Raw genomic sequence first — 72089 nt, 5'->3', positions numbered from 1 at the left:
CATTCGTATATAAGACAATAACTATAAACCCATCCCTTTATGGGAGGCACTTTTCTCTTTTAATGTTGCTGGTACTCTTTTTCTTTTCTTTAACATTCTTCTGTCACTAGCTATGGTCAAAACTACCGGAACTCTTTTAGCATATAAAACATCACATGAAACATTTGCATTATTATTCTAGCAGCATATAAAACTTTTCAATATAAAACTTTTTCAAGTAGAACATTCTTGAGCTCTGGCCGCTGTGCAACTTGCGACCAGGAAAAGGTGCAACAGTCCATTTAATCTGCCTTGAGGTAGACGTTGCGGTTTTTGTATAAAACCAGTAGGGGGCGCTTTAGGAAGCGCAACTATTTACAGGGGTGGCCGCTCTCAGTCCTCGGCCAGTGGGGATAGGGGAATGGCTGTTCACAGTCCTCAGCCTGGTTAGGGATTGAGGGGGTTAACTTGCACACGGGTAACAGTCCTTTAACTATTCCACACTAGTCCCAACGGGGACCACACTTCAATCAGCAGCAGTTCTCATAACAGTTCTTGTAACAGTTCTGGTACCCTGACGGGTAACTATATACAGTTCCACTTTACCGTTTACTGGTAACGGTGTCCTCCTGATGCTCCTTGCTCTTCCGGGTAAACTTCTGGTCCGTCCGGACCCTCAGTGTACTCCGTGTCTGGGCGGTACTGCAGTTCCTCCTCCGTGAGCCGGTGAACGTGGAGGGCGTACAGTCCCTTTGCGCCCTTGTGCCGGGTGTAGGTGACCACGTCACCGGGGTACAGATCACGGCCGTAATGTCCCTCTGACAGGTGGCTTTCAACGTCCCTTCTAGTGACGAAGACGTCGGTGTCAGCCTCCGGGTCTCTGATGAAGCCCCAGCCATGCTCTAGCTGGAACTTGACTACGGTCTCGGTGGCTCTGGGACCGCGGATGGCGTGGGTGTCTTGTCGGGCCCTCCTCTTCTGTTCCGCGCTCCTGGCCTGGAGTCGCTCCTCCCTGATGCGCCTCTGCCGCCGCTCTCTTTCATAGGTGGCCAGCTGCTGACGGCAGCAATCCAGGCGCTGGGCTGCTTCCGCCCGGGTCTCCTGGGTGAACCCCATGAGACTCTCGCCGGTGGGGTCCCATGCAAACTGGGCATCCTCCAGCGGGGGTGGAGCGATGTTGGCGGGCTCCGGGGCCGGGATCAGAGGCTCGCTCAGGGGTTGTTCTCCCCGGAGACGGGGATTGTCAAACTCTGGTGGCCACTCAAATGGCAGCCCGTCCGGGCTGGTATGTTGGGCGTACAGGTCCGCACCCAGGGGCAGCACCGCGGGCTTCGGACGTGTGGCAGCGCCCGGGGGCACTCGGCCTTGCGACCAGGCCGGTGGTCGCTTGTTGGTCGCGCCCGGGGGTGGCACCGCCAAGGTAGGGGGCGCTGGTGAGGCAGCGGCACCCGGGTGTGCTGGGTCTTGCGTCCTGGCCTGTGACGTCTCCCGCGTTACGGCGCCCGGGTTCAGAGGGCACAGCGCGGGGCGGGGCATGATGACGGTTCTCGCTGCCTGAGGCCTAGCTGGCGGCGGTGGAGGCGTGGTGTCAGGTACGGTCCCCGGGGCTTTGGGTCCCGCAACGGAGGGTGAGGGCAGGCTGGTGTTCCCAGGGCTTGGGGTGGTGGCGTCCCCATTACCTGCCTCGGTCTCCATGGCCTCCTCCGCGGCGTCGTCTGCAGCTGCCGGTCCCGGCGGGGTCCTCCGCTGGCTGCCTTCGTGCTGCCGGGTCATCTCCTCCTTCCACCCGGCAAACACATCCCGCTGCGCCCGGACCATTCTTCTGTTTAGGTCTTCCAGCGCTGCGCGCGCACTGCCCGGGTCTCTAGGCAGCTGGGCCAGCAACTCTGTCAGGCTGCAGGGTGGCTCAGCTTGCAGCAGGCTGCGGGCCAGGGTGCTGGTGGAGTTCTCTGCTCCTTCCATCTCCGGGTGCAGCAGGTCCAGACTGATCAAGGCCGCACCCAGCCCCTCAGTTTTCTTTCCTATCCGCCCCCATGGGGGTTGGTCTTGGGGGCATCTGCTGACAATCACCCTCAGGGGCAGCCCCCCCACGTTGATGGACATCTCCACTGCTGCATTCATGGCTGGTGGGGGCGGTCTCCTTCTTTGGCGCCATTCTGGGACCTGGCCCACGATGGGAGGTGGCTTCCTGCTGTCTTTTGGTGCGCACATAATGGCGTCCGCTCTGCCAGGGCGGGAAAACGGATGAAGACGGCGGGAAACGGTCCAAGATGGCGTCCGATGGCGGGAATCGGCTCCGGATGGCGGGAAACGACTCCGGACGGCGGGAAACTTCTGGAAATGGCGGGAGACTTCTTTTTAAGGTACATGTGCAGTTTTCTCCAGGCACGCAATACCCGCTTGTGGCGGGTTGGTAATGATCGTGCCGACTACGCCAAAGTTGACGTGCTCCCTGGGCCTGTGTTGTGCAGGGGAACCCGGAACCGGGCCTGTTGTAGAATGCTGGGGGTTGTAGTCTCCGTGTGGCAGTGACCCGGTCCGTGCCCAGGGTGGTCAAACCAGTGGCAGTCTTAAGTACTAACAATGTCCGACTACGCCACCCGTGGATTGCGGTCAGTGGGGACCGCCGCTGCGCTGCCGACCGCTGAGGCTGATGTTGTTTGCGTAGCCGAGTATGGGATAACTCCCCACGGGAGAAGTATTGCCTCAGGGCAGCTAATGTGGATGATGATGGGAGTGATGGTGTGAGCATCCCAGTGCTAATGGTGCTGGTGCGGCGAGGAACCACAGAGACGTGCGGTTGCAGTTTTCAATGCTTTACTCACAGTTGTTGTTCATGTCAATACTGCAGGCGATGACTGCCCGAGCCGTGCTGCGTCCACCAGGCAAGGGACTCGGTCAACTCCCAGGTAATTCCAGAGTGTGGTTCAGAGCTCCCTTCTCTACCTTTCTCTGGCCGTCCCCACCAGTGACCCACCTTTGTCCAGCTTCCTCGGGCCTTCTGTTGGCAAAACCTCTCCCGGTTTCCCTGACCCTATACGGTATGCCTTTCTGGTGGATGTAGTGAGGGGTCGCACCAAGATGTGGTAACAACCTCCGGTCTTTGGCTGAGGAATCTGTTGCCTCCACCAATTTGGGTTCCGGTACCCTGTTCTGCCAACCCTTCACCCTGTATCTCCTCTGGGCATATGGGGTTCCTTCGGTCCTCGTGTCTCTGGGCCTTTCTCTGTGTTCCTTGCTTCCTTTCTCCTCTGTTCCAGTTCCTTTCTTACTTTCCTTTCCGCTCCTTCTCCTCTCTCTTTCTGCTGTTTCTGGCCTCCACTCCAGGCCTGCCTCTGGAGCTGGGCCCAGACTGAGCCACAGCTCCCTGTCAGCCCTCTCTGGCTGAGCTCCTGTCTTCTTCTCCTCCTCTGTGAACTGGCTGGACTGAACTCACTACTCTAAGATGGTACCCACCTTATAAACCTCCTTCTGACACCCGAGCCCAGGTGACTAGCAACCAATGGGCTCCTACCTATGCCCAGAGACCCACCCCTATCTGCTCCTACACCACTGGGTTTTCCTCCCCCTCCCCACTCCAGCCAGGAACAGATGCTGTCGTGCCTGCACTTCTGTCTAGTGGGAGCACCGTTGAGCTGTCCCTCGGAAATGGGGTGTGTGTGGTGCATGCAGCTTACTGAGTCCTGGTCCACACTCCATCCTTACCCGGGAGTGGAATACCACACCTCTGGTTTGAGGTGCAATACCCCTGTAGCAGCCGAGCCATCGGGGTGCTACAATTGTATGTTTGAAAAAATATTCACATTGATGAGGTTTTTTCTAAGCTTGAGATAATGGTTGTGTAATTGATTTTTTGATCATTATTACTAAAGACATATAACACTCAATGGGAATTAGTCTCCAAGTTTATGCTTTTCAATCTGAAGACAGAATCCTGGGCACCTTTCTGTTATATTGTCTCTATTTCCTAGTATAATGTCCTCCATCCTGGACCCCTTCCTGGTAGAATGTCTCCCTTTACTGGTATAATGTCCTCCATCCTGGGCCCCTTCCTAGTATAATGTCCCCCATCCTGTGTCCCTTCCAGTAATATATGTCCCTCATTCTGGCATAATGTCCCCCATCCAGCGCCCTTTGCATTAATATATGTCCCCCATTTTGGTATAATGTGCCTCATCCTGGGTTTCTCCTGATAGATGATGCTATACCTGTCATATGTGGTCTCTATGTAACGGTAAAATCATGATAAGAAATATAATGTCAATATCTACCGCCGAGGCAAAGATATCCTGTAAGTTGGGGATCTCATAAAATTCTGAAGGGCCGAGCACATCCCATAAACACATCCCACATGAGGTCATCAAGGAGAGGTGTGTGGGTGTACTTTAGAGCTAATAAAAAGCACAAATTTGGTTTGGGTCTTTGTCAGATCTTTGAAGATGCAGCTAGCTGTAGGTTCTGTCCGTTTTCCTGGAGTACCTCCCCCCGCTAAGCTCTGAGCCATTTCTGTGACATCAGGTTATTCTGTTTCATTATTCCTTTTTACTAGCTATTGAACCCGTTCTACGCCCGGGTGGCGAGCATTTTTATTGGTACATTTTTAATTTTATTAAATTATCCTGCGCCATTTGGTTTAAAGATGTCTGCGAATTTGCATATACAGTGTCTTCAATAAAATGGCGCCGCAGTGTGGTATGCGCACGTGCTGACTCCGGTGCCTCACTGCGCAGGCGCCACCCATCCCATCCAGCATATATAAGATGTACTGAGAATACAGGGGTTGTACTCACTTATGCTGAGCGCTGTATATATAATGTACTGAGAAAACAGGGGGTGTACTCACTTACGCTGAACGCTGTATATATAATGTACTGAGAATACAGGGGATGTACTCACTTATGCTGAGCGCTGTATATATAACAGTGAGAATACAGGGGGGTGTACTCACTGACGCTGAACGCTGTATATATAATGTACTGAGAATACAGGGGGGTGTACTCACTTATGCTGAGCACTGTATGTATAACTTACTGAGAATACAGAGGGTGTACTCACTTACGCTGAGCGCTGTATGTATAACGTACTGAGAATACAGGGGTATGTACTCACTTACGCTGAGCACTGTATGTATAACGTACTGAGAATACATGGGGGTGTGCTCACTTATGCTGAGCGCTGTATATATAATGTACTGATAATACAGGGGGGTGTACTCACTTTTGCTGAGCGCTGTATGTATAACGTACTGAGAATACAGGGGGTGTACTCGCTCACGCTGAACGCTGTATATATAATGTACTGAGAATACAGGGGGGTGTACTCACTCACGCTGAGCGCTGTATGTATAATGTACTGAGAATACAGGGGGGTGTACTCACTTATGCTGAGTGCTGTATATATAATGTACTGAGAATACAGGAGGGTGTACTCACTTACGCTGAGTACTGTATGTATAACGTTCTGAGAATACAGGGGGGTGTACTCACTTATGCTGAGTGCTGTATGTATAATGAACTGAGAATATAAGGGGGTGTACTCACTTATGCTGAGCGCTGTATATATAACGTACTGAGAATACAGGGGGGTGTACTCACTCACGCTGAGTGTTGTATATATAATGTACTGAGAATACAGAGGGGTGTACTCACTTATGCTGAGCACTGTATGTATAATGTACTGAGAATACAGGGGGGTGTACTCACTCACGCTGAGCGCTGTATGTATAATGTACTGAGAATACAGGGGGGTCTACTCACTCACGCTGAGCGTTGTATGTATAACGTACTGAGAATACAGGGGGGTGTACTCACCTACGCTGAATGCTGTATGTATAATGTACTGAGAATACAGGGGGTGTACTCACTTTTGCTGAGCGCTGTATGTATAACGTACTGAGAATACAGGGGGGTGAACTCACTTTTGCTGAGCGCTGTATATATAATGTACTGATAATATAGGAGGGTACTCACGAATGTGTCTCTCTCTTCCTCTCTCTCTTGTCCTGGACATATTGTCGTCCTGGCGCCACACTGAGCATGCTCAGTCTATCGAGGCTTCAGACAGAGATACGCATCCCCGGTTATATTATAGATTTGATGTAATTGTATATATCCTATTGTTTGTTTCCATTTTGTATCATCTTGCAAATTTTTTAGAAACACTGCCTATCTTTCTGGATTAAATATAAAATGTAATAGCTCTGTTCCTCTAGCTCTGTAAACCGCACCCCTGAAGCCATACACTACCTGTAACGGGTGTCCAATTGGCCTGTATAAACGATTGCTGGTGGCAGCTAGTAGTTCCTTTTGTTATTGCGGAGCTTTCTGTGACCGTACGGGGGTATATACAATACACATATTCCATTAGTTGGAATTGGAGGTGTATACACTATACGCTTACTGTTAGTTCCACAATAATCAGCCAAGTAGTGGAAGCATCTGTGGCCTCGTTCATCATTTGTCAGCCAATTGTGTAATTGTCCTGACGATTGGAGGAAGCAGAGTTGCGTTCCCTTGCCATACTGGTGGCAGCGGTGAAATCTGTGTGACCTTTCCGGTGTCATCTGTGGCAAAGTGGTAACAGTGGTGGGTTCTGCCTGACCCCTCCGGCTGTGTTATTCTTGACACCCATCCTGGTATACTGTGCCGCTTTCCTTGCTTCTTCCAGTAATATATGTCCCCCATCCTGGGCCCCTTCCAGTACCATATATCTCCCATTCTGACCCCTTGCAGTAATATATATCCCCCATCCTGGTATAATGTCCCTCAACCTGGGCTTCTTCCAGTAATAAATGTCCCCCATCCTGGTATAATGTGCCCCATCCTGGGCTTCTTCCAGTAATATATGTCCCCTATTCTGAGCCCCTTGCAGTAATATATGTCCCCCATACCGATATAATCTTCCCCATGCTGGGCCCCTTCTAGCAATATATGACCCCATCTTCAGGGACGGGCTGGGCTGGGGCGCAGAAGGGCATATGCCCGCTGCGCCGGTCACTTAGCAGGTAATTAAGGCTGCTGGGTGCCCGACCCTGTTGTATATGTGCAGTCCGGCAGCATCACAGTGATACAGACACGTCCACACCGTCTGCTGAGGTGGGGGCAGTGGGCCTGGCTACATCTTTTTCCTGCTGGAGAGGAGCATGTTGGCGGATCAGACAGGAGGCATCAGTAAGTGTGAGCTTCTGCTCTCTGTGCAGTGAGGAGGTGAATGCTACTTACCTCCTGGTAAGTCCAGGGCCAGGTCCTATATTGTGTTTGCGGCAGTTCTGCTGATGCTCACTGAGATTTATTGCAGGAGTCTGAACTTCACACTGATCAGGTCACTCTGTCAGTGCATGGTCATTGGCTCCATAGTCACCAGATCTGCACAAAAGTTCAGTTTGCTGCAATAAATCACCCCATACCTCAGAGTGACCAAAGACACAATACAGAATCCTGCACTGGACTGATCAACCCTGAGCCTGGCTACTGGACATCACATGTTATATACACTGGTGTGAAAATGTGTTTGCCCCTTTCCTGATTTCCTATTCTTTTGCATGTATGTCACACTTAAATGTTTTAGATCACCAAACAAATTTAAATACTGTATTAGACAAATATAACACAAGTAAAAAAAATACAGTTTTAAATGAAGGTCCTTATTACTAAGGGAAAAAGAAATCCAAAGGGCCCTGTGTGAAAAAGTGATTGCCCCTCCCTCCTTAAAACATAGATTAACTGTGGTTTATCACATCTTTGGGAAGCTGAGCTAAATTTCCCTAGCCACATGCAGGCCTGATTACTGCCACACCTGTTCTCAATCAAGAAATTACTTAAATAGGACTTGCCTGACAAAGTGAAGTAGACCAAGAGATCCTCAAAAGCTAGACATCATGCTGTGATCCAAAAAAATTCAGGAACAAATGAGAAACAAAGTAATTGAGATCTATCAGTCTGGAAAAGGTTATAAAGCCATTTCTAAAGCTTTGGGACTTCAGCGAACCACAGTGAGAGCCATTATCTAAAAATGTTGAAAACATGGAACAGTGGTGAACTTTCCCAGGAGTGGCCGGCCGACCAAAATTACCCCAAGAGCGCAGCGATGACTCATACATAGGGTCACAAGAGACCCCACAACAACATCCAAAGAACTGCAGACCTCATTTGCCTCAGTTAAGGTCAGTGTTCATGACTACACCATAAGAAAGAGACTGGGCAAATATGGCATTCCAAGATGAAAACCACTGCTGAGCAAAAAGAACATAAAGGCTCATCTCAGTTTTGCCAGAAAACATCATGATGATCGCCAAGACTTTTGGGAGAATACTCTGTGGACTGACGAAACAAAAGTTGAACTGAACTGAACACTGAAGGTGTATGTCCCATTACATCTGGCGTAGAAGTAACACAGCATTTCAGTGTGATGGTCTGGGACTGTTTTGCTGCTTCAGAACCTGGAAGACTTGCTGTGGAAAATGGAACCATGAATTCTGCTGTCTACCAAAAAATCCTGAAGAAAGAATGTTCGGCCATATGTTCGTGACCTCAAGCTGAAGCGCACTGGAGTTATGCAGAAGGACAATGATCCAAAACACACCAGCAAGTCCACTTCTGAATGGCTTAAGAAAAACAAAATTAAGACTTTGGAGTAGCTTAGTCAAAGTTCTGACCTTAATCCGATTTAATTGCTTTGGCATGACTTTAAAAAGGCAGATCATGCTCAGAAACCCTTCAATGTGGCTGAATTACAGCAATTTTGCTAAGATGAGTGGCCAAAATTCCTCCAGAGCGTTGTAAAAGACTCATTGCCAGTTATCGCAAATGCTTGATTCCAGTTGTTGCTGCTAAGGGTGGCCCAACCAGTTATTAGGTTTAGGGGGCAATCACTTTTTCACACAGCGCCCCGAAGGTTTGGATTTTGTTTTCTTTAATAATAAAGACCTTCATTTAAAAATTGCATTTTGTGTTTACTTGAGTTATCTTTGTCTAATATTTAAATTTGTTTTGTGACCTGAAACATTTAAGTGTGACAAACATGCAAAAGAATAAGAAATCAGGAAGGGGGCAAACACTTTTTCACACCACTGTATATGGCTCTGTACATACAGTATAAAATATGTAAGTCCTATGCCAGGTGCAGAATTGATCAATCCAGTGCATACTACATAGTATATCTGTACTACGTATAGTATACAGGAGAATACATGACTGCTGTATGGTATACACTGATACAGACATTAGAATTTATACAGTATACACAATGTCATATATATGTATATACAAACAAGAATGTATATACTGTATAACAGGTGTGGGCAATTAATTTTCCCGAGGGGCCACATGAGAGACAATGACTGTTGTGGAGGGCTGAATCAATGGGCTGAAAATAATTATGCTCAATATCAATATTACCATTTTAATTATAATTATTTTATATTAATATTAATTGTATCACTTAATATTGAGCAGAATTAAGTATGTTGACATCCCCCTATAAACCTTATGAGCACCCACATAGCCTCCTAAATACAGTATGAGCCACCACATATCCTCCTATATACAATATAAGCCCCCACATAGCCTCCTAAATACAATATGATCCTCCACATAGCCTCTCTAAATACAATATGAGCCCCCACACAGCCTCTCTAAATACAATTTGAGTCCCCACATAGCCTCTCTAAAAACAGCTTCAGCCCCCACATTTCCTCTCTAAATACAGCGTGAGCCCTCACATACCCTCCTAGATACAGCGTGAGCCCCTACATAGCCTTCTAGATATAGTGTGAGCCCCACATAGCCTCCTAGATACAGTGTGAGCGCCCACATAGCCTCCTAGATACAATGTGAACTCCCACATAGCCTCCTAGATACATCGTGAGCCCCCACATAGCCTTTCTAAATACAGCGTGAGCCCCCAGATAGCCTCCAAGATGCAGAGTGAGCCCCTACATAGCCTCCTAGATGCAGTGTGAGCCCCCACATAGCCTTCTAGATGTAGTGTGAGCCCCCACATAGCCTCCTAGATGCAGCTTGAGCCCCCACATAGCCTCCTAGATGCAGCTTGAGCCCCCACATAACCTCCTAGATGCAGCGTGAGCCCCCACATGGCCTCTTAGATGCAACGTGAGCCCCCATATAGCCTCTTAGATGCAGCCTGAGCCCCTGCATAGCCTCCTAGATGCAGCGTGAGCCCCCACATAGCCTCCTAGATGCAGCATGAGCCCCCACATAGAATCCATATATACAATGTGAACCTCACATAGCCTCCTATATACATAGAAATATCCCATACAAATGATCAAAAAAAAACACCACATACTCACCTCACTACCCGGTGCTCTGCTCCTGTCTCCTTTGCACCGAGTCTCAGCAGCATGATGAAATGACGTCATCGCATCTGCTGGTTCACACGCTAATTGGTGAAAGATGGAGATAGCGGCCCCATCTTCCACCAATGTATTCACCGCTGTATGCATCCTGAGGACAGTATAATGGGCCCCACATAGTCCTCCATACAGTATAATGGATTCCACATAGTCCTCCATACAGAATAAAGGCCCAACATAGTCCTCCATACAAAATAATGGGTCCCACATAGTCCTCCTTGTAGTATAATGGGCCCCATATAGTCTTCCTTACATTATTATGGGCCCCATATAGTCCTCCATAAAGTATTATGGGCCTCATATAGTCTTCCTTAAAATATTATGGGCCCCATATAGCTCTCCATAAAGTATACTGGGCCCCAAATAGTCCTCCATGAAGTATTCTGGGCCTCATATAGTCCTCCATACAGTATAATGGCCCCATATAGTCCTCCACAAATTATTATTGGCCTCATATAGTCCACCTTATAGTATTAGCATTAGCACTAGTAACATAGTAACATAGCTTTTAAGGTTCAAGGAAGACTAAGTCCATCTAGTTCAACCCATAGCCTAACATGTTGATCCAGAGGAAGGAAAAAAAAAAACAATGTGGCAAACACTAAGCTCCACATTGGGGACAAAAATTCCTTCCTGACTCCATAAGACAATCAGACTAGTTCCCTGGATCAATGCCTATCAAGGAATCTAGTATATATAACCTGTAATATTATACTTTTCAAGAAAGGCATCCAGGCCCTTCTTAAATTTTAGTAGTGAATCGGAGTGAAGTTAGTAGTTGGAGTCTCGGTCTTGCTCATCCCTTATTCACATTTACATCATTTGATATATGGTAAGGTGTTAATACCAGAGGTTAGGACCATCCCGAATAGGGTCACCGTGACGTGGTGGGATGGCGTTTACGTTTTTTTCATTAGAATTTTGTTAAACAAGTACCCTATGTTCTTTTCATGCACTATTGCTATTCATTTATTTACTGCTTGGTATTTGTTCACTTTGTTTTATCTTAGGTTTTGTCTGTTTAGTGGCCAATGTAAACATGCACCTACACATTGCATGCAGTCCAACTTATATTCCAGTTCATTTTTTTAGGTTTCTGTTACAGGTTCAATATAAGTAGCCGAGGTTACGAGTGGAGAAATCAGGATAAATGGTAAACTGTAACAGGAGAGACAAAATGAACATGCACTAACGCGAACTAGAGACAAGCTACTAGGAATCTAAGTTCAGGCAATGAGTGGAGATAGGCACTGCCCCCGGCTGCCTAGAGATTGGCTAGGGAAACCAAACTCTACAGGACGCAAGTGGTTAAGTTCCTGCAAAGTCTGGGCGCGCATCCCTTTAGCCAGGTGGAGACTCACCAGCAGTAGTGGGATGTAGCATAGCTGGAAATTCTGCAAGAGGCAGCTCAGCGAGGTGACTCGAAACTGGGAGAAGCAGAGCAGTGACCGCAGTGAGTAGGGCGGTGCTTTCTGCCCGTGCGAGTCGCCGGTATGACATACACTATACACTATATACAGAGCTCCTATGAATAATGTCACTGATGATCACAGTATTACCTGTACCCTCACACTATATTCAGAGCTCCTTTATATAATGTCAATGGTGATCACTGTATTACCTGTACTCTTACACTATATACTATATGCAGAGCACCTGTGTATAATTTCACCGGCGATCACTGTATTACCGTTACACTGTGATCAGTATTGTAATATTCAGTCGCTATGTGGTGGTAATATGTGGTTTGGTCATGGTGTGGTAGAATTTTTCTCTTGTATGTAGTATGTGGTCACTATGTGGTGGTAATGTGTTGTCTGGTCATGGTATGGTGGTATTTCTCCATTGTATATGGTACTATTAAGTCACTATATAGTGGTAATATGTTTTCTGGTCATGGTGTGGCGGTATTTGTTCCTCATATGTGGTATTATTCGGTCACTATGTTGTGGTAATATGTGATCTGGTACTGGTGTGGCGGTATTTGTCCCTTGTATGTGGTATTATTAGGTCCCTATGTGGTAGTAATATGTGGTCTGGTCACGGTGTAGTGGTACTTATTCCTTGTATGTAGTATTAATTGGTCACTATCTGGTGTTAAAATGTGGTCTGCTCACGGAACGGCAGTATTTCATGCATAATTGGCCTGTGGCTGCTGAGTCTAGAGATTAGTTGCAGCAGACAGTTGAGGTGACAGATGGACAGAAAGTCATCCTTTCCAATTTGAGCATGGTTCCCTTAGTACTAATTTTGAAGTGATTTGAAAACCCTACTATTCACCATAGTAAGAAGTGACTGACAGTGTGACTTGAACAATGTGGACTTGACTGATGGCAATGAGACCATAAATGAAGGTATAGGTAGGGTTAGAAGGGCAAAGCGCTTTTACTTTTAGCTCCTAAATACTAGACCCACTACTGTGCTATTACATTAACTGCAAATGAAAATAAAAATGCTAAAGGTAGAGGATTTGCATTCATTTGAGGGAATTCTTCATGCATCAATCATCACTCGCTGACAACCTGCACAGTCTTGTGTGTAGCTGGACACATATGAAGATGTTTATAATGCAAATTGAAACAGGTGAACAAATAAATATACAAATGAATATGCCAATGAATATACAAATAGATACCCTCTGTTAAGAGCAGTAGTAGTTTCCTAACACAAACAGGGAACCTGTTGTTATAAATTTGAATCCTACCCATGACCACACACCTAAACATTGTTGCAGATCAAGTATTTGCCTACATGGTAATGATATTTCTAATATCAGTGGCTTGTTTCAGCAGGATATTGCTTTTTGCCACACTGCAAAAATTGTTTGAGGAACATGAGAAAGAGTTCAAGGCGTTGGCTTCCAAATTTTCCGGTTCTTAATTTAAGTGATCATCTATTGGATATGATGGAAACACCATGAACGTCCTATCTTCCAACTTCAGAAGTTATTATAAGGCATTATTTAAGCTACACTAGGTCCATATAACTGGAATGACAGGCAGGTTCTATAAATCCCAATTCATATTTCAATGATTAATCTCTTCAGTTTAATTAAATCCATTTAGCCATTTACAGGGTTAAATAAGGAGGAAAGAAGAGCTACCTCCCCTCTATGAAAGCATTTCTCAGTGTTACATCTATGGCTCGAAGCAAAGCAGAAGACATCAATGCAGCCATGAGAACCATGTTTGGTAGTTCTTTCTTTCTCCCTGATGCAGACTTTGGGCCCATTCCAAGATTTCCCTCACACTAAACACAAACGCACACAAACATACCCCCCTCCGTCGCGTCTGTTCTGGATGAACATCACAGTCACTGTATGTCTAATAAGAGATATGCTATAAAAAATATGTCTACATAAAATATATGGCCTTATTACTTCCACGATTCAAAATAACTTTTTCAGATACTTATACCATCACACCATGTATGATCAGGGCAGATTTACACATCAGGATACCAAAAATTGGGCAATGCTGCTTGGCAATGACTGATAACATAAGGCTTGTTCACATTTAGAGCCCTATTCACAATTTCTGTTTTTTGTTTTGTGCTATTCTATGATGCTTTTACCCAAAATTCATTAAAATGGTGCATGTGGTTCATGAATTTTGCGCAACACCAAAAGTTGTCATTCTTTATTGCATTTGTACCCGTTATTAGTCAGAGTTTTTAGTATTTTACGCCTGTTTTTGATTTGAGCCAATTTCTTCTTTTAATTTATGCTTTTTTTATGTCTATTTTATATCTATTCGACTGTTTTTTTATATTTGGCATTGTTGGCGGGTGTGGTTTTTGTTTTATAGATGTTTATGACTGATCCATTAATTGCGACTTTTAAAAAGTCATTCAATTTTTGTGTAAATGAATTCCAGTCCCTCCTTGGAGTGATTTCATGAATGGCTGAATTATTTTGCACATTTTATGTGACATTTCAACTGAACATGCAACTATTTGCTCTAAAGAGTCACAAAAAAGACAAAGGACACATGTAAAACATTTTTTATTTTGTGAAAAATTCATAAACCATGTTCAACATTTTGAAGAATGTGGGGCAAAAAATGTTAACAAATACCTCAAGACAAATATAGAAGTTTGACTTAAAAAACTGGAAAAAAACACATCAAAAACTAGACGAAATAAATGTGGAAATGCAGTAAAATCAGCCAATTAGAGTATTTCACAAAAAAAAACACAAGCAAGTCTTAGAGAAGAGAGAAAAGGTAAAGCGTTCCAAAGAAAAGCTACAAATCCCTTATATGACTCTTTGAAAAAAAATGAAGAAATAAAAACAAAACAAAAAATTGATTTTGATTGATGCCAATGTATACTATAATAAAATTACTGTAAGTCACTAAGTGGTACAATGGGATACGTGGAAACAAAAATCCCAACGTTCCGTCATAGCATTGAGAAGGAAAGGTGTTCTAGATTGAGTAGATGTTCTCCCCAGATACTTTACCTAAAGAATCAGTGGCTGAAATGCCATACTATATAAATCCAATTCATAGTTTATTCATCAATTTCTTCAGTTTAATGGCATCAGTTTAGCCACTGATGGGGTTAAATAACAAAAAAAATATTAAAAAAATACTTGTTTTTTTTCCACTTAAATGTGCACGTTACATCTATATACAGTATATTTTGTGAAATTGTTTCTGAATCCCATATATGGCAGAGTGAAGAGAAAACAAGTACACTTGATTACATGCTAAGGATCCATGCATGAACATAATTTATTAATGTTATTATTAACATTTTATTGCTCTTCCCAATTTCACCTTTTAAATCCCCATCAGACGCAAAAGAGACTATTTTTGTTTTTGTGTTGATGTTTTAATGTAGAATTAATATGTTTGTGTTATGCTTGGTGGAAAAAACGTCAGGGCTGCCTTACTAGCTGTGATTTAAATGCCTGGGTGCTACAATTTAAACAAGATCTGAAGCTGCTGCCTTTTAAAATAATCCTGACCTTTCGAGTTGTCAGAGGGAGCATTCCTTGCTGAAGAGCTATTCTCATGTGGTGTCCTGTGAGCTGCTGGGAAGATGTCATTTGTTACCATTTTTTAACTATTTCACAGCTTGAAGGGGACAAACTTTCCTGCTCACAAGAAACAGTCAGCAGATGTCTAGTCCCCACTAGACAAACTATAGGAGTTGTGTTTTAAATGTGAGGTTGTCGGTACTTAATTAAGGGTGCGGCTCAATGACATGCATTTAAAACCATTTTTAAGAGTACCTCTGGTGAAATGGTGCCTGATTTGATAATAGAGTCCCCTGTTAAAGGGAACCTGTCACTCAATTCATGCTGCCCAAACCATGAATCACAGCCTGGCTGCATGATTGTAGCCAGGTATGTTTTTCTCTGAAACGCTCTGGAGAAAATATAGCTTGAAGAGGTGGTGAGGAACTATAGGGAGAGACAAAACTAGTCTGGCGCCACCACGAACCGGCCTCTCCCTGCACTGCTCTAGTTGATTGACAGGTCTCTCTCATGTGTGTACATAGAGACCTATCAATCAACCAGAGTGGTAGTGTAAGAAGCCCACTGGAGCGGTACTGGAAGAAGCCCACTGGAGCGTTTCAGAGAAAAACCGGTGGTTTGGGCATCATGAATAGAGTGAAAGGTTCCTTTTTAAGGAGTTGTCTCAAGTTCTAAAATTGTTAAAATTGTAAAGTGCTTGTACAAGTCAACAACTTTGCAATTTATCTCTTATTATAAATCCTGTTCTCAAGAACTAAGGGAGTTTTAATTCTATAGTTAACAGCTCATTACCTAGGTTACCGACCACCCTGATGACTCAGAGTGGCTAGTTACCCATGAAAGAAGCACACGCTGCTTTAGATCAGCTAGCTTCAGTCCCCCTGCACAAGCAGAATGGGAGGGTGCTCAGTTTGAACCAGTGTTGAAGCCATGATACTGGTCTGAACTTTTCAGGAGCACAACTGAACCCAGTAACCAGGATGCTGGGAGGAAGGGGAGTGGTGTGCTTCTGAAGAAAGAAGACTTTATTACTTAGCCGATGTAATAATATTGTCACGCTTTTAGGCAGAGCATATGCTGTCTTGCGGTAAAACAGCAATAATGTTCTTCTCCAAACTCTCCTATCCCCTGTTTATTCTAAATGTAGCAGCCCATTTCACTTTTCTGTTCAACCATTACACCAATGACTTTACTGAACCGTTTTACCAATCAGTGCACTGGTTCCCCATTCACTTTTAAATTCACTTTAAACTTATCGCTGACACCCAGAAAGCTCAGCAAAATGTTGCACATCCCTAAATCTCCTTTCTCATCTTTGTAAATGACCTTACATGTGCTCTATGTTCTGCTAATGATACCAAACTAATACTCTCCATAATCTGAACCTGCCACTCCCATCTTTAAAACTTCGCTTGTGCTACACTAATTCTCTGGAATGCACTTCCCCAAACATTAGGTTAATTTCCAGCATCCACAGCTTTAAAATTTTTAGGCATAGGCATACATAACACACTTTATTATTATTTGTCAGAATCTCATATCCCACAAATCCTTGTACCCCAAGACACGTTTTTATAACTATTTTTCAAATCACACCCATTTCACAAGTGTGAAGAGATGGCGCTGGGAGGGGAATAGAGCTGGAGTGACAGAGGCTTCAGATATATACAATTCGCTTTTCAGCCTCATTTACATATAAATTTAAACACTGATTTCTCAGTCACAGAACAGATTGACCATGTAAAGGTATTGCTGGGCTTGTCTTTGAAAGAGCTATATGCACATTTAAATAGTTTTGGGTGTGAAATCCTGCTGACAAATTCCTTTTAAAGTTTACACGCCTCATTCTCTAGTCAGAAAAAACTACTGTTTGCATTGAAGCTAGAGAATGGAAGATGTGAGACAATCAAATACTACACATCTTCCCTAAAGTTAATAACCAGGAAATAAACTACATATGAACAGACAAGCTAAAGACCACCACATTATGAAATTGCAGTTCTTTTCTCCCCCGCATTCCATTGTATACAGAACATGTATATAGCCACTTTTTTGATGATTGGCTTGCAATCTTCAAAGGTCTCCTTCAAACCACTTACCAAGCCGGTACTTACCTGCACACATCCTCCGATCCTCACAAGATCTCATTCTCTACTCCCCTCTTATCTCCTTTTCCCACAATCGCATACAGGATTTCTCTCGTGCATCCCCTTTACTCTGGAACTCTCTACCCCAACACGTCAGACTCTCGCCTACCATGGAAAACTTCAAAAGGAACCTGAAGCCTGAAGACCCACCTCTTCCGTCAAGCCTACAACCTGCAGTAACCCTTGCTCCACCATACTGCTGCACGACCTCACCTACTGTCTCCTCACCCATCCCCTGTAGATTGTGAGCTCTCGCGGGCAGGGTCCTCGCTCCTCCTGTACCAGTTGCCATCTCGTTTATGTTCAAGATTACTGTAATTGTTTTTGCTATGTATACCCCCTTTTTCACATGTATAATAATAGTAAATAATAATAAAACTTAGCTCCAAATTGAACTGTCTATAGCTTGAAATTATTAGTTTATTTTGGACCTTATTGGGGCCCAATATTGCATCAGAGCCTTGACCCACCATAGTATCCTCTGGTAGCTTGGAAGACCAGTCTGACTCTGGAATGTCATAAACTGTTGATGGGCTCAGAGGCAAAGGTAGGAGAATAATCTATCTCCTAAGCTCTCCAATAGTCGCAGCTCAACACAGAAACAAAAAAAATACATTTGTAAAGAGGATCAATATCACAAATAGTTGAGATTTTGTACCAAGAGTATATAATGTGAAATACTTTTACATTTGGGCATAATAAAATTCCAACAAGCTTGTAATCAAGAAAATTCCGTAAAAAATACTAAATATAATGTTTTTCGATTCCTACCCAAGCTTTATGTCCATTCACGGCAAACATGTTTCAATGCACCAGGTTGTTGACCTGATACTAAATCAGAGCGTTCTTTCATTGAGATTCTCGTGTAATCTGGCAATTGGATTTCTTTCATGGATACTGAACCAGAAGGAATTTTATACTGCTGAAATTTTGCTGTAAATTGTTGGGTTAACGCCAAGCACCTCAACCCCACCAGTGAAGAACATATTTTCCCATATTGACATGCTCCCACCCTCAAGCCCTGTGGGTTCTCTGCCATCCAGGTTTACCTGGTGCTGGTCTTGAAGGAAACTCAGACAGGTCATATCACTCTTTCTTCAGGTCACTATCAAGCAACAGGGAAATCCATAGCATTACCTGTTTCGGTAGGTTGGAAGAAGCAAGCACAATGTCCTCTTGTCCTAGAATGGTGGGATATGATCATGGCCAGCTTTAGTGACAAACTGGCCAATTTGCCTGGCCCGTTTTCTTTTAAGAGCTCTTTGTTGGTTGGACCTCCAGGAGCAACCTGAACAACCAGTGACATTCATTATCCTAGACCACTAAGAAAGTGAAAAAAAAAACCTTCACTAGCCTAGACCTCTAGGAATTTAGAATTCATTTTTAATAAAATTAGGGGTGTGAAGACATGAACCCACAACAACAGGGGGCTTATTTATTTCTTGCCCCCTCTGCTATATGTATCACCCAGATTTCAGGAATTTACGATACTGCAGTTTTTTTAAGACCAATAACTTTATTACTGTATAATAAACTGTAAATGACGAACATCAAATTTAATGAAAGGACACCAAAAATGAATTTAACATCTTTAATAGTCAAACAGAACAAAAAAAGTGCAAACAAAAGTAATTGATTCACATATGAAAATACCAGATAAAATCCAAACCTGTCTAATAGCAAGTGACACAGCAAAAGAAGCCATTCTTTACAGGAGTCCTCTTTGTTCAAGACACAAAATTTAAATTACTTAACGATAAAGGTGCTGACACTTTGGAATATACAGAACAAGATGTGAAACATTAGGTTGTTGATGATAATGATGACAATATATGTTACTGTATTATTCTTACTGCATACACACATTAATGCAGCAGATCGTATAGACTTGCTGCAAACAATCCGAGTGTCAGCACTTCTAGTTCTGAGGAAAATAAACCTTACTTCTTGAATCTAGAGAACCCCTTTAAGCTTGATTAGTATTCATCACTATATAAGTTACCGATTCACTGTCCATGTGATTATATGTAGGTGTACACATTGCTTAAAAGGGTTGCCCACCTTTGTCGCCTTTTTTTTTAACTTAAATGCATGTATTTGGGGTTAAAAATCATTTTTGCAATTGGGTTTTAATAAACATTTTGCACCAGTTGTCTTTTACAGGCTGCACATTCCAGTTTGATGTTGTCTATGGTCATAAATCAGCTGGGAAGACTTAAAAAAAATGATTTATAAAAGATTTACAAATTCTCCTGTCTCACCATCATAGCGGACTTACTGACAGATTCTCAGTTAACTCATTCTACAGCCTGCAATAGACAGTACAACCAAGAGGCAGTAGAAAGCAAACTGTGCAAAATTATTAATGAGATCCAAACACAATAATTAATTTTAGCCCCAATTACATGCATTTAAAGGGGTTTTCTGGCATTAAGCTACAAGTCTGCATTCACTCTATGTGACTGCAGACTTGTGAATCCTCACATTGCGCTCACTGCAAGCTGTGAGGATTCTCCGGCTCCGAGAGTGGCGGCCATGTGACTGCAAGTATGTGATTTGCATATATGCGGTCACGTGCCGACTAGACATGCGCGGTCTTGCTCAATGCAAGTGTATTGAGTGAGGCCGGAGATGTCTAGTCAGAATGTGACCAGAAGTATGCAAATCGCATATTTGCGGTCACATGACCCCCCGCTCCTGGCTCTGGCACTGGAGAATCTTGACAGTACACCGTGCGCGTGATGTGAGGATTCACAAGTCTGCAGTCTGCAGACTTGTAGCCTAAGGCTGGACAACCCCTTAAAGTAAAACAAAAATCCCAACAGATGGGATATACATACCCAGCAATTGACAGACTTTACATTAGATAAACACAGAAAATGGCAGCATCTGCTATATGTAAGCATCACATAGACATTAGGTGAATATATTCTATTGGTTATGTATGCTGCTTAGATAATAACGTTGTGTGCTGCACATCCATTCACATTACAAAAATAAATCTTTTTTTTTTACCAATATATAACATTTGGCTTTTGTGGAGAAAAATATTCAACACAATGGGCCACATCAAAACTGTCTGAGAGTAAAACTGCCCATAGCAACCAATCACAACTCAGCTGTCAGTTCATTAACTGCTCTGGAAAAATGGAAGCTGCGCTGCTATTGGTGGCTGTTAGCAACAAAGCCAGCTTTACTCTGAAACAGTTTTAATAAAACAGGCCTTATGGCTCTGATGGGAAATTGTGGCTTTCTCCATCAGGCTCCATGTATACGAAGGTGTTCTCCCCTAAAAGCATTGTTTCGAGGGGACAGGATCTCCAAATATACTGAGCCAAATGAGACTGTACAGCAGTGCACAATAGGCGCATACAGCGCCCGTATAAAGGCTCCATGCACCAGGATCTGAATTGTGCAGGGGGGCTTTAAAGAGGAGCTGACACTTGCCATAACTTTTTTTTACCTGGTGTAAATGCCGCTGTTTACGTAGATTTTTGGTTTCTTTCCTATTGTCTGCTCTTCGCTGTCCTTAACTGTGTGAGTCTTCTCGAGGGCCACAACCAGTTGGCAAAAAATGAATTAGGTTTATAAACATGGGAGAGGCGGCAGCATTTATACCAGGTAATGAAAAATTACATCTTTCTGGCAAGTCGCAGGTCATTTTAAAAACAATCTAGATGAAAGGTTTCACCTTCACTTACATCCGGTGAGAAGTGTGAAATAGACTCATGTTCACATTGAGTTTTTTCAAGAGTTTTTCGGGCAGAAACTCTCCAAAAACCAAAATGTGTTCGAAAACCAAGAGATTTGATTGGAGAATTTGAGGATTTCAGGAGTTTTTAGAGCAGAAATTCTCAGGTTGAATGTATCCTAAGGCTATGTACACATGGGGTTTTTAGAGAATGTAAAAAATGATGATTTTTCTAGTGGAAACCATTTCAGGACACGCTCTTTCTTTCAGGGGTAATTTGTTTCCTGAAACGTTTCCTAAAGTGTTTTTGCAGAGTTTTTTTCTGCCATTTCATTGGACAGCGCCTAGATTGGAGCGAATTCCATTAGGAGATGCTTAAAAAGAGTCAAATGCACTTTCTTTTCTCCGTCTTTTCAAAACCTCAAGCTAAAGACAAATGCTCAAGAGACTGAACATTGAACAGCAAAGTGGCTTTACAATAGAAAGTAATTAAAAGAGTCTTCATAACTTTTTTTTTAGCAATTTTTCAGGCGTTTTTTTTTTGAGCGAACCCACACCAAAAGGCTCTTCACAAAACTCCAAGTGCACATACCCATAAAGACACGTTGGTATTCTAGGTTAGGAATGGTAATTACATCTTCCAGCAAGCAAAAGTGGGCCACCTAGATCAAAACTCTGAGAAATGTGGCTTTGTGTCCTGTAGAAATCAATCAGCGTGGACAGGTTACATCATCCAGAGCCACTTTTTCTATGTTCTATGAATGGTGAATGCATGTGCAGGAAAGTACATTAATCCCTATAGGGTTAGGTATTTTGTCCATTATTTTGAGCATTAAAATACAAGAACAAGCTTTTTCAAACATTGTGAAATACGCAAAGCTCACCCATCTGAAACAAGAAACATAAACATGTGGCCCAGAAAGACTTAGAACTAAGGCAAAGCTCCACTTCAAGACAATGCTTAAGAGAAAAGGAAAGTATTCTCTATTATATACTTATTAGTTAACTTTCTTTATTATCAGGTGGCAGCACGATTTAGTTCTGCAAAGCATTGGATTGTTGAGAGCAAAAAATGGTATCCAGCAGAAGGTGCTATAGCCTGATCAGTCCTTTATATTTGCATATTTAAGCATATAGTTTTGGAATCAGCAAGACCAAATATTAAATATATCATATTATACATCATATTATCTGTTCAAATATCTAAAAGAAAGCAGGATATCATCTTGGACCCCCATGATATCCTATACCCTTGGGTATCATGAATTCTCCACACTGAGTCACTGTGTCCTAAGTAGTAGAACTACATACTCAGCATATGTCTTTCTCCAATTTTAAATGATAGATCTTTAATATATGCCTCAAGTTATCGAGTACTTATGCCCTTATTTGTTAAAGAATTAATGAGTACATACTGTATGCATTTCATATAGAATAATAATAACTGGCAATGTGATTTCCTCCCTAAGTCGTCATTAGTACAGTTATTTGATAGCACATTTTAGGATACATAACATTCCGTTCTGTCACACACAAGTGACAGTGTCTGCCACTTGTCCTGTTTTAATCATTTCACATCACTCATAAATATGACAAATATTCACTGACACCTGAGAAAAAGAATCCCAAATGAAGACTTATTCACAACAGTAATAACGTGACACGGCTAAATGCTCTAAAAAAAAGAAACTCCTATTTTAGTAAATACTTGCTTTAACCTATATAGTAATACTGGAGTGTTTTCTTAGAATTGTGTATTGCGCTGTTCAATGTAAGGCTAAGTGCACATGTTGCATATTTGGGGTATGTTTTCCATGCAGATTTGTGTGCAGAAAATCTGCTGCAGAAGGGTGTGTGCACACGTTAAGTATTTGGTGGGGAAATTTCTGCATCTCTTGGCAGGAAAAATGCAGAGTAAAGTAGGTGTTTTTGATTCATTTTTAGCATGCGTTTTTGTTGAAGATTATTCCCAGATCTGCAACAAAAACGCTAAGGGTATGTGCTCACATCAAGTATTTGGTGCAGAAATTCCTGCACCAGTTTTGCATCTCTTGGCAGGAAAAGCACAGAGGCAAAAAAACGTGTTTTTGCTGCGTTTTTTACTTGCGTTTTTGTTGCAGATTTTTCCCCACTCATTTTAGCAAAAATGCTGAAAGAATTGACATGCTGCAGATTTTATTCTGCACCAAATCTGCTAGGAGAAAATAAGCGACATGTGCATGAGGTTTCAGGATTCTCATTCACTTTGCTGGCATCAGGAAACTTTTTAGGTGTTGTGACAAATCTGAACTGGAAAAAAACCCAGCAAAAACGCAACACGTGCACACAGCCTAAAAGAATTGACATACTGCAGATTTTTAACTGCACCAAATCTACTATTGATTCATTCACAACATCTACATATGTTTATGAACTCTTAACTAGTGTTCAGCGAATTTGTTCGGCATTTCAAATTCGGGTTCGTGTTCGTGGTTCCGGTTTGTTCACGCCAAAAAAAACGGCTCCGCCCATGAACGTCCCTGATTTGCCACGCTGAACACGAACCTGAATTTGAAATGCTGAACAAATTCGCTGAACACTACTTTTTACTAATCCAATGCACAAAGCCAAATATTCAAATCCAAGTCTGCCAAGATTTTGAAACCTACAAACTGATCTCAGTCCTGCTGCTTTGTTCTATTCCTATCCACCATGATAAACAGTCTCAATGACATCTGACCTTAAATTTTACAGACATGTTATCTGCATGATCTGCATTACCAGACTACTGTGTCACCTTACAGAAGCAATATATTTACTGCTATCTGACCTATATATAGAGTATTGCCTGTCAGTTGAAGTCAATCATGATCCAATTAGGACATACTGTATGTTAAAGAATAACAAATGTACTTACCGTATGTACTTATTTTTTTAATTATGTAGTACACCTATGAGGTGCAAACGGATACTGTCCTGGCATAAAGCAATCGTCACGTCATTTCTGAGTGAATATGCATATTTTGCTTTTTTGTGCTAGTCCAGTTCCCAGCTATTTCTTAAACATGTACCTATTACCATGCACGAGGCCTCATTTCACTTCTTAGGAAAACCCCTTTAAGTTTGAGAATAATGTATAGATTTCACTTGCAGATCCTTCTGCTTACAAGTTATGTTATAAATTGCTAGTTTTCTCCTCTACATTCTGATTAATGTTAATACTAAAATGTCTTAAACAGTAGCAATCGTGTGACTGATCAAGCTATAGAATGAGTAACACATTACAAAAATGACTGAAGTCAAAGCCTTAAGACTGTCTGAATGTATTAATGGGCTCTAAAATACTCTTTTCAGTGGGTTTGCTATGCACATAGTATGACATATATGTTATGTTTAGAGTTCTTAGCATTCATTATCTTTCCATAGATTCATTTTAAAATGAACGTTGTAAATAATCCTGGTCAGACTCCTCTTCTTCTTCCTCATCATCAAGATAAACAACAGCCACTTTCTTATCATCAGACACCATGTGACCATGGTGGACTATTCTTTGCAGCTGTACAGTTCTGTCAACTTCTGACGTATCACCAATAACTTGGTGGGATGTGATGCTATAAGGGAGCTGAGAGACACCAGCAATTTTTTCCTCACTATATCCACTTTCTGCCACCACTGAGTCATCCTTTAATTCACTGTATGACTGACTAAGTTCTCGCTGTCCTTCTGTAATCACCATACTGGTTTCTGGGGCTCCATCTTGTCCTGTGTGCTTTGTGGCAATTTTAGTTATATCCATTTGAAATGTGAACGACTTCTCTGTTGGACCCAGCTTAATGTGTTTGATTGACCTCTCACTCTCAGTGGAGTCTCCAGATGGAGATGAGACAATATACTCTGATGATTCATAGGATTCTCTAGTTGGTCCTTCAAAAGTGATATATTCTGATATATGACTATCAGGAGAAGCCATTGGTATATGTCTAATAGGTATGTTTTTATCTTCTGCATGGGAACCATCTTCTCCTCTAATTTGAAAATTTGGTGAGATGCGGCCTTCAAAAACAATTTGCTCTCTGCTTGGACTCAATTTAATATGGTGGACAGATGTGTTGATACTGGACCGATCATTTGACTGAACAGCTGACTGTGTATCAGAGACATAACCTTGGTGCTTAGTTTGTTTTGCTATATGGACTTTCTGAGTTGCAAAGTTATATTCAATAGGAGTACTTTCATCATTGGCATCTAAAGTGATACTAAGCTCATTAGGTCTTGGAATAGATTTTTCTAATAAAATTTCCTTGCTCATTTCACCAGAGTTAATTTTAAAATGTGAGACAGATTTACTTCCACCACCCACAGAATCATCAACCTGAATTGTTTTCTCTTTATCTCCACTCTGGTTTTCCTCAATAAGCAATGTTTCATAAGCGTGGCTTACACTCTCCGCAGAGTCATCTCTAACTGTTGAGCCTCCTGTGACATTTTGTCCAATGCCCATTGTTTTGAAAATAGGTCCGTGAAATATAATCTGTTCTGCTTGAAAACTTTCTGTTGGACTAATTTTAATATGTCTAATAGATCTATTCTGGTCTGAGCTGTCTTCTGTATTGTTTACAATGTCCAGTTTAAGTGTTTCTGAAACAGGACCCTCAAAGATTATCTGCTTCTTTGAGAGCATTTCCCTGGGTCCAATTTTGATGTGATGCTCAGACCTGTTTATTTCTGTTGGAGACAGTTCACAAGCTGAGCCAAGGTTGGATCGAGTGTCCTCATGTGAGATTTGCTCATGATTGCTAAGTTCGATGTGTTTTATGAATTTACTTACATCAGAGGAGATTTGCCCTATGGATAGTTCTCTTGTAGGACTGAAATGGATACTTGTGGCAGCTGGCCCTTTGACACTGATCTCTTCAGTAAAATGTTCCTCACCACTATTTGCTCCTGTCGAGTGATATGTTTCTTCATACTTATCAGATTCTTTTGGAAATGTAAGATTTTCATTTTGTTTATGAAAGAATGATGGTAAGTCATCAGATGATTTTATATTTGAAGTATGTATGGTTGTCACCTCACTCTCCTTAGCTAGCTCTAACATATCTAAATCATCAGCGTCTACTGTTTGTGATACATTAATTTCTGCTACAATTGTAACCATACCACTTTCTTCAGTTTGTCCAACCTTTTTGATATCCACGGCCAAACTGCTGCTTTGAGTTAGATCTTCTCCAGCTAGTGCTGACAATTCATCAACAAGGTCTTGTGGAAGTTTTCCTTGTAGACAATCCAATGCCCCTTTCAATTTTTCCTGTGGATCTTTAACATCTTTTGATAAAAGTTTGATTATTGATGTCTTCATTTCTTGTGGCACTTCAATTTTTTTCTCAATTACAATGCTTTCAATGTGAGACTGTTCTTTGTCTTCATTGCTCAGTCTATTTTCCGCTCCATCAGAAGTATCTTTACTAGCTGAGCTTTGCTCAGTAACCATGGCATTTTTGAGAAGCTCGCTCAAACTTTTGCGACCTTGGGATCCTTGTAGGAACTCATCTTGCCAAGAATACTTAAGATGAGACTCTTCTTCTGTGTGAATCTGACCTTTTAGAGTCTCCTCTTCGTCCTCCATTTCTTCTAGATATGGATTATCCTCGGGAACATAAACAAAGTAATCTGTGTCCTCGTCAACATGCTCGCCCTCTGTTATTTCTTCAACTTGAGATGGACCTTCTCTGAGCTGAGTTTCATCTTGCTGCCTTTCTGTTGATATGGGGGTATGTTGTTCAGAAGTAATTGATTCTTGCATATTGTAGTTATCCTCTGCCTCTTCTACATGAAATGGGGTAGGAAATTCTCCCTTGTCATATTCGATTGTTCCAAATGATTCCTCAACTATCTCAACGTTAATTGACTTTCCTGTCCCTGTTTTTAATCCAGAATGAATTACATTTCCTATCCATTCTTCTGCTTGTTCTCCAGACACATCCTTTAAAATTGTTTTCTTTGTTGTTCTGCTTTCTATTTCCCCAGGCAAGCTACCAATTGATCCTGGCATAGATTTTGGTGGTGACTGAACAGTTGTTGTATTCCATAAATCTGTTAAGTCAGGCTCATCAAACAAATCAATTTCTTCTGTTGTTTTAGACTGCAAAAAAATTTGAGTTTTTACAAAACCATCACCACATTGCTCTTCCTTTTCCATGTAGGTTACATTAGAGTCATCCAAAGCAGTGGGTTGCCCTAATTGTCTTAGAATATCTTTGACTATAGCTTTCTTCCCACTATGCTCTGAGAAATTATCTGCCCCTTCATAAATTTCATGTGGTTTAAACACCTCTTCATTTTTTACAAAAGTAGTGTCTTCGCTCACATTAATTTGTTTAGAGTTCCCTGAAACCCTGCTGTGTTCTGTATATTCCACATTCTCTATTTCTGATCTATCTTCTCTTTTTCTTTCTTCATAGTGTATTGGAATATTCAGGACAACTTGCTCTCCCTGAACACTTTTTCCAAATATGGTTGTTCTAGATCCAATGTCCTCCTGTTTCTTCTCAATGGAAGAAAGTCCATCTACTTTTCCAATACAAGTGCTTTTATCATCCACATCTGTATGGCTAGCATTTCCTTGTGCTTTTTCCCCCATATAATTTTTTTGTGTACTGATTTCTGTTCTTCTTGCTTCCAGTTGTATTGGTATTTCTAATATAATTTGCTGATCTGACTCTGCTGATTCTTTTTCCCCAAGTACAACTGTTTTTATCACACGAGTGTTCTCGTGGATGTCAAACTTTGATCCTCCTACAACATTTACATCACCTACTTCAACGTTTTCTAACTCCTCCTTTCTTTTTTTAGCTTGTTCTCTTTTTTTCCTTTCTTTTTTGACGGGAAGCTCTTGCTGTTTATGCTCTTGAACCATCTCTTTTTTCACTGATTCTGCTACACTTGCTGCTTCTTCACTGATTGTATTTTGTTTGTTGCTATACTCGAGATTAGTTTCCAAGGTTTGTTCTATTTGTTCCATAGGCTTTGAAGTTACTTTACGTTCTTCAATTACGTTTGTTTCTAAAGTCCTTTGGGAGACAGAATCCTGTTTTCTATCTTCTGTCCCAACATTTACATCTACTTTTTTGGCCTCTTTGGAATGAGTTCTTGGACGAGCAACTGGTTTAAGATCTTTTACTTTCTCTTCTTTTTTTGTTTCACTTATAAGTGTTGACTGGGTTGATGAAAATGGCGTGATTACTGCCTGGTTTGTAAGGTGCACTGGCTGATGAAAAGTTTGTGGGAATGCAGCCTTGCTTGACATGTCATATCTTGAAGGAAAACCCATCTCCCATCTTCCACTTCTGTCTTGAGTTGCATTTTCATATGCATGTGATACATAAGAACTGCTTGTATTACCCAGGTTTGAATATTTTGATCTAATTTGTTGTTGCGGTATAGTGCGAGTTAGGAATCTGTCTACGTTTGTGGTGTCTATATTTCTTCTTTTCTCCTCTTTGCGTCTTATAATTGGGTATTCAGTTGCTCTTTGAGAGTATTTTGTTGATTCCTCAAAGGATGATGTTACATATCCTAAATAAAACATACCACATATATGTTATGTAGAAAATTAGAATACATTTTAGAGAAACATGGTTTTGTGGGCATTTTTTTTAGAATAATATTTATATTTATTTATTTGGGGGCATTCTATACTCAGAAATAGAAACAACAGGACATTAACATATTCTGCTTATGCAAAACATTATATTCAAGACAGGTATTGCTTTGTTCCTAATTTAAAAATTATCAAAATGTATACATTATGTACTTAATGCCAAAACTATGTGGGCACTACTTATAAATAGAAAGTTTAGCAATGAATTTAGCAATGTTCATGATACTTTTTGCTAAAACCATGCATACAGGTATAAAATATCCATAGCTATACTGGAGAGCTGAATGGTTTTCACCAAATTCATGTGATATCACCTTTTTAATAATTCGCTTCATCAAATTGGACTCTAGATTATCTAAAACGTGTTCTTTGGATCACGAATTGGTGATACAACGCTCATCTCCATCTACCAGTTTGGTATAAGAGAAATGATTTCTTGGATCTATTTTCATGGTATGCAGTCAATGAAAGTAACTCAAAACACTACATGATACAAAGACATTCTACAGAATTGTGTGGTTTTCTGTATTACAGCTTTCATAAATAAAGAAAGAAGAATAAAAAATGATTTGCTAAATTCAGTGTTGACTAACTTGACTGGCCTGCAAAGAATCCAGTCAGCAACCTTATGAAACATTTTTAGAGAGAACTGGAACATTGGTTCTGAGTCAGCCTCCACCCCAGTTCTTATCTCTACTACAGCTTTTGTGGCTGAAGTCCACACAGCAAGATTAATAACAATGGGGTAAGCACCTCTATACTAATGTGTATGGTTTTGGAACTCAGAAATCATAAATGTTTTTGCCCACGTACTTATGGCCATGTTGTATATATATACAGTACAGACCTAAAGTTTGGACATACCTTCTCATTTAAAGATTTTTCTGTATTTTCATGACTTTGAAAATTGTACATTCACACTGAAGGCATCAAAACTATGAAATAACACATGTGGAATTATATACTTAACAAAAAAGTGTGAAACAACTGAAAATATGTCTTATATTCTAAGTTCTTCAAAGTAGCCACCTTTTGCTTTGATGACTGCTTTGCACACTCTTGGCATTCTCTTGATGAGCTTCAAGAGGTAGTCACCGGAAATGGTTTTCACTTCACAGGTGTGCCCTGTCAGGTTTAATTAGTGAGATTTCTTGCCTTATAAATGGGGTTGGGACCATCAGTTATGTTGTGCAGAAGTCAGGTGGATACACAGCTGATAGTCCTACTGAATAGACTGTTAGCTGCTTTTTTCTTGCCATAATACAAATTCTAAGTAAAGAAAAACGAGTGGCCATCGTTACTTTAAGAAATGAAGGTCAGTCAGTGCGAAAAATTGGGCAAACTTTGAAAGTGTCCCCAAGTGCAGTGGCAAAAACCATCAAGCTCTACAAAGAAACTGGCTCACATGAGGACCTCCCCAGTAAAGGAAGACCAAGAGTCACCTCTGCTTCTGAGGGTAAGTTTATCCGACTCACCAGCCTCAGAAATCGCAGGTTAACAGCAGCTCAGATTAGAGACCAGGTCAATGCCATACAGAGTTCTAGCAGCAGACACATCTCTACAACAACTGTTAAGAGGAGACTTTGTGCAGTAGGCTTTCATAGTAAAATAGCTGCTAGGAAACCACTGCTAAGGACAGGCAACAAACAGAAGAGACTTGTTTGGGCTAAAGAACACAAGGAATGGACATTAGAACAGTGGAAATCTGTGCTTTGGGCTGATGAGTCCAAATTTGAGATCTTTGATTCCAACCACCGTGTCTTTGTACGACACAGAAAAGGTGAACGGATGGACTCTACATGCCTGGTTCCCACCGTGAAGCATGGAGGAGGAGGTGTGATGTTGTGGGGGTGCTTTGCTGGTGACACTGTTGGGGATTTATTCAAAATTGAAGGCATACTGAACCAGCATGGCTACCACAGCATCTTGCAGCGGCATGCTATTCCATCCGGTTTGCGTTTAGTTGGACCATCATTTATTTTTCAACAGGACAATGACCCCAAACACACTTCCAGGCTGTGTAAGGGCTATTTGACCAAGAGGGAGAGTGATGGGGTGCTACGCCAGATGACCTGACCTCCACAGTCACCAGACCTGAACCTAATCGAGATGGTTTGGGGTGAGCTGGACCGCAGAGTGAAGGCAAAAGGGCCAACAAGTGCTAAGCATCTCTGGGAACTCCTTCAAGATTGTTGGAAGACAATTTCCGGTGACTACCTCTTGAAGCTCATCAAGAGAATGCAAAGAGTGTGCAAAGCAGTCATCAAAGCAAAAGGTGGCTACTTTGAAGAACCTAGAATATAAGACATATTTTCAGTTGTTTCACACTTTTTTGTTAAGTATATAATTCCACATGTGTTAATTCATAGTTTTGATGCCTTCAGTGTGAATGTACAATTTTCATAGTCATGAAAATACAGAAAAATCTTTAAATGAGAAGGTGTGTCCAAACTTTTAGTCTGTACTGTATATGCTGGAGAGGGCTGTCTGGGGTCAAAGATGGACTAGTCTCATCTTTCTCTGGCTATGGTCCCCAGCGTTCCAGAGAAAAATATACCTGACTGCAATGATGCAGCCAGGCTCTGATTCATGCCGCCTGCTGTTTGGGCAGCATGGATCAGATAACAAGTTCCCTTTAAAACAGAAATTAGTGACAACTTTATCTTACCTGCAGGCCTGTCCCGAACTGAATGTTCTGTCAAGATCACTGTGCCCTTTTTGCTTTCGGCCTCCAGTAGTGCTCTGTGAGACAAAGACCACATGATTAATCAGAAAAAATAGTGTAAAACTATGAAAATCAAAGCTGTGTAATATGTAAAATAAATAAGGTGAAATGCTATGTTTACATGCAGCAGATATCATCCAATGAGTGATCTTCTGTTAAAGGGAACCTGTCATGTCATTTTCATAAGTTAAACTGTCCCCAGGTTGTTGTTAGTGATGCAATGTGCGTCACTAACATGCCTTTTCCATGCAAAACATTGCTATGGTCATTTGCCAAAACCACTTTATATTGTTATAACTTACTTGCTCGTTCAGTCATAGGGGTGTTCTTTACTGTATTTAGTCATACTGGTCGCCGTCCACTCAATTTGAATCTTTAATTCGCACTTGCCCACTTTTAATTTATTATCCAGGTTGCTCAGGATATTTGTGAGAGTGCGCAAGCGCAGGTAATGTGTCAGGTTAATCCGCGCTTGCCCATTGTGCCTGGGGTCCCCGCGCGAGCGCAGTCAGTGAAGCTGTGGACTCAACACTGGGGACAGTTTAACTTATACAAATGACATGACAGGTTCCCCAATAAAGGAAACTTGTAGGGAGGAGGTCGATGCCTAAGATGGCTCAATGTCCCTCTGCCACACAGCAAGGCACTATAGTAGGCTGGTGGAGAGGTTACAAGTCTTGTAGTAAGGCACAGTAGCTTCAAATTCCGCCCATAATGTATTGTTGTGTTCTGTGGCTGCATCTAATGCTCTGATGGTTATCACAGCCTCATCCTACACTTGTACGCTTCATAAATTATCTTACATGAACTGTTTTAAAGGAAACCTGGCACCTCATTAATGCCACCCAAACCACGGACAGCATGGATCAGAGCCTTGGCTACGTAATTTTTCACTGAAACTGTCACGGGTGTGTCAGACAGTTGCCCTGCAGTTGTTTGCAGGAGAGCTCTACGTTTGGCATTACAGGCATCTTCTTAGAGGCTGTCTCTAGGACCAAGCGGCTACCTCCCTCTGGCTAATTAACTCCCTGGCCTGGGTGTATAAATACCTGGTGTGTTCTAGAGGGAGGTGCCGGCGATATTCATTACTACCTGTGAAGGCTTTAGGAAGAGTAGTACTTTGTCCTCTCTGGAGCTTGAGGACATGTGCGCATTTGTCTGGAGTCGTCTAAAGCTAAGCTATTTCCCCCTGTTTGTCCTTCCTTGTTGTTTATAGTGTTTAGTGGAGATCGACTAGTGCTCATCTCCTCCCTTCCCTAGCCTGAAGCAAACGCCAGGGAAAGACAGGGCAAGGTACGAGTGTGGCGATTGGTGAAGAGCCAATACAGGGACGTTAGGGGAGACAGGGTGACACTAGATCAACCTAGGAGGTCTCCACTCCCCCCCCCCTTTCCCAAGAGTCTGGGCTCCGTTTTCCCTCTTCCCTTTGTGTTGCACTAAATCTTTCCCACACCTAGCGTGACAGAAACTCTCTAGCGTTTCAGAGAAAATATAGTTTGAAGGTCCGATCGGGACCAAAACTGCCCCCTGCCAGCTTCTTCCAGCGCCGCTGCAGATGACTGACAATATTACTTACTGGGCTGCTTAGTGTAGTTTTGGTAAAAACACTGTTTTATCAGCAAGGGATGATCATTAAATAACTGATAAACCTGCTGCCAGGTACTCAATAGTCAAGCATATTCATGAGTTCTATATAACCCCACCTCCACCACAGATTGGCAGCTTTCTGCCTATGCACAGTGTACACAGAAAGCTGCCAATCAGTGGTGTGGATGGGGTTATACAGAACTCAACATTCAGATAACTGGTAGATCTGCAGCAGAGAAAACAGTGATTTTATCAAAATGACAGCGAACAGACCAGTAAGTGACACATCACTGGAATCAGGGTCCCTGCCCCTACATGTTGCTGCTCTCAGATGGAGTAGCAAAAACCTGGTGACAAACTGCCTTTAAATGTTTTGAGAATGTCCCCTTGACTGCACAGCCAGTGAGCTGTTAGTCAAGCAGAGGAAGGCTTGTAAAGTGCTTTGACACTCCCAGAGCACTTAAGTCTCATTTGCATATAAAATAAAAGTATGATTTTTTTCAGACAAGTAGCAACACATTGTAGAAGTAGATGAGATTAACTTTCAGAGAGCAACATGACCAAACAAACAGTTTGGGGTGGGCGGTAAATCCTTTTGACAGATTTCCTTAAATCTTAGAAATACAGGGAATTGTCCAAACATTACACATTTATTTTTATATAAAGTCTTAAGGTGGCCATACGAGCTAAGTTCAGCAGAGTTTACATGTCTTTTCAATGGGGAGAGGGGTGACAGAGCTGTAGAAAAAGACATGGATCGCACATCCCAATATTCATATTTTGATGTAACGCCTCTCGGCAAAAATTTACAAACTGAACAGGTTCTTTGTTTAACATTCTGATCAGACTGTATGAAACCTACAACCACGTCATGGTGAACCTCTTAGTGGGTCCCTAGCCTGAAAGGTGCGGCGCTGTGTGCAAACCATTGCAGCGACCATGCTCCAGCAGGGCGGGCGGCCTGGTGCCCCACAGCACCTATGCTGCAAGACTGAGTCCCCATGACTCCAGGCCGCACCGCCTCACCGACACCTTATGTCCTATGAGAAGAAACAGATCAAGTATTGAAATTCAAGATATCCAATCATATTTTCCCTGGCATTGTGTGGTCGGAGTAAAGTTGTCAGGCCTCTATAGACATTAAGTAGTCGATGGTCCTAAATTGGTTGGTTCAGCTAACTTTGTACTAAGATATATGGGCAATTTGAGAATAACAAGACATCTGTTTATAGTTAATTAAGATTTAGAAATGTATGATTGAATACATTTTTATATTTTCACCCATAGAATATATAGCGAATTATGTAATGGAACCCAGGGTTCAATTTTAGCTTCAGGCAGCAATACTTTTGTCCAAATGATGAATGATTGACAGATGGTTCGGAGGATCTGACTACAGTTGTGAGTGTTTTGTGCAGCCATAGAGAACTCTAAATAAGAAGTTGGACCTCATACATGTGGCAACAGGGGCTAAGAACTAATCTGAAGCTTTAAGTCCTGAGAATGTAGACCCAAAATAAAAGCAGACTCATATGTGACACCATCCTACTGGGATTCGGAAACTGACTCACTGCTCTCTGACTAGAGATAATGTTTTTTCAGCATGTGAGGTGTGAACAAAAAATGATAGCCAGCATACCAACCACACCCAGAGGGAAAACGACAGCCATTAGCACTGTAACATGAACCTGAGGACAGGTGGTTGTAGAAGTGGGGAGACTCAGTTTACATTTGCCTCATGTATCTCTACCGGCAATGAACATAAATAATAAAGATCATTCAAACGGTAACAAAAAGTGGTTAAGAGCACCACGTTACCAGTAAACACAAGGGGAAACAGATTTATATCCAGCCATAAATGCAATGTATTGCAGGGGTCTAGACCTCACCTCACTGCTTATATTTAGTACAATGCACCTTGCTCCAGGATTAGGATCATGAAAATAGTATGGAGAGTTGAGATTGCACTGCAGGACATATGTATGTCATATTTTATGCTCCGCAGAGGCCATTGAGGTGGGTGGTACTTATAGCCCCTGAGCCCCAGTTCCAAATGTGTATCAGGACACCCCACCTACCATGCATCATTCATAATGCTGAAAAGTAGCAGAAGAGGCTTTGGGCTTCCCATGGCCATGACTAAGGATATATCCCACCAAGGACAACATCTGCAAGGAGTTTGTATGTTCTCCCCGTGTTTGCGTGGGTTTCCTCCGGTTTCCTCCCACACTCCAAAGACATACTGATGGGGAATGTAGATTGTGAGCCCCAATGGGGACAGTGCCCCTAATGTCTGTAAAGCGCTGTGGAATTAATATCGCTATATAAGTGAGTATAATAAATAAATATTGCGCTTTGGAAACACTTTTGAGCTATGTCTGCTCACTACTTTCTGCTGGATTTTACGACTATTTGATAACTGAATAAAGAAGTTTTTAATCTGCAGCTTTGGATACTTCTGCTTTTACTTCGGTGCTTATCAGCCATGGCTCGAGAGATTTATCCATGCAACCAGAGAGAACAAGTTCATATACAGGGAGCTGATATAATCCTGTTTATATATGCCATACTATGCAGTGATGGCAGTCATATTTGGGTGCTGTTGACCACATTTCTACGTTTCTATGATGGTCGTAACAATTGAACTCCATAGAATTCAATGGCATTTTCAGCTAAAGTTTTTGTGTGACGTATATTTTATTAGGAGATACTATGTTTGATACATCTTAGAAAATTCTGTGTCTAGGTGTAAAACTGTCAAGGTGTGTTCAGGAGAAGCTCTGAAGAATATGAAAATTCATGTTCTATACCATTTTTGAACAGGTTCTGCAATAACAAGGAATATCTCTACCTTAACCAATCACTTCCATTACAAGGGGATAAGCCAATGTCTACACCAAATACACATAACAGAAGACTTGGATATACTGTACATTTAATTAAAATGTGATTTACATACACGGGCTGACTAACTGGGGAGCCAGTGATATGTTGGTGAGCCACTAAACAAGGGTCATCCCAGGACCTTCAGAGCCTTGCCTACTGTCTACCACTCCTCCCCAACAGACCACCCTCACATAGTATTGGAACCTTATGCCCTCCTTCCCTGCCAGTTTATCTCCCCCTTTGCCCCTGCCCCTCAATACCATTCCAATACTGTGTCCCATTTGCACTGGAAAACATTTCTATTTTTTGTTTTTCATGTCTGTGCCCATTTCTCACAGAGCTCTTCACAACTTCCAACCATACAGTAAATTTCTTTACTGCCGTCCACCAATTCCCATCCATCATATTTTCCATATACCTCACTGGACACGTGGTCACAAAAAACATGGCCACCTTTAAATTAAAGTGTATGTGGATTGTGATGGCCAGAAATCAGTAAAATCAAGTAATATTTGCATTCAGCTGTAGAGTGGGCCTCCAGAATCAATGTTACTGGTCGTCCATAGTCAACCTAGTCAAACACTGACCACGTGGGATATCAGATTTTATTTTTTTTTTGCATGCACAGAGATGAGATTGGCAAAGGGAAGTGTTATTACATCCATAAATGCATCTTTATTGTGCGTGACAGGTTGTCTACTGGTGTTACCGGGGCATCTTCAGTCACACAGCAGCTGAAGAAACAGGAGTTTGTCTATTGCAGATGAAGCTCTTTGGCTGAATCATTTATATCATAAATAAACTAAAAATATAACATGTATATATTCTATTAATGGAATAAAGTAGCTATTGTATTCCATGCCATATAACATGGATCTTCCTGTACATATATAGGCAAGTGTATGCATTGCCAAAATGCCATTATGTATGTAAGATAAATATACTTTCCTACACTTAAAAGGGATTACAAGGTTCATTGACAGTTTTAAGTGCATACAATTCTGTCTTCTTTTTTCTTTTGAGTCATACCTACCATGAGTTATCCTATTGCTTTCTAACAAGTAGGGACATCCTATTTAAGCTGTAGGATTCCCTAGGTTGCACATATTCCTCTGAAGGTACACTATATGGACAAAACTATTAGGCATCTCTTAGATATTGAATTCAGGTTTGTCATTCCGTCCCATTGCGACAGAAGTATAAAATCCATCCCATCGCCATGCAGTCTGCCTTTACAAAAATTTTTGAAAGAATGGCTCATTCTACAGAGCTCACTGAATTTGAGCCTGGTTCTGTAATAGGAGCAACAGATGTAAAAAGTCAGTTTGTGAGATTTTTTCCCTCCTAAATATTCCACAATATACTATAAATGGTTTACTGAAAAGTGGAAATGTTTAGGAACCACAGCAACGCAGCCACAATGTGGCAACCATGTAAATTTATACAGCAGACCCACTGCTGTAGCACAAAGTGCATATAAGTCGCCAATACTCTGGTGAAACTTTACACACGTGGTCAAAATTGTTGGTACCCCTCGTTTACTGAAAGAAAAACCCACAATGGTCACAGAAATAACTTGAATCTGACAAATGTAATAATAAATTAAAAATCTATGAAAACGAACAAATGAAAGTCAGACATTGCTTTTCAACCCTGCTTCCACAGAATTTAAAAAAAAATTAAACTCATGAAATAGGCCTGGACAGAAATGATGGTACTCTTAACTTAATATTTAGTTGAACAACCTTTTGAGGCAATCACTGCAATCAAACGATTCCTGTAACTGTCAATGAGACTTCTGCACCTCTCGACAGGTATTTTGGCCCACTCCTCATGAGCAAACTGCTCCAGTTGTCTCGTGTTTGAAGGTTGCCTTTTCCAGACCTCATGTTTCAGCTCTTTCCAAAGATGCTCAATAGGATTTAGGTCAGGGCTCATAGAAGGCCACTTCAGAATAGTCCAATGTTTTCTCTTAGCCATTCTTGGGTGTTTTTAGCTGTGTGTTTTGGGTCATTATCCTGTTGCAAGACCCATGACCTGCGACTGAGACCAAGCTTTCTGACATTGGGCAGCACATTTCTCTCTAGAATCCCTTGATAGTCTTGAGATTTCATTGTACCCTGCACAGATTCAAGACACCCTGTGCCAGATGCAGCAAAGCAGCCCCCGAATATAACAGAACCTCCTCCATGTTTCACAGTCGGGACAGTGTTCTTTTCTTGAAATGCTTCATTTTTCCATCTGTGAACATAGAGCTGATGTGCCTTGCCAAAAATTTCAATTTTTGTCTCATCTGTCCATAGGACATTCTCCCAGCTTTGTGGCTTGTCAACATGTAGTTTGGCAAATTCCAGTCTGGCTTTTTTATGATTTTTTTTCAACAACGGTGTTCTCCTTGGTCATCTCCCATGAAGTCCACTTTGGATCAAACAACGACGGATAGTGTGATCTGACACTGATGTTCCTTAAGCTTGAAGTTCACCTTTAATCTCTTTAGAAGTTATCCTGGGCTCTTTTGTTACCATTCGTATTATCCGTCTCTTTGATTTGTCATCATCAATTTTCCTCCTGCGGCCACGTCCAGGGAGGTTGGCTACAGTGCCATGGATCTTACATTTCTGAATAATATGTGCAACTGTAGTCACAGGAACATCAAGCTGCTTGGAGATGGTCTTATAACCTTTACCTTTAACATGCTTGTCTATAATTTTCTTTCTAATCTCCTGAGACAACTTTTTCCTTTGCTTCCTCTGGTCCATGTTGAGTGTGGTACACACCATGTCACCAAACAGCACAGTGAGTATCTGTAGCCCTATATACAGGCCCACTGACTGATTACAAGATTGTACACACCTGTGATGCTAATTAGTGGACAAAACTTGATTTAACATTTCCCTTTTGTCACATTATTTTCAGGGGTACCATCATTTCTGTCCAGGCCTATTTCATGAGTTTAATTTTTTTTTTAATTCTGTGGATGCAAGGTTGAAAAGAAATGACTGACTTTCATTTGTTCATTTTCATAAATTTTTAATCTATTATTACTGTTGTCAGATTCAAGTTATTTCTATGACCATTGTGGGTTTTTCTTTCATTAAACGGGGGGTACCAACAATTTTGACCACGTGTGGACATCAACAAGTACAATTCTAAGTGTCAGATGGAGTTGTGTAAAGCAAGCTGCTACTGGACGCAGGAGCAATAGAAACGTGGTTGGTGGAGTGACAAATCTCACTTCTCTATCGTAGTCTGATGGACCAGCCTGGGTTTGGTGAAGGTCAGGAGAACATTACCTGGCTGACTGCATTGTGCCAACTGTAAAGTTTGGAACTTGACTGGTCCACGCAGAGTCCTGACCTCAACCCTATTAAACACCTTTGGGATGAACTAGAATGGAGACCACAAGCCACAACCTCTCTCTCATCCATTATCAGGGTCTGACCTCACAAATGCTTTTCTGGATGAGTGGGCAAAAATTCCTACAGATCCATGCAAATTGAAAATATATAATTTCAAGGTAGATTAAGGGGGTAATCATGCTGTTGCTATGTTACAGTAACCGTCCCCCTCTTCAGTCATGGGACATTGTGCTCAAACTGTAATATCAAAGGCTGATTTTGCATTGGGGCCCATAAGCTTCAAGTTATGCCACAAGTGGTAAACCTCTTAATCTGACGTAAATCCTGACAACTCCATTGTCAGTCCTTAGGATAATTAAGCCAAATAATAAAATAAGCCTGAAACACTCATAGGCCCCAGTGCTAAATCTCCAAATGGGCCCCAACTATTATGGGTCTTTAATAGTACTGGACTTTTCATATGGGACAAGGGACCTTTTATGCCCCTCTAGGCTCTACGGCCTAGGTGTGATTGCAACCCTTGCACTATAAAAGTTATATTTTAATTATCCCACCATTTGCTATATCACTTTATAACAAGTGGGCTTGTTTACCTGATATACCCAGCTGATCAAAAAAAAGTGTATCCTCTCTTACCATTTCCAATCTCAGCCTGCATAAAAAAATTTGTTTTCCTGCAAACCTTTCCACAGATATCACAAGTGGTTATTCAGTTTAAGTGGTTACTGTTATGATCTGCTACAAGCACTAAGGAAAGAAAGGAGATCTGTCCCTACCATAGAACTAAGCTAGATCCCTACGATGTAAAGGGGAACCTGATCCTGCGATCAGACCCGCTAAAGTCCTCGGCTAGTCTGTACGAAGACCTATAGATGCAAGGGAGGGATCCCTACAAGAACTAGGGACTGGGATAAAGTTGGACACCTCTTAGCAGAAATTGTAGCAGTAAAAGACAAACACACAACATAGAACATAAAGGTCCGAAGACCTAGCAAAACTGACTGAGAAAGGTAACTAAGCACCAGGCTAGCTAAAGAGTAGAAATTACAATGAAGTCCAGCAAGGCCAGGAGGGTGGAGCAGGATTAAATAGGCAAAAAAGGTCATGTGACCAGCAAGATTGAAAAAACCTAACAGGAGAGTTCTAACAGTTACCCAATGAAATTTAGGTTAGCAGAAGCGGAGACATATTCCAAGTTCACCTTACCTATAAGCAGCCACTTCCAGACTGAGTCCGGTCTTCACTTGCATGAGGTCGTGATAAGCCTTCAGACGCTCTGTGATGGTTAGCGTGATATTCCGTTTTTGATTCTCTAACTCTTCTATTATGATCTGCAGGAACAAATTAATGATCAGCAGTAATATACGTGTTGTCTAATATAATATTTTGTTTTCCAGAAGTTGTCAGGTCAGTTTAGAGTTACAATAAGTTCTATTAAATGGCAGCTAGTCATCAATACTTTGTATAGTACTATTTATGGATTGGATTGTGCACATGACAGAGCCTTAGTATGGAGCTGTGCAGCCTCTGTGTTCAATACAGGTCAGTAATTTTATTTTTACTCATTTATATAGCGCCATTAATTCCACAGCACTTTAAAGACATTATCATCACTTTCCCCATTGGACTCACAGTCAAGATTCATTACCAGTATGTCTTTGAAGGAAACCAACGTAAACACAGAGATAACATACAAGCTCCTTGCAGATGTTGTCCTTGGTGGCATTTGAGTATTCAGCATGAGAGAATATTATATATACATAGATAAAATATAACTTTTAATGATAGGCGTAAAAAGACGATATCTAGGAATCAAAGACACAAATAAACCTTAAAGTGCAAGTGCTTCAAAAGTCAAGCAGTACTAATAAAAAATGGTTTGATCTCACCCCTTAGATGAAATTTCTCAGGACGCAGGAGACTGGTACATCAGGAGCCAACAGTGTCCACAATGGGTACAGGAAAAACGTAAGTATTCACAACAAATTAAGCTCCCCTGTCGTGCCCCTGCATTGCTCCTGCCCTAACAAGGGCAGACCCCAAGTATAAGGCTAAACTAGTGTACCCCACTCAAAAAGAAAGTGTATTTTGTATGCGGGTATAATCTCTATGCGTTTCCTCCCCCGTGTGGGGGACTCATCAGGGGGATATAAGACAATCATGGGTACTGGTTTCTGCAATGGCAGGTAGCCAAAGTCTGGCTAGTGTAATCACTAGCTAAAGTGGTTGTGTCTGTAACACATTCAATCCACCATTTTTAAATGTTCCCCACGTTTACTACCGGTGTCTGAGGTCATTTCCGGTCCTTCATTGGACCGCATTAATAGAGAGGAAGTGTTTATTTCTGTGAGTCATGGCCTTTGGACCGCATCATGGAATGCACGGTCTCATCATTGACGGCCGTGCATTGTGGACACATTATATCCAGCCACGTCATGTGACCAAATCACATCCGGCCACACCATGCGGTCACACCATCTCTGGCCCTATTACAATGTGGCAACGTAATGTGGCCGCGCCATTTCCGGCCGCGTTATGCAGCCAGGTCATTTCTGGCCACGCCAAGCAGGAGCATAATTTCTGGCCGCACCACGCGACCGCGTCACTTCCGGCCGTGTCTTCAGGCCGCATCATTTTCAAACAAGGTGCGGGCCTACTAAATTATGCCATCACGCTTCCGGTTAAAGGATCGGATGTGTTATACTCCGGTTGCGGTGCCCACAACCTATTACAGCCTCCCACTGATAGACCACAATATAAAACCGCACCATTATGGTAGTGATCACAGTAGGTATTGTTAGCTATACAGAACAGACCTATAGTTTAAGTCCAATATGTTAATAGGCTACAGGTTCCATGTACACGATAAACACCCTATATGACTCATTACTGTATAAGGACCGGATAAGGGGAGTAGCAACACAAATAGAATATACAGGACCCTAATTCAAAGGTAAGGTCCACAAGAGGGTTTACTGTGAGAAAAACCAAAATAATTTTGGCCGAAACCGCAACAATCCAGAGTCCCAGATTGCCTTGCGAAAATATATATAGTCACATCTGCTTTCAGGTAGGTTCAATACATAAGCGAGATCAATGCATGAGAAAGAGTCAAAATATGGAGTAGGAGGAGAGTGGGAGGAGACCAATCAGAGAGGGCATGGAGAGAAGGAGAATGGACAAAGACCCATAATTCAAATGAAACAACAATAATTAAGTTGTTCATTGAGGCCATTGGACTGGTATGTATCTAAATGAAAAATTCAACGTAGCTCCCTTTGCAATATGATTTTATCAAAATTACCCCCCTTTATGGGTGGTTTCACCTTGTCGATACCCATAAATGTAATGGCTTTTAAATTCCGGCCATGGGATTCGTTAATATGCTTTACAAATGGAGTATCTCTTTTATTACGAATGTCTCCTACTCTCCTCCTAAACTCCCTGTTGGTCTTGCCAACATAACTTTTTCAGCAGCAGCAGGTGGCCTTATAAATAGCCACTTTAGTCTTGAAGTTAATGAAAGCTTTCACCACAAACGTTTCACCAGTGACATCATTGCAGAATTGTTTACCCACCAGGACATGTTCACATGATACACAATTTCCGCACCTAAGGGACCCCATCGGTTTTACCGGTAACCAGTTCTTACTAGTCAATGGGGAGGAGAAGTGACTGTGTACTACTCTATCCCTCACCGATCTACTTTTGCGGTACTTTATCTGAGGAAATATACTAACGACATCCTTAATGTCCTCGTCCATTCTTAATACACTCCAATGTTTCATGAAAATCTCTTTCAAAGCTGGTGCCCCGTTGTCAAAGGTAGAAATGAGACGGACGGGGTTATTATTCTCATTCGTTCTGTTCTTTGGTACTAGTAATCCCTCTCTGTCTTGTCTTAAAGCGTGGTGGAAAGCTTCCCTCAACACCCGGTCAGGGAACCCCCTGTCACGAAATCTAAGGCACAGGTCATCCGCCTTGTTCTTAAAATCTTCCATCCCTGAGCACTTTCATCTTAGCCTAAGGTACTGACCCTTGGGGATACCCTTTTTCAGGATAAGGGTGGTGGCTATCCCATCTCAATAAAGAGTTAGTGGAAGTAGGTTTGCGATATACAGTGGTATGCAAGGAATCTCCTTTTGCAGATTTAGCAATCAGAATATCAAGGAAAGGTAATTGGATAGGGTTGATTTCAAAAGTGAACTGTAATCCAATAGTATTATGGTTCAAACATTCAATGAAAGCCCGAAAGGAGTCCTCAGTATCTCTCCAAAGAATAAAGGCATTGTCTATAGATCTAACCCAGGGGTCTATCAGAGGCCAGCAGCTGACATCTGCGCATGTCAGTGACGTCATACACCGCTGCGCTGGAACGCAGATGTCAGCTGCTGGCCTCTGATAGGCCGGCGGCTGGCATTGGTATTGCTGTGCAGAATGCCGGTCTCTGCGCAGCAATACACTGCACTACAGCGCTAATGTCGGCGGCTCCTGGACCGGGCCGTGATCGGGGTCTATGGTGTCTGCGGGCCACATGAAGCAGCCGGAGGGCCCGCATAACCACTGAGCCACTGTGCTGCCGAATTTCCAATTTTTATAGAATCCAACAAGAAATCCATTTCTTTTAGGCAGCTAAGACAGAGCCTCCTTGCAGCTCTGTAGCATCGGCATCTCTGCCTCCTGCCGGGCAGAGACGCTGTTCCCCTCACCACCGCGGTCCCGGTCCGCTGTTCTCCTGCTCCCCTGCTGCTGTTGCGTGCACTGCGGGCACTGTGCTTAGGGCGTGCGCGCTCCCTCCCTCTTAAAGGGGCCGCGCACACCATCCTAAAGAGTCCCTGGCCAATGGTCGGAGGACCTCTCCTATTTAAAGCACCTCCTCCAATATGGAGGTGCCTGTGCAAGGTTGTTGTTTGTGTGCTAACACTCTCCTCAGCCCTTAGGTTCCAGTGCCCCCCAGTCTGTCTATCAGCTGTGTCCGCCAGTCTGTCTATCAGCTGTGCCCGCCAGCCTGTCTATCAGCCATGCCCGCCAGCCTGTCTGCCAGCCGTGCCCACCAGCCTGTCTACCAGCCGTGCCCACCTGCCTATCTATCTGCCGTGCCCGCCTGCCAGTCCACCTGCCGTGCCCGCCGGCCTGCCTACGCGGATCACCTGTCAGGTTACCTGCCGTGCCCGCCTGCTTGCCTACCTGGATCACCTGTCTGGCTACCTGCCGTACGCTAAGTACGAGAAATGCCTCTTTGAGCAGACCTCCCTACCACTTCTGGGATAGATCATCTCGGAGACCGGACTGCAGATAGATCCCGAGAAGGTGTCTGCTGTCTTAAAATGGCCCCGACCTGAGGGGTTGAAGGCTATTCAGCCGTTTCTGGGATTCACTAACTATTACCGCCTCTTCATTCCTCAGTTCTCCTCCCGGACAGCTCCCATCTCTGCTCTTACCCGTAAGGGAGCAAATCCCAGGGAGTGGTCTCCCGAGGCAGAGAATGCCTTTATCTCTCTTAAACAAGCCTTCTCCTCCACTCCTGTGCTACACCGTCCGGATGGCAATAAACAGTTCTTCCTGGAGGTTGATGCCTTTTCCTCCGGAGCCGGAGCAGTGCTCACCCAGAAATCCTCTTCCGGGCGAATGGTGACCTGCGGCTTCTTCTCTAAACTCTTCTCTCCGGCCGAGCACAATTACTCCATAGGAGGAGTGGCGCTACTTTCTTGAGGGGGCTCTGCACCCGGAGATCATCTACACTGACCATAAAAACCTCGCATATTTGGAGACCACCCAAAGACTAAACCTGCGTCAGGCCAGATGGTCTTTGTTCTTTGCTCGATTCTGCTCATTGCCCGGCACTATTGGTGGCCCTCCCTGCGCAAGGATGTTGCGGATTTTGTCGCGGCTTGTTCCTCTTGTGCCCGTAACAAGATACCTAGGCACCTTCCAGCCGGTCGTATACTTCCTCTTCCCGTGCCTTTCGCTCCGTGGCAACATATTGCAATGGATTTCATCACGGATCTTCCTGTATCGGCCAGTTGTACTGTCATTTGGGTGGTCGCTGACCGCTTCTCCAAGATGGCTTACTTCATCCCTCTGCTTGGTCTTCCGTCTGCACTTGTGCTGGCTAATGACTTCATCCGTCACATCTTCAGTCTCCACGGCTTACCCCTCCACATTGTCTCGGACCGAGGAGTTCAGTTCACTTCTCGCTTTTGGAGAGCCACATGCAAGCTGCTGGATGTCTCTTTGGAATTCTCTTCGGCCTATCATCCTCAGTCCAATGATCAAGTGGAACATATTAACCAGATCCTTACCAGTTTTCTTCGGCACTTTGTCAACGCTCACCATAGCGATTGGGTTGAGCTCCTGCCCTGGGCTGAGTTTTCCTATAACAACCATGTGAGTGAGTCTTCTGCTAAGTCTCCGTTTTTTGTGGTCTACAATCAACACCCCCGGATTCCGTTTCCCGTCTCTGCTTCAGTGGACAATCCTGCGGCAGAGTCTCTCGTCAGTGAATTTTCTGCTGATAAGAGATGTCTGGATCTGCTTCAATTCCGTCCGGGAGACAAGGTCTGGCTTTCCTCCAAATATGTCTGTCTCAAGATACCATCATACAAGTTGGGTCTGCGGTTCATTGGTCCATTCGAGATTCTAAACCAAATAAATCCTGTGGCTTACAAGCTGAAACTCCCGGCCTCCTTACGGATCCCCAACTCCTTTCACGTGTCTCTCCTCAAACCGGTTGTCCTTAATTCTTTCTCTGACGATCCAGGTACCACTCCAGCTCCAGTCTCCGCTGAGGATGTCTTTGAAGTACAGAACATTTTGGCCATCAAGAGGGTAAGAGGAAAGACTTTCTTTCTTGTGGATAGGAAGTGGTTTGGTCCTGAGGAGAGATCTTGGGAGCCCAGGGAGAACATTCATGCCCCTCGTCTTTTTGAAAAATTTCTTGCGGGCCTAAAGAAGAGGGGGCGTAAAGGGGGGGTACTGTAGCGTCGGCGTCTCTGCCTCCTGTTCCCCTCACCGTTTCGGTCCCGGTTCGGTGTCCTCCTGCTCCCCTGCTGCTGCGCACACCGCGCGCAGCTTCCCGGGCACTGTGCTTAGGGCGCGCGCTCCCTCTCTCTTAAAGGGGCCGCGCGCACCGTCCTAAAGAGTCCCCGGCCAATGGTCAGAGGACCTCTCCTATTTAAAGCACCTCCTCAAATATTGAGGTGCCTATGTAAGGCTGTTGTTTGTGTGCTAACACTCTCCTCAGCCCTCAGGTTCCAGTGCCCACCAGTCAGTCTATCAGCCGTGCCTGCCAGTCTGTCTATCAGCCGTGCCCGCCTGCCTATCTATCTACCGTGCCCGCCAGCCAGTCTACCTGCCGTGTCCGCCTGCTTGCCTACCCAGATCACCTGTCTGGCTACCTGCTGTGCCCGCCTGCTTGCCTACCCGGATCACCCGTCAGGCTACCTGCCGTGCTCATCTGCTGTACCTGTCAGTTTCAGCCATCTGACCCGTGGGAGTCGCCTGCTCTCACATAAGGTCGGTCCCAGAGTGGCACCTGGTTCACCTGCCCGGTCCCTCCTTGGTTCACGGAATCGACTAAGCCGCCGTGTGACCAGGGTCGGTCCGAGTAGGCACTTAGTTACGCCCCTCTGGTCCCTCCTTGCATCCCAGCACAGAGGTTCCACCACCCGGATCCGTAACAAGCTCCATACGTAGCACAGAAAGGACACAATTTTTCATTGTTTTTGCACTTTTTATTTTGGAGTACTGGAGTAAAAATAGATCTGATACTGGCTTTTCTGTTTGCACCTGATTCATTATTTATTTTGTGCCTTTTTTAATTTAACTTTGCTTGGTTTTGTCTAGGTTTTTATTGACAGTGTAAGCGTGGTTTTCCTTATCCAGACGTTGTCACCTACTTAATAATTTGTGACTTTTCAAAATGTCACCAAAAATGTTGTATAATTGTACTCCAGTTCCCTACAGGAGCACAAATCTGTCTAATTTTATTTTTGCACAGCTGAAGACTAACATGCGACATTTTAAAGGATCATGCAACTTTTAGATCTAAAATGATGCTAAAAAAAAGAGTATCTTTGACTTTGTGCAAAATTTGACCCACATGCACCACTTTGAAGAATTTGACGCAAAAAAGAACTGAATACCACAAGACAAAAAAGAAAAGTCACTGCAAAAGCCTCTCAAATGGTTAATAGAAATCAGAGTACCTACAGTCTGTCCAGTATTGCAGACCCATGGGGATTCTATGTTGAGGAGTCCTATGAAGGTGTTGAATATTTCCTGACAGCTTCCCATATTACTGCCATGTTAATATGTAATTTTCAGTATCACATCTGCTTAGCTCTGCACTTTTGAATGTATCCACATATATCAGTTTTGGCTTGACGATGTATCTCGCCCACTCTTGCCCTTTGCTAAAATTATTTATCTTATTTGCTTTGATGAAATCACCTTAGACACTGTTGCTTGTTGAATATCAATAAACTATTTAATGAAACCACTGTTCTAATTCTGAACAACCGGATCTACCTAAAAAGGAACTCCAGTAACCCTCAGTAAGCTCATGTGTTTGTCAGATACTTCATAGTCTTCTTTTTTTTACACAAATGGTTTATTAACTTGTTGTTTATAATCATTCTTTATGTATATAAGTAGTGATGAGCGCAAGTGCTCGTTACTGGAGTTTGCCTTGGGTGCAAGGGTATGCACTGAGTATTACGGGTGCTCCATTGACATGTTTGAATCCCCGTGGCCGCATGTTTCACGGCTGTTAGACAGCCACAAAACATGCGGGGATTGCCTGACAAACACGGGCAATCTCCGCATGTTTTGTGGCTGTTTAACAGCCGCGAAACATGTGGCCGCGGGGACTCGGAACAGGTCACTGGAGCACCCGCGATACTCGGTGTATATCCGAGCACCCTAGGCAAACTCCAGTAATGAGGACCTCCTACTTGGTGATGAAGTAGAAATGATTACCGTATATACAGTCATGGCTGAAAGTATTTTCACCCTTGAAATTGTTCCAGAAAATGAAGTATTTCTCCCGAAAATTACTGCAATTACACATTTTGTTATACACATGTTTCTTTCCTTTCCTATTGGAACAACACACACAAAGGAAATAAACATTTGTATAACAAAACATGTGTATATGCAATAATTTTCTGTGAGAAATACATCATTTTCTAGAACAATTTCAAGGGTGCCAACACTTTTGGCCATGACTGTATATCCAGCACCCATGAAGTTAGGGGAAGTGTGGTGCACACTTACAACAGTGCTCCCCATGCCTGCGCAATAGCCACTCTAGACTTGAAGAGAACCTGGCACAGATTTCAGATACGGAAGCAGAATCAGCAGAGTGGAGGCCATTAGATATGATGAGTGATAATACATTAGAATATTTATAGTTACATTTTTTGCACAACTGACAAAGTGTAGTGATATAATAATAACAGCTGTAGAAAATAAGGCTGAAAGAGGTTGTCCAGGCTTGGGGTTCAAGTCTGCAGTGACTCCATGAGACTGCAGACTTGTGAATCATCACAGCATGCCCAGAGCATGCGGTCTGGGTGCTCTAGCGCCAGCACTGTGAGTGGCCGTGTGCGTGACCACAAGTATGCGATTTTCACATATGCGGTCACATGCCAACTAGACATGCACGGCCTTGCTCAATACAAGTGAATTTGACATGTTTAGTCAGAATGTGGCCAGAAGTATGCAAATCACATACTTGCAGTCACATGATTGCCCGCTCCCAACAGCGGAGAATCCTGACAATGTGCACTGAGCACGCGCTCAGAGACTTCACAAGTTTCTAGAGTGATATAGAGTGACTTAAACCCCAATCCTGGACAACCCCTTTAACTCAACGTCATAGATTTACCTGTCGGCTTAGTTGGCCATAGGAGGCCCTCAGAGAAGAGTTTCATTAGTGAAACAATTTAAGTGCTTACATAGGCCCTGCTACCACTTCTGGTACTGCGCAAATTTCAGATGAATAGGTTCTGATGCATTGCACAGTCTATACAAGTAATTGCGCACTGCATAACCAAAAATACATGAAGAAGAGATATCTTAGTGTGAAATACTTTGGCATAAAATGTTTACCAGTGAAGCAGCTATATGACAAGCTGGAGCAGACTGATAAGTAATAACGATGAAGCACACAAGTGACATATGACGTCACATATGTTTACACAGAAAACAGGCCTTAGCTCATCATTTTTGTAATATTATAATTGATACGTAAATGGGACAAGTCTACAATACCTGTCCCACTAATCTATCCTAATGTTGAGGTTAACCCTTTAACTGCTCATTTTTGCATCGTACATCACTGTTGGCCAAAGACACAACTAGATGTTTGTACTTATGAGTCTAATGTCAGCAACTGTGTTACACAATCATTGGGGTCCATCGTTTACCATGCTCTGATACAATGTATGAAAAACATAAGGCTAGGATGCAACAGTCATGTGCCCATTAGCAGTAGTCTTTAGATTTTTCTTTCTAGCAAGAAAATATTTTTTTTCTAGTTCTCAAAAACAATAGGAATTCCTATTTTTAGGACTTTATTTGTATTAAGGTGTCCTGATTTAGTTATATAATTGACCATATTTTTTTCATATTTGGTGTACATTACCTTGGTTTTTTTTTAATTAGTTTTGACTTACTCTACAAAAATTAGATTGCTCCCTGCAATTCTGGCTGTTTTCAAAGTGAGTTTATTTTTTGGTATAAAATCTTTATATGTGGATTTTAGAAGACGTGCAGGTAAATCACTGCTTTGCCCACCTGTCTGAGTTCTCAAGGCGCACAATAGAAATAAATAATAAATTCCACTCTGCTACATCTGTACATTTAGGTCACACTTTTAAAAGTTGTTGTCCACACTTCTCGTTATTATTTTCTTTATAGATTCTTAACATTATTTTATGCCATAAGTACAATATTTATTTTTATATTATACTATAGACTACCTAAGAGTGGGCTGAGAATGATATGGGGCCTAATCCTAACCTGCAGCCCCGCCGATCAACTGTTCTAGGTGACGGCCTCTGGAACTGCTCAGCTACTAAGCTGCTCCGTATACTGATAGTGGCCGCAGCTGGGTACTGTACATCCACCCCCTATCAAAATCAATAGGGGATTGACGTGCAGTACTTAGACGCGGCCACTATCAGTAGACGGAGCAGCTTCGTAGCTGAGCAGTTCTGGAGGCCGTCACCTAGAACAGTTGATCGGCGGGGCTGCAGGGTGTCGCACCCCCACCGATCAGACATTGATGACATTTCCTTAGGATAGGTCATCACTTCTAAAGTAGCGGACAATCTCTTTAAAACAAATTACCAGCAGCTTTGCCTCTGCAGCATTGGAGGAGCTCAGGGGCGGTGAAGGTGGCCAGATCCATGACCAGCTTCAGAACAGCACTTACAAGCTCTGTAGCAAAGATCTTATCAATGCTGCACTTCTTGCATAGGCAACGTGACACCAATAATAGACTGCAGAGGTGGCTGGTAACCAAGGCAACAAGCAGTAAACAATAAAATTAAACATCCCTCCTTTCCTGAGAAAAGAGAGGATTTTTAATAAAACGTAAATTGCAAAGTTAGCAGCATTTTGCAATTTTACCCATTAAAAAAGATGAGACAACCCCTTTTAAATCTCATAATCATTTTTTTAAGCAAAAATTAATGTCATAATCAAATTTAACAGCGAAAAGCTCGGTTCATACAAGGTTAAATATTTTCTTGGAAACCCAAATATTTATCAGTAGAAAAAAAATATTTATATCTAGAGCAGAAATATGACAAGCTGGAGCTGGATGATAAGAAACTTGGTAGATGATGTTTTGCAGAGTGTTCTCATAATCATTTGATTTTATTTAAATAAACCATCTGGACAAAACTGATACTCTATGTTCTGCCTAGGCAAGCCCTGAGAAGGGCTCTGAGAGGGACCGTAGGCTGTGCGGCGCTCACTTAGGCCCTGCTCTAGGCCTAATGTAATGTGGAGTGTTCCTTCAAGTCCAGCCACCTCCATTAATGCCTCTTTTACAGCACACTAGAACACTGTAAAAAAAAGTCCCCACTGCCCTCTTCAGAGCCCCCCAAAAAAGCTTTTATTATTCTCACAGATGGTGCAGTCCAGGCTAGTGGGCGTCTCTGGTCTTGATCCGGGACCTCCTCTGTTCTTGCGATGCCATCCTCCTTCCCTGCTTAGTGTGGATGATGCGTCCTACGTCATCCACACAGTGTTCCCCATCGCACTTCTGCGCAGGCGTACTTCTCCCTGCCTTTCCGAGAGGTAGTGCGCATGTGCCGGGAAAGGTCCAAGAGCACCGATGACCCAGATGTAAAGCCGGTGCAGGCGCACTACAGTACTTTTATCTGCCCCAGGCAATGCAGAGACAAGTGGGCTTGCGCAAGCGCACTGGGGGGGCGCTGTGTGGATGACGTAGGATGCCTCATCTACACGAAGCAGGGAAGGAGGACGGCGATTGTAGGAAGAGAGGAGACATCGGATGGAAACCGTAGATGCCCATTGGACCGGACTGCTCTGTCTGTGAGTATAATAAAAGCTATTTTTTGAGATCTGCAGAGGGGATTGGGGAGTTTTTTTACAGCATTCTAGTATTCTGTAAAAGAGGCCTTAATGGTGGTGGCTGTACTTTACATGGTGAAGACCTGGTGACACATTCCCTTTAATAGCATTTTGCTAAGATATACTATCAATGTCAGAGATATTCAGACTATGTGACTCTCACTGATCTCTGCCGCAAAGTGGCATCAGCCACTAGACTGTGACACTAAATGTCGTGCCCCCCTCTTTTCTGCCTCTCAGCTTTATCAACAGGCCACATGGTCAGCTATTGACTATAATGGGCTGACCATGCAGAATCCAGAAAATGGGTTGACCAACCTGATTGCTAATAAAAAGTTACACTTGTATTTGGTGTCGATCAAAAATCAATAATATATTTTACCAAAATGCCATTATTGTTTGTATAAGTCAACCCCTTTAAGGAGGACCTGTCAGACGGTCTCCTCTACTAAATACTTCTATTCCCCAAAAAATAATAAATTGGGATCATGTTTTTTAAACCTCTGCATTATGTTGTTCCTCTGTTTATTCCTCCTATAGATTCATTGAATTGACAACCGGAAATATTTAATAAAACAGATATGTCTGGTGAGGAGATAGGTCCTCTTTAGGGAACGTTAATGCTTTAACAGAACACAGTATTCACCTATTCATGACACCGAGCAATATTCATAAGTATAAATGTACAGTATCCCAGTCTGTGCTGACGATCCTACAGTAACTAATCAGATTCCAACATTTCTGAATATCAGAAATATGATGTAAACATCTTTATTGTATCCATGAGTAACGGTAGGGTTTCTCCTGTGTAATACTTATACATGGCTTCTTATTATATACTATTATATCCATCAAGGACAGCTGAAGCCTGCGGACAAAGCCTGTTTTGTACATTTTCCAAGCTTCTGTTTAAAAAAAAAGGAAAAAAATCCAAAATTCTATGTCACAGGAAATTACAGCATGAATGACTTATCCAGATGATGTAATCCCCTGTGGAAATTATGTCAGGTTACTACTTTAGAAGCTTGTGAGCATTTACAATGGCTTAATAGTTAGAAACCAGAAAGACTACAAGTCCCAGCTAATGTTCTCTATGTTAGATCCCAACGTTAGAAATTAGTCAGGGCATTTACTGGAGATGTAATGACGATGTGTTTGGGGTGAATGCAGCTGTATACAGCTATATGTAACAGTAACACCATGGTTTACATTTCATAGAGCTGTAGTGAAAAGTGCAATTCTCTACACTTTTCAATTCCATTGAGGCCAAGGTATATACTGCCATGACACTTTTGGCTGATGAACTATTTATGCAGTATTAGTAGTAGAATTTTCCATTCTAGGCACTAAAACATATATTTAGCTACAAACTGCTTAAACTTACGGCAGTATTGACTTATAACCTCAGTATTAACAATATAGATCAGCCAAGAGGAAAACTCTTAAAATATAACCTTTATTAAATCCTTAAAATAATTTTTATACCTCCAATGTCCAATATAAACTGCTCATACACCCCTATTGCATCACAGACAAGCCCCTCATACAATAGAGAGAGCCAGCAAAAAATATACTTCCAACCTTGTTAAGGACACACTATATGAAAGCAGGACACTATGCAAACCTCTTATATAGTATATTCCAAGGAACCAGTAATATGTAATATTAATCCCATCTGGTCCATATAAAACTTAAACATAGTGATATAAAACTTTTAACAATATGTGTGGATCTCACCCATTCTCTTGTCCATGGGCATCCTCCAGGGTTTTTCTCTCTAGTTCAATTGTCTCCCATCATTGAGGATAAATCTACCCTGTCGTGCCCCTGGCAATTGCTCCCGCCCTAACAAGGGCAGTACCCAAGTGTATCTATTACCCCACAAAAGGCACACTCAAATTACACATCCTAGATCTGAATGAATGAAATATTCACATTGAATACTTTGTTCTATACAAAGTTGAATGTGCTGATAACAAAATCACACAAAAATCATCAACAAAAATCAAATTTATTAACCAATGGAGGCCTGGATTTGGAGTCACCCCCAAAATTAAAGTGGAAAAACACACTACAGGCTGATCCAACTTTGATGTAATGTCCTTAAAACAAGTCAAAATGAAGCTCAGTATTGTGTGTGGCCTCCATGTGCCTGTATGACCTCCCTACAATGCCTGGGCATGCACCTGATGAGGGTGCGGATGGTCTCCTGTGGGATCTCCTCCCAGACCTAGACTAAAGCATCTGCCAACTCCTGGACAGTCTGTGGTGCAACGTGACATTGGTGGATGGAGCGAGACATGATGTCCCAGATGTGCTCAATCGGATTCAGGTCTGGGGAATGGGAGGGCCAGTCCATAGCTTCACTGCCTTCATCTTGCAGGAACTGCTGACACTCCAGCCACATGAGGTCTGGCATTGTCCTGCATTAGGAGGAACCCAGGGCCAACCGCACCAGCATATGGTCTCACAAGGGGTCTGAGGATCTCATCTCGGTACCTAATGGCAGTCAGGCTACCTCTCGTGAGCACATGGAGGGCTGTGCGGCCCTCCAAAGAAATGCCACCCCACACCATTACTGACCCACTGCCAAACCGGTCATGCTGAAGGATGTTGCAGGTGGCAGATTGCTCTTCACGGCATCTCCAGACTCTGTCACGCCAGTCACATGTGCTCAGTGTGAACCTGCTTTCATCTGTGAAGAGCACAGGGTGCCAGTGGCGACTTTGCCAATCCTGGTGTTCTGTGGCAAATGCCAAGCGTCCTGCAAGGTGTTGGGCTGTGAGCACAACCTCCATCTGTGGACGTCGGGCCCTCATACCACCCTCATGGAGTTTGTGCAGACACATGCACATTTGTGGCCTGCTGGAGGTCATTTTGCAGGGCTCTGGCAGTGCTCCTCCTGTTCCTCCTTGCACAAAGGCGGAGGTAGCGGTCCAGCTGTTGGTTTGTTGCCCTCCTACGCCCCCCTCCACGTCTCCTGGTGTACTGGCCTGTCTCCTGGTAGCGCCTCCAGCCTTTGGACAATTACGCTGACAGACACAGCAAACCTTCTTGCCACAGCTCGCATTGATGTACCATCCTGGATGAGCTGCACTACCTGAGCAACTTCTGTGGGTTGTACAGTCCGTCTCATGCTACGATGAGTGTGAAAGCACAACCAACATTCAAAAGTGACCAAAACATCAGCAAGAAAGTATTGGTACTGAGATGTGGTCTGTGGTCCCCACCTGCAGAGCCACTCCTTTATTGAGTGTGTCTTGATAATTGCCAATAATTTCCATCTATTGTCTATTCCATTTGCACAACAGCATGTGAAATTGATTATCAATTAGTGTTGCTTCCTAAGTGGACAGTTTGATTTCACAGAAGTTTGCTTTACTTGGAGTTATATTCTGTTGTTTAAGTGTTCCCTTTATTTTTTGAGCAGTGTATATATATACACACATATATATATATATATATATATATATATATATATACAGTACAGACCAAAAGTTTGGACACACCTCATTTAAAGATTTTTCTGTATTTTCATGACTTTGAAGATTGTACATTCACACTGAAGGCATCAAAACTATTAATTAACACATGTGGAATTATATACTTAACAAAAAAGTGTGAAACAACTGAAAATATGTTTTATATTCTAGGTTCTTCAAAGTAGCCACCTTTTGCTTTGATGACTGCTTTGCACACTCTTGGCATTCTCTTGATGAGCTTCAAGAGGTAGTCACCGGAAATGGTTTTCACTTCACAGATGTGCCCTGTCAGGTTTAATAAGTGGGATTTCTTGCCTTATAAATGGGGTTGGGACCATCAGTTGTGTTGTGCAGAAGTCAGGTGGATACACAGCTGATAGTCCTACTGAATAGACTGTTAGAATTTGTATTATGGCAAGAAAAAAGCAGCTAAGTAAAGAAAAACGAGTGGCCATCATTACTTTAAGAAATGAGGTTCAGTCAGTCCGAAAATTTGGGCAAACATTGAAAGTGTCCCCAAGTGCAGTTGCAAAAACCATCAAGCACTACAAAGAAACTGGCTCACATGAGGACTGCCCCAGGAAAGGAAGACCAAGAGTCACCTCTGCTTCTGAGGATAAGTTTATCCGAGTCACCAGCCTCAGAAATTGCAGGTTAACAGCAGCTCAGATTAGAGACCAGGTCAATGCTACACAGAGTTCTAGCAGCAGACACATCTCTACAACAACTGTTAAGAGAAGACTTTGTGCAGCAGGCCTTCATGGTAAAATAGCTGCTAGGAAACCACTGCTAAGGACAGGCAACAAGCAGAAGAGACTTGTTTGGGCTAAAGAACACAAGGAATGGACATTAGACTAGTGGAAATCTGTGCTTTGGTCTGATGAGTCCAAATTTGAGATCTTTGGTTCCAACCACCGTGTCTTTGTGCGACGCAGAAAAGGTGAACGGATGGACTCTACATGCCTGGTTCCCACCGTGAAGCATGGAGGAGGAGGTGTGATGGTGTGGGGGTGCTTTGCTGGTGACACTGTTGGGGATTTATTCAAAATTGAAGGCATACTGAACCAGCATGGCTACCACAGCACCTTGCAGAGGCATGCTATTGCATCCGGTTTGCGTTTAGTTGGACCATCATTTATTTTTCAACAGGACAATGACCCCAAACACACCTCCTGGCTGTGTAAGGGCTATTTGACCAAGGAGAAGAGTGATGGGGTGCTACGCCAGATGACCTGGCCTCCACAGTCACCAGATCTGAACCCAATCAAGATGGTTTGGGGTGACCTGGACCGCAGAGTGAAGGCAAAAGGGCCAACAAGTGCTAAGCATCTCTGGGAACTCCTTCAAGATTGTTGGAAGACCATTTCCGGTGACTACCTCTTGAAGCTCATCAAGAGAATGCCAAGAGTGTGCAAAGCAGTCATCAAAGCAAAAGGTGGCTACTTTGAAGAACCTAGAATATAAGACATATTTTCAGTTGTTTCACACTTTTTTGTTAAGTATATACTGTGCTGGCCAAAAGTATTGGCACCCCTGCAATTCTGTCAGATAATACTCAGTTTCTTCCTGAAAATGATTGCAATCACAAATTATTTGGTATTATTATCTTCATTTAATTTGCTTGCACGGAAAAAACACAAAAGAGAATGAAGCAAAAATCAAATCATTGATCATTTCACACAAAACTCCAAAAAAGGGCCGGACAAAAGTATTGGCACCCTCAGCCTAATACTTGGTTGCACAACCTTTAGCCAAAATAACTGCGAACAACCGCTTCCGGTAACCATCAATGAGTTTCTTACAATGCTCTGCTGGAATTGTAGACCATTATTCTTTGGCAAACTGCTCCAGGTCCCTGATATTTGAAGGGTGCCTTCTCCAAACTGCCATTTTGAGATCTCTCCACAGGTGTTCTATGGGATTCAGGTCTGGACTCATTGCTGGCCACCTTAGAAGTCTCCAGTGCTTTCTCTCAAACCATTTTATAGTGCTTTTGGAAGTGTGTTTTGGGTCATTGTCCTGCTGGAAGACTCATGACCTCTGAGGGAGACCCAGCTTTCTCACACTGGGCCCTACATTATGCTGCAAAATTTGTTGGTAGTCTTCAGACTTCATAATGCCATGCACACGGTCAAGCAGTCCAGTGCCAGAGGCAGCAAAGCAACACCAAAACATCAGGGAACCTCCGGCATGTTTGACTGTAGGGACCGTGTTCTTTTCTTTGAATGCCTCTTTTTTTTTCCTGTACACTCTATGTTGATGCTTTTTCCCAAAAAGCTCTACTTTTGTCTCATCTGACCAGAGAACATTCTTCCAAAACGTTTTAGGCTTTCTCAGGTAAGTTTTGGCAAACTCCAGCCTGGCTTTTTTATGTCTCGGGGTAAGAAGTGGGGTCTTCCTGGGTATCCTACCATACAGTCCCTTTTCATTCAGACGCCGATAGTACGGGTTGACACTGTTGTACCCTCGGAATGCAGGGCAGCTTGAACTTGTTTGGATGTTAGTCGAGGTTCTTTATCCACCATCCGCACAATCTTGCGTTGAAATCTATCGTCAATTTTTCTTTTCCGTCCACATCTAGGGAGGTTAGCCACAGTGCCATGGGCTTTAAACTTCTTGATGACACTGCGCACGGAAGACACAGGAACATTCAGGTCTTTGGAGATGGACTTGTAGCCTTGAGATTGCTCATGCTTCCTCACAATTTGGTTTCTCAAGTCCTCAGACAGTTCTTTGGTCTTCTTTCTTTTCTCCATGCTCAATGTGGTACACACAAGGACACAGGACAGAGGTTGAGTCAACTTTAATCCATGTTAACTGGCTGCAAGTGTGATTTAGTTATTGCCAACACCTGTTAGGTGCCACAGGTAAGTTACAGGTGCTGTTAATTACATGAATTAGAGAAGCAACACATGATTTTTCAAAGGGTGCCAATACTTTTGTCCACCCCCTTTTTTAGGTTTGGTGTGGAATTATATCCAATTTGGCTTTAGGACAATTCTTTTTGTGTTTTTTTTCTTTGAAGACAAATTAAATGAAGAGAATAATACCAAAGAATTTGTAATTGCAATCATTTTCTGGAAGAAACTGAGTATTATCTTTCAGAATTGCAGGGGTGCCAATACTTTTGGCCAGCACTGTAATTGCACATGTGTTAATTCATAGTTTTGATGCCTTCAGTGTGAAGTAGTGTGCAGTGTAGTGTGCAGTGTGCAATAGTCATGAAAATACAGAAAAATCTTTAAATGAGAAGGTGTGTCCAAACTTTTGGTCTGTACTGTATATATATATATATATATATATATATATATATATCACAGAAAGAATAATGTGTCGGAGTGGACCTGAAATACCTAAAAGCCTAAAGGACGGCCATGGGTTAATACAGCCCTACATGTGGGAGCTGCAATGGCAGCCAATGGTGCTGTCACCATGCCAAAAAGATGTGTGAATTTTTTTTTACTAGACATAAAATGTTGATGCCACTGCAAACATACAGAATGCTATACAATTCATCTGTAATATGGCATATAGCTGTTCTAGATATCTCCAGAGCACCTGCCAGGCAGTGAGCCGGCATCCCACAACAGGCTTCATGTAATGACTTTTTCTGATGGAAGGTAATTTAAGCAAATACTTAACCTTCATGTCAGCAGCTCTGCTAATTGTATTGTACAGTATATATTTAACTCACATGCTTTCATCGACCACCAGCTTTCATGTATGGGGTATATATAGCTGAGGACGTGTTTTATTACTGTCACAGTTCTGTAAGGGTTACGTCTGCTGTCATTTATCACCTGTTTGAGATGCTGACAAAAATACTTAAGAAATCTGTCATTAAAAACAAGTAATGTATAAAGTAGCTAAAGAAGTAAAGGATATTTTGAAAAAGCGGTATGATCTATGGAGCTGATCTTCATAGTTACAATTGTAGTACCAAGAGACACTCATGATTATCTACAAGTCGGGAACTGAGAACTTCATCAATCTCAAGGAAAATCTTGTTTATGATTGATACAAAGGGTTCTGGTCTTATATGACAAGTACATGTGATACTTCAACAAATTTTAAACACATTTTTCAATAAGACAACTCCTTTTAAAAAGGAAGCCAGTGTGGAGATCAGCTTATCTAAGGGGTCCAGCTCCTCTACCCACAGGCCCCAAGCTATTATCACTGGGTAAAGCTTTGTCTAGCCATTCATTCCTCAGTTACTTCTCATAGTGAGGGATCCTTGATGGCAGTCGTGAGTTCATTTATTTCCAGGATTTTAGTGAGGCAGTGCTTTAAAGAACTTTCAGTGACATAATATTCTATGTAAAGTACAATGACTTGAACAGAACTTTTGTGCAGAAGGTTGTATGAGAGCACACCTATAATAGAAAACTTAAAGGGAGTTTGCCAACCTAAAAAAAAATGAAATTAAACCATTTATACATTCATACACTGTGTTCCAAATTATTATGCAAATTGGATTTAAGTATCATAAAGATGTAAATTTTTGTTTTTTAAATAAACTCGTGAATGTTATTGTGTCTCAGGGCTATTTGGGTCACCGAAATTAAGCACCTGTGATAATTAGTTTGCTAGCTGAGCCCAATTAATGGAAAACTACTCAAAGAAGGATGTTCCACATTATGAAGCAGGCCACAGGTTTCAAGCAAAATGGAAAAGAAAAAGGATCTCTCTGCTGCAGAAAAGTGTCAAATAGAGCAATTTCTTGAACAAGGTATGAAAACATTAGATATTTTACAAAAATGTAATCGTGATCATCGTATTGTGATGAAATTTGTGGTTGTTACAGAGCACAGAAGGGTTCGTGCAGATAGAGGCATATTGAAGGTTTCTGCCTGACAAATTGATCAGATTAAGAGAGCAGCAGCTAAAATACCATCACAAAGCAGCCAACTGGTATTTGACGCTTCTGGTACCTTTGGAGTCCCACGAACCTCAAGGTGTAGCATCCTTGCGCATTAACCTACTATTCAGCCACCCCTAAACAGTGGTCACAAGCAGAAACGCTTGCAGTGGGACCAGACAAACCTGTAGATGAATTCTAAAACATGCAACTCTGCATGGTCCAGATGGATGGAATAGTGGATGGTTGGTGGATGGCCACCATGTCCCAAAAAGGCTGTGAAGTCAGCAAGGAGGTGGTGGAGTCATGTGTTGGGCCAAAATCATGTAGAGAGAGCTGGGAGGCCCCTTTAGAGTCCCTGAAGGGGTAAAAATTACCTCTGCAAAGTATATAGAGTTTCCATGGTACAAAAAGAAGAACCATGCCATCTGTAGCAAAATCATCTTAATGAATGACAATGCACCATCTCATGCTGCAAAGAATACCTCTGAGTCATTGGCTGCTGAAGGCATAAAAGAAGTGAAACTCACGGTGTGACTACCATCCTTCTCTGACCTCAGCCCTATCGAGAACCTTTGGAGTATACTCAAGCAAAAGATCTATGAGGGTGGGAGGCAGTTCACATCAAAACAGCAGCTCTGCGGGCTATTATGGACATTCTGCAAAGAAATTCAAACAGAAAATATCCAAAACCACACACGTTCAATGGATGCAATAATTATGAAGGTTATATCAAAGAAGGGTTCTATATTAATATATAACTTGACCAGTTGAGATGTTTTTGATTACAAAAGCTTTTGATTTCAGTATATGTGAACTCTTAGTGCTGGAAATTCAACAAATGACCATTTTCAGTTATTTACAACCTATACAATGTTTAGAAACTCTGTTGTGCATAATAATTTGTTGCATTTTGAGATTTTCAGTTTTGAAAAAAATACTGTTCTCATTGGGAGGTTTGTCCAAAAAAATCTGATTTATTTTATAACGGTTGATGATTTGAACGTTACACTGACTCATTTTCATCGACCATTAAGTAAAAATAGCATTTGCATAATAATTCGGAATGCGTTGTATGAGAGACTTAGCCCCTATAAAAAAAATCATACTTGTACAGATTAAACTTTTTTTATTTTACGTAAAAACTGTTTTATCACAAAGGATCATACCACCAAAGCTGATAGGAGAGAAAGATGAGTGAGTGCACAGACTGACACTATAGGTACACAACATCTGCAGTGTCAGAATGTGCTCTTATATTCCTCTCATGTCAGCACTGGCCACCCACTGCTGTGCGATTTTTGTGCTGCAAGCTATTTTTGTTACTTTACAGCTATTTTTGTTATTTTACTGCTTTAGGCCTCATTCACATGTCTGTGTCTCCAGTACGTGTGGTTCCAGTTTTCACACGTACCGGAGACACATACACACGCAGACCCATTCAAATGAATGGGTCTGCGTACATGTCAGTGTGTTTCCACAGACCGTGTGTCCATGGGCAAAACACGCTGACATGTCCGTTTTTTGCATGCCACGCGGGCCGCAAAACGTCCAAATACAACATTCGTGTGTCATCAGTGTGACATGTACCGGCGCCAGGGAATCAGTGGTACAGTTTGCAATGTTCCCAGGTGCCAGATGCTGAAGGAATCACTCATCATTGTCCCCTGCTGGTGCTGTGATCAGCCCGAGCAAGGGACAATGTTGAGAGTAGTATTCTGCACCTGCTATCTCCAACAAGTATAAAATTAAGAATAAAATAAAAAAATCATCATACTCACTTGTCCAAAGATTAAACAATTGTCCCACGCAGTAATCCATCTGATCGACATTTCTTCATCTGCGTGATCAGTGGCTTGAGGCGACCGCACATGCTGAGGAGCAGAGGAGGCCTCTGACCTGCGCTGAGCTCACTGAGTGACAGGACACAGCTCACTGAGCTCAGAGCAGTTTAGGGGCCCACTCGCTGCAGCAAGTTATTCTCTTCTATTCCTCAGTGTGTGCGGTCGCCTCAAGTCACGATCACGCTGATGAAGAATTGTCGGTCAGATGAATTACTGCGTGGGACACTTATTTCATCTTTGGACAGGTGAATATAATGATTTTTTTATTTTATTCTTATTTTTATACTTGGTGGAGAAAGCAGCAGCTGAATACTACTCTCAACATTGTCCCTTGCTCATGCTGATCGCAGTGCAAGCAGGGGACAATGAGTGATTCCTTCAGCACCCTGCGCCTGGGAACAGAGCTAACTGTACCGCTGATTCCCAGGCACCAGTATGTGTGATTCTGATGCGGCACATGGGCGGCACACGGTTGCCAGACGTATGCCACACAGGGACACTCAGAGACACGGATATCTCTGGTACTGTTTTTTCCAGGACCGGAAATATCTGGACGTGTGAAAGAGGCAGTTTTACACCTATTAAGTAAATCCTAAATAAAACCCTTTAAAGGGAACCTGCACCATGAAAATGCAGTTCAATCAGTTGGCACCATATTATAGAGCAGAGGGTGCTAAGTAGATTGATATATAATTTTGTGAGAAAAGATTCAGTATAGCCTGTGTTTAAATCATTTAAAGCACCACTCAAGCGTGTTTTTTTTTTTCAACGCTGGAGTGGTACTTTAAATATTAGCCCCCTTCCCTCAGTCATATACTCACCCTCTGGTCTCTTCACCGTTTTACACCGCTGCTCTGATCCCGCTGCACCATCTTGTGAGCACAGCTTTTGACTGTCTGGAAGTCAGAAGCTACGTCACAAGCTCTTAATACAAGTCTATGAGAGCCAGAACGAGGCCAAAACAAGGCCAGAACGAGGTTCTCATAGACTTGCATTGAAGAGTGAACTCCGGCTCGCCCCATGAAACGCTGGAGCAGCCAGCAGGTCACTTTTTGACGGAGACGGACAGAAGTGGTGACGAAAACAGATGAAAACACCAGAAGGTGAGTATGAGACAGGGGGCCGGGGGCTTACATTTAAAACACTACTCCATCGGTGAAATAAAAAAAATGTTGGAACAGTGCTTTCAACCTATGTTCTTTTTGGGATATTTGGTCCAGTACTTGGTGCTGTAGGTGACTGATAGCTTCCTTTGTATAAGTGGGCAACTCCGTGGCCAAATCTTCTTAGACAGTGCAAACTTAGACTAAATAGTGTTAAAATATTCCAGATTTATCATATCGTTTCATGACATTTAATAAATCTGTCTCTTTTTAGACTAAGTTTACGACACCTATTAGTTGGCTAACTTTATGCCAGAAACTTACGCCAAAATTTTGGCACATTTTTTGGTGCAATAAGTCACAAATTAGGCCACACCTCTTTTCCATATCTGACAGCTGAACCATGGGCAGCATGTATCAGACACTGGCTGTATGATTTCCGCCAGGAAATGTTGCAGCATTAGAAAGAATAACACACTTTAAAAGCCGCCAGGGAGTAAGTCACACAGGAGACTAGTTGGGCAGGTGGGTCCCTGGTGACTTCTCCTTGCCCACTGCCAGTGATTGACAGGCCTCTTCCTATGCTCTCACACAGGGAGAAGACACTGAGGACCTGGCCGTTTGACTAGTCACACATGCGGCTTGAGCCTCGGCGGTTGTTAAAGCATGTTTTGCCGCAGCATTTCAGAGTTAAACATACATGGCTGAAATGATACAGCCAGTGCCGGATACCTGCTGTCTATGGATCGAGCACCATGTACCTGCTGTCATGTTCCCTTTAATGATCCTGGATGAGAACTTGATGTCATAAAAGCTCCTGTATGTATAATGTATAGGTGTCCCAACTCTTTCCTTCATATAATGTACAGTGGGTATGGAAAGTATTCAGACCCCTTTAAATTTTTCACTCTTTGTTTCATTGCAGCCATTTGGTAAATTCTAAAAAGTTTATTTTTTTTCTTATTAAAGTACACTCTGCATCCCATCTTGACTGAAAAAAAACTGAAATGTAGAAATTTTTGCAAATTTATTAAAAAAGAAAAACTGAAATATCACATGGTCATAAGTATTCAGACCTTTTGCTCAGTATTGAGTAGAAGCACCCTTTTTTGAGCTAGTACAGCCATGAGTCTTCTTGGGAATGATGCAACCTGTTTTTTTCTCCAGTTCCGTCAGGTTGGATGGTGAATGTTGGTAAAGAGCCATTTTCGGGTCTCTCCAGAGATGTTCAATTGGGTTTAGGTCAGGGCTCTGGCTGGGCCAGTCAAGAATGGTCACAGAGTTGTTCTGAAGCCACTCCTTTGTTATTTTAGTTGTGTGCTTAGGGTCATTGTCTTGTTGGAAGGTGAACCTTCGGCCAAGCCTGAGGTCCAGAGCACTCTGGAAGAGGTTTTCATCCAGGATATCTCTGTACTTGGCCGCATTCATGTTTCCTTCAATTGCAACCAGTCATCCTGTCCCTGCAGCTGAAAAACACCCCCATAGCATGATGCTGCCACCACCATGTTTCACTGTCAGGATTGTATTGGGCAGGTGATGAGCAGTGCCTGGTTTTCTCCACACATACCGCTTAGAATTAGCACCAAAAAGTTCTTATTTCTCATAGTCTGGGAGTCCTTCATGTGTTTTTGAGCAAACTCTATGCGGGCTTTCATCTGTCTTGCACTGAGGAGAGGCTTCCATCGGGTCACTCTGCCATAAAGGCCCAACTGGAGGAGGGCTGCAGTGATAGTTGACTTTGTGGAACTTTCTCCCATCTCCCTACTGCATCTCTGAAGCTCAGCCACAGTGATCTTGGGGTTCTTCTTTACCTCTCTCACCAAGGCTCTTCTCCCAAGATTGCTCAGTTTGGCTGGATGGCCAGGTCTAGGAAGATTTCTGGTGGTCCCAAACTTCTTCCATTTAAGGTTTATGGTGGCCACTGTGCTCTTAGGAACCTTGAGTAATGCAGAAATTATTTTGTAACCTTGGCCAGATCTGTGCCTTGCCACAATTCTGTCTCTGAGCTCCTTGGGCAGTTCCTTTGAGCTCATGATTCTCATTTGGTCTGACATGCACTGTGAGCTGTGAGGTCTTATATAGACAGGTGTGTGCCTTTCCAAATCAAGTCCTATCAGTTTAATTAAACACAACTGGACTCCAATGAAGGAGTAGAACCATGTCAAGTAGGATCATAAGGAAATGGACAGCATGTGACTTAAATATAAGTGTCTGAGCAAAGGGTCTGAATACTTATGACCATGTGATATTTCAGTTTTTCTTTTTTAATAAATTTGCAAAAATTTCTACATTTCTGTTTTTTTTTCAGTCAAGATGGGGTGCAGAGTGTACATTAATGAGAAAAAAATGATCATTTTAGAATTTACCAAATGGCTGCAATGAAAGAAAGAGTGAAAAATTTAAAGGGGTCTGAATACTTTCCGTACCCACTGTATATTGAATGGATTTCTAGCACAGATATTTGCAGCCAGTCTCAGTTTTCGCTGTGCACTCCCTCATTGGCTTCAGTAGAAAAACTGAAGTATAGAAAAATGTAAAAAAAAAGCCCAGTAACGGTTTTCCATATAAACAGCTGTCGGAACACAGCCACTGTTTTGAAAGGAAAGAACAGCTATCTAATCCCCTCAGATCACAGTCAACCCTGCCAAACAGCACCAGCTACAGAGCAAGAATCAGCCGCACACATATGGCTGGCGATGTGATGGCTCCTTCGCTCTGTTGATGGACCAGACTCACATAGATCACACAGTAATGCCTTACACTAAATACAGACCATTAATGTAATTTCCTACTAAGCCCCTTTAAGGCCACTTTCACACTATCAGTATCTGGTCAGTATTTTACATCAGTATTTGTAAGCCAAAACCAGGAGTGGAACAATCAGAGGAAAAGTATAATAGAAACTCGTCACCACTTCTGAATTATTCACCCACTCCTGGTTTTGGCTTACAAATACTGAGGTAAAATACTGACTGAATACTGAACGTGAGAATGTGGCCTTAAAACTACAAAAAAATATAAATATGGGACGAGTGAAGCTATTTCTGTGCGCCCTTTGCTTCTACTGTTACACAGCCCCAGCCTGACTGTCTGTGTCTATGGCAGGTGCAGGAGTAACACGCAGATTTTTAATAATGTCACTACAGATTGTGAAGGGATTAAAGTTTATAGAAACCTTTTAATAGGTCACATAACTGTACACTGAGTCTGGAAATACAATACAGCCTGTATTAGTGTGATGACATCGATGAAATCCTGGGATATTCCACTCTGCAAACATATATAAAACTTGGGAGGACCGGGGGTGCTAAAAATAAAAGCATTTCCTCTTAATTCCATCAACAGGGGTTTCTAAATAATAGCAGGGAATGAGCGGCAGCACCAACGCTTGCACCCAAATTTCACAGAATGGCAAGTTTATTCACTTGTGCAGACATATTACTACTATGGCATCGCTGCATTACTAGTCAGATTTGCCATTTATTCAGGGCCAAGAGGAAGGTCAGAGGGGCAATTATAGAGTCAGGGGGACGCAATTTCTAATATTAAAAATGCAAGTTACGCATTTAAATGTGGCTGCAGTGCTAACCATAATTGTAGCAATTTTTGATGTCATTCTTTTTCTTTTCAGAAAATGTAAGAGCAGATTATTAAATTCTACCTTTTTTTGTAAAAATTATGAGAAATCTTGTATAAAAGCCATATGCATATCCAGTGGGAAGTGCATTGTGGGCGTGTCCTTACAACTGGACTGCTTTGTAGAAGTGCATTGACACACCCCCAGTGCACTACCAACCTGATTTGCTTACCGTTTCCAATGACTGTCATATTGGATCTTTAAATAAAAGGAATCATTTTTTATTGAGGGACAAGGACCTATACAGCCAAAACACTTCTTCTATATGTAAAAACGTGCAGGCAAGTTCCCTTTAAATTACTGCAAATAGGAGAAAAATATTTATCTATCTTTATCTATAAAGCTGATAATATTTTTCATGTTTTTTAATACTATGAGTCTCCTACCTGATACTCTTCCGCCTCCATGCTGTACTTCTCTTTCATCCTTAACAGTTCTTTTTGCAATATCTTCTCGATTCCTAGTAGCTCCTCATATTCTTTGCGCAATTCTTCTATTTGTAGTTTCTGTCCTCTGACCTCCTCTTCCACCCCGAGACGGCCTTCTTCCTCCAACCTCAGTGTGTTCTCTAATTCCTCAATCTTTTTCTGGTAAACCAAGAAAGCCTCCTTCCAGGACTCTGAAAGCTCCATTGACAAGCTCTGTACATCCCTTAGGCTGAGCCCATGTCGCCCAACATCCTGCATTGTAATTTGCAATGGCATCTGAAGAGCTTTGTCTCTCAGAGCAAACGTCTCCTCTTGTTGAGAAGTTTGAAGGATCTGACGTTCTTGTTGGAGGCGAAAATACAGTTCTTCCAATGATGCCTGGTTAGTCTTTGCTTGTTGCAGATCTTTCTTGTAAAGTTCTAGCTGTTGGTCAATTTTGAGTCTCATGGACCTCACTTGCTCCCATAATTCTTGCAGATCCTGGAGTTCTTCCCAAAGGTTGTCCTTCTGTAGTTCTGCTTCACATTTTTGTACACTGAGCTCTTCCACTTGTCTCCTCAGCAGGCACAATTCATTAAAGTAAACCTGTGTCCATTCTGCGCCTCTTTCCTGCCGAAGTCTGTGGATCTCTTCTACCAGTACCTGGTTCTCCGATTCTAGCTGCCTCACTTTAGAGAGGTACTGGTCCAAACGTTTATTCAATTCATTTAGTTGGGTTTTCTCATCCCCAAACCCTCTCCTCACAGACAACATGGTTAAAAGCAATCTTGATCCCCTTTCACTGTGTATTATCCAAAAGCTCCTTTCATCAAACTGCCCACAGAGATCTGAGACTCTAGCTGAGGTGACACAGCCTTCAGAGTTACAGGGAGTGACAATTTAAGAAGGAGGAGTTCAGAGATGGGGAGAAAACTTCTTGAGAAGCACTTCAAAAAGAATGATAGTTAAGCAGAGTATAAAGTGAGATAGTGCCATCTGCTGGGCAAATGCTGTAAGAAAAAGAATTTATAACCCTACCATAAATATTAAGAACCATTAAATGTGTCTAGAATAAATAAAATTAAAGCATTATTTAAAATTTATATGTATAGGGTTTTTTTTTCACATTTTAGAAAATATTAAAAATTCTGCAATAATTTTTCAGATTTTCCACTGTTTGCCTCTAGAAGGAGCAAAAGTTCACATTTGCTTAGGCAATCAGTAATGACAACTTGGATTACAATTGTTGCTAAATTGGACATGGACTGCACCCTCTAGTGTAACGTCACGCCTGCCCTTCTGGCTGGACGTAAAAAGGAGGGGGAAGATATTGTTTGGAATCACAGTGCAGCACCTTTTTTTGTGATTTCCCCTGAGTTGTTGGCAGCAAGAACAATATATGGGCACTTTGCCGTCCACTAACTCATCAGAATGCACAATTCTTCCTGTTTTGGATGTAGAGGTGGGCCCCTGTGTGGTTGCACAGCTTACAACAATGGTACACCCACCCCTGGTCATTAGATAGTGGGGCTCATGAACAACCTTGCATTCAGCCCAGTATTGGAGCTACAAGAAGGGACACAGCGGTGTAGAAACACTGTGGGAATTTGCAGTATTTCTACACCTCTGAGGAGCTTCTCGCTCGTTGCGACACCAGGCACTTCCTCGTAAATGCAAGTCCTCTAATAAGCTCCGATAAGCAATGTAATTATTCATGGCCATGGCCCTTCTGTTAGAAAGTCTGCACTTGCCAAGACCTGTGTTGCCAGCGCTGTGAAGATTACTTCCAGTTACAGGTGCTGGCCAATGCATGCTGAGCAGGAGCTGTGCCAGGTGGCTCCCCCAAATAGTATAGTACAGGCTGTAAACTGCACATGTCAGGGATAGAGACGAGAGAACACAAACTTAAAAGTTCGGGGTTCGTACCGGACAGTTAGTGTCCGGTTCTAAACGCCGAACATGGACTTCTCCTGGAAGTCTGTTGCAATGTTCGGAGCTCCAGGGGAAATCCGGGAGGAGAGAAAGAGAATTTTTCTGATCAAAAGTTCGGGTCCCTGTTGTTTTCAATAGCTTCGGGTTCTGGTTCAAGTTCGGGTACAGTTCTGGTATCCAATTGGAACTTTTGAATAAAGTTTGGGTCGGGTACCAGAACCCGAACTTCCACGGGTCCACTCATCCCTAGTGTCAAGGAGCATGCATAGTTCACAGCTGGGATGTCCACAGGATAGGAGATAGGGTCGGAGACCGTCCTTACTCTGTTATGCCCTTTGTGTGCTGTATTTGCAAATACATATGGCAGCCACTAGTGGAAGAAGGAAATAATACTAAAAACTGAATTATAAAAACAATTATTTTTATTAATTAAATTTTCTCTCAACCAGTTACACACTCACAACTGCCCCATACATCGGCTCACCCTGCCATATTTCAACAGTAAATGATAAACTGCTTCTTACGAAGCTAAACATACTCTTTTACTGACTCCATTCCTCTACACATTTGTAACTTACTATTTTCACTTCAAAATCCATAACCCAAACAAGTATTATCAAGTGATGACACTAAGACGTCATACAGACATCCGTGTCGCATGTACGTGTTCTATCCATGTTTTTTACTGATAGATTATGTACCCATTAAAATCTATGGGGTTGTTCACATATCTGTGTTTTTTTATGGACCTGTGAAAAACACATAGAGACATGTCAGTTTTTCTCCGATATCACGGATAAAAAGGGCCAATTCAAATCTATGGGTCCATGAAAAACACATACAGCAAACGGATGGCATCAGTGAGTGGTCCGTATTTAACATTGCAAAATATAAGAGAAGCTTTGTAATTTATTTATTTATCTGTGAAAAACATTCATGACACGCTAACGGTGTAAAAGGACCTACGAACCATACACGGATAACACACTGGCCCAAAACACTGATGACATCGGCATCCTTTTTTCACATAAGTGTTTAAACACAGAAGTGTGAATGAGGCTTAATACAGTTTTCTCATTCTGAGTTTTTGAAACTCTAGATAAATTGTTACTAAACATAATTGTATACTAGCCTTTATTATTCTGTCTGTCTTTCCTGGATAGCCATGAATCTAATTACTGGTATTATTTACATTTTCACTTCTTGTTGTTCCTTTTTGTTCCTCTTATACACTGCTCAAAAAAATAAAGGGAACACTCAAATAACACATCCTAGATCTGAATGAATGAAATATTCTCATTGAATACTTTGTTCTGTACAAAGTTGAATGTGCTGACAACAAAATCACATAAAAATCATCAATGGAAATCAAATTTATTAACCAATGGAGGCCTGGATTCGGAGTCACCCCCAAAATTAAAGTGGAAAAACACACTACAGGCTGATCCAACTTTGATGTAATGTCCTTAAAACAAGACAAAATGAGGCTCAGTATTGTGTGTGGCCTCCATGTGCCTGTATGACCTCCCTACAATGCCTGGGCATGCTCCTGATGAGGTTGCGGATGGTCTCCTGTGGGATCTCCTCCCAGACCTGGACTAAAGCATCTGCCAACTCCTGGACAGTCTGTGGTGCAACGTGACGCTGGTGGATGGAGCGAGACATGATGTCCCAGATGTGCTCCATCGGATTCAGGTCTGGGGAACGGGCGGACCAGTCCATAGCTTCAATGCCTTCATCTTGTAGGAACTGTTGACACACTCCAGCCACATGAGGTCTGGAATTGTCCTGCATTAGGAGGAACCCAGGGCCAACCACACCAGCATATGGTCTCACAAGGGGTCTGAGGATCTCATCTCGGTACCTAATGGCAGTCAGGCTACCTCTGGTGAGCTCATGGAGGGCTGTGCGGCCCTCAAAAGAAATGCCACCCCACACCATTACTAACCCACTGCCAAACCGGTCATGCTGAAGGATGTTGCAGGCAGCAGATCACTCTCCACAACGTCTCCAGACTCTGTCATGTCTGTCACATGTGCTCAGTGTGATCCTGCTTTCATCTGTGAAGAGCACAGGGTGCCAGTGGCGACTTTGCCAATCCTGGTGTTCTGTGGCAAATGCCAAGCGTCCTGCAAGGTGTTGGGCTGTGAGCACAACCCCCATCTGTGGACGTCGGGCCCTCATACCACCCTCATGGAGTCGGTTTCTAACCGTTTGTGCAGACACATGCACATTTGTGGCCAGCTGGAGGTTATTTTGCAGGGCTCTGGCAGTGCTCCTCCTGTTCCTCCTTGCACAAAGGCGGAGGTAGTGGTCCTGCTGCTGGGTTGTTGCCCTCCTACGGCCCCCTCCACGTCTCCTGGTGTACTGGCCTGTCTCCTGGTAGCGCCTCCAGCCTTTGGACACTACGCTGACAGACACAGCAAACATTCTTGCCAGAGATGTGCCATCCTGGATGAGCTGCACTACCTGAGCAACTTCTGTGGATTGTAGAGTTCGTCTCATGCTACCACGAGTGTGAAAGCACAACCAACATTCAAAAGTGACCAAAACATCAGCCAGAAAGCATTGGTACTGAGATGTGGTCTGTGGTCCCCACCTGCAGAGCCACTCCTTTATTGAGGGTGTCTTGATAATTGCCTATAATTTCCATCTATTGTCTATTCCATTTGCACAACAGCATGTGAAATTGATTGTCAATCAGTGTTGCTTCCTAAGTGGACAGTTTGATTTCACAGAAGTTTGATTTACCTGGAATTATATTCTGTTGTTTAAGTGTTGCCTTTATTTTTTTGAGCAGTGTATATATGGTTGTAACAAAATCTGACAGTTAATTTCGGATCAG

General features: G+C 42.5%; 1 protein-coding gene across 1 annotated transcript; it reads right to left on the bottom strand.

Annotated features, from left to right (window-relative positions):
- Positions 1 to 19059: 19059 nt before the first annotated feature.
- Positions 19060 to 68217, bottom strand: SYNM (synemin). Its single transcript, XM_073653333.1, has 4 exons — positions 67292 to 68217; positions 40576 to 40700; positions 31481 to 31554; positions 19060 to 28727 (listed from the first exon to the last, which is right to left on the bottom strand). The coding sequence occupies exons 1-4, from the start codon at positions 68084 to 68086 to the stop codon at positions 24586 to 24588; spliced, it is 5136 nt and encodes a 1711-aa protein (XP_073509434.1). The 5' UTR covers positions 68087 to 68217; the 3' UTR covers positions 19060 to 24585.
- Between the last annotated feature and the right edge of the window lie 3872 nt (positions 68218 to 72089).

Source organism: Phyllobates terribilis, unplaced genomic scaffold (genome assembly GCF_046119375.1).
Source record: "Phyllobates terribilis strain yellow unplaced genomic scaffold, ASM4611937v1 Scaffold_11__3_contigs__length_659146591, whole genome shotgun sequence".
Classification (NCBI taxonomy): domain Eukaryota; kingdom Metazoa; phylum Chordata; class Amphibia; order Anura; family Dendrobatidae; genus Phyllobates; species Phyllobates terribilis.
The sequence above is the reverse complement of the archived record's forward strand: the minus strand, read 5'-3'. Positions and strand labels throughout refer to the sequence as shown.

Coding starts and splice junctions, on each gene's coding strand:
- SYNM (XM_073653333.1), bottom strand. CDS start 68,086: ATGTTGTCTGTGAGGAGAGGGTTTGGGGATGAGAAAACCCAACTAAAT. Junction 31,555..40,575: donor CTGGAAGTGGCTGCTTATAG/GTAAGGTGAACT, acceptor TTTGTCTCACAG/AGCACTACTGGAGGCCGAAA. Junction 28,728..31,480: donor AGTTCGGGACAGGCCTGCAG/GTAAGATAAAGT, acceptor TGTTTTATTTAG/GATATGTAACATCATCCTTT.